The 72,089-nt window shown below is 36.0% G+C and overlaps 2 gene segments (V, D, J or C); both read right to left on the reverse strand.

Annotated features, from left to right (window-relative positions):
* Positions 1 to 26,787: 26,787 nt before the first annotated feature.
* LOC128647547 (immunoglobulin kappa variable 6-21-like) lies at positions 26,788 to 32,987 on the reverse strand. The segment is given in 3 exon segments: positions 26,788 to 26,966; positions 32,613 to 32,822; positions 32,928 to 32,987. Coding segments are annotated over 3 exon segments (438 nt in total).
* Positions 32,988 to 33,564: 577 nt separating this feature from the next.
* Positions 33,565 to 40,401, reverse strand: LOC128647548 (immunoglobulin kappa variable 3-11-like). The segment is given in 3 exon segments: positions 33,565 to 33,578; positions 39,932 to 40,243; positions 40,342 to 40,401. Coding segments are annotated over 3 exon segments (375 nt in total).
* Between the last annotated feature and the right edge of the window lie 31,688 nt (positions 40,402 to 72,089).

Here is a 72,089-nt window from a genome sequence, read left to right on the forward strand (position 1 = left end):
AATAAAGTCCAAACAGACCTACACAGGAAAGAGACAGCTACCAACTCAATTCTCAGATTTGAAAGTGCACACCATGATTCCACTAAGAAAGTGATACCCTATGGAGAATTCTTGTGTTTACGACGCAATTGTTCAGAAATATCCAAATTCAAAGAACAGGCCAAGGACCTGAAAACAAGGCTAAAAGAACGTGGCTACCCAAACTCAATACTTAAAAGGGCTTATCACAGAGCATTACACATTGCAAGAACTGATCTTTTGGTGCCAAGAATGGAGGATAAGAGGGATCAAAAGGTGAGATTTTTGAGCACATTTAATGAGGCTCACAGAGAAATTTCCCAAATCCTTAATCAGCACATACACATACTACATACGGATGAGGATCTAACCAAGACAATTGAGGACAGAGTACACGTCTCCTGGAGAAAAGCCCCAACTATTAGGGACAAAAGTGTCAAAAGCCATTTTGTCTAAAGTCTGAGTAAACGGAAAGACATCCTTAAAGGCACTTATCCATGTCCATACATACATACAGTGAGACAAATGGAAATCTTCCCAAAAGGGATTATATATATATGAATGATTTCTACAATTATAGAACTAAAAACATCATTTACTGTATTGAGTGTATGTGTGGAAAAATGTATGTTGGGATGTCCACTCGAGAATTGAGAACGAGACTCGGTGAGCACCTGGGTAACATTCGCAATGCTAAAAATGATTTGGAAAGAGGAAACAAAATCACGTCAGTGGCAAGACATTTTTTGGAGAAACATGAAGGGAAACCTGTCCTCAAATGCTGGATCCTACAGAGAATAAGACCTGGCATTAGGGGAGGAAATACAGAAACAACCTTGCTTAAAGAAGAAACCAAATGGATCTTTAGGCTCCAAACTATGGCCCCAAAAGGATTAAACGAACAACTGACTTTCAGCCCATTTTTATAATGACCTGACTTTCAACAAACAAGTGTCCTCTTAATTTCCTACTGAAAAGTTATCTTTAAATCAATTACAAGTATACAATTTTCAATATGTGTTCAACATCTGAGAACCTAAATAAAGTACCAAACCATAAAAAGAAGATTCACCCTAAAAGTTCTAATAATCTTTTTTACTATATCCCCATATACGTATACATATGGAAGAGCCCCCTGTTATAATGGATATTATCTTGAGCATATCTAAAATCTGGTGTCCCCAAAAGCATGGATGATTTATCTAGAAGCATCCTCATAATTATTGAACACAATGAGACGATAGATATCTTAACTGAAAGTCAAAAGTATTTATGAATATCTCTACGATAAAATCACTTGTCCTCCCTTTCAGAGAGTGATTATATATACTACCATTTGTGACCATATAACTAGGCTAATTTATTTAGTATAGTGACAAAGCAGTTGGCGAAACGCACATCAGGCGTTCGAACTGCTTCTTTTGTGACATTTTTGATAATAGTTAAATTATGGTTAAAAGTAAATAATTTGTTGGCCTTTTAAGGCCTTTATTTTTGCTTAGTTGTTAATACTTATAGGAAAACCAGGGGTACTTAAGCCTCAATAGCTAATTGTTCTGGGGTTTGGCAGAAAATAGCAGCGCTATATGCTCCTACACTGCTGCACCTGATTTAAAAATAGAATTTAATGTGCTTTATGCACCGCTAAACTCAGCAGTTGATAGAAAGTAACTGTAGTGGTTTTATATATAGTACAAAGTGCTCCCGGCACTACTGTATATTATCAACAACCCAAGACTCGATTGTTATGTGCTCTCTGCACCGCTATATTTAGCAGCAGACTAATAGTAATCTTAGTGGTTGGGTAATAGTAGCAGACTAATGTGCTCTAGGAACCACTGTATACTTTTAACCATCCAAGTTATGGCTAATAACCTCAATATCTGAACTAATATACACCTTGTCCCTGGTACCTATAGTACTCAACTAACTAGCAGATAAACCTGGTGATACTTTTATATGAACAAAACTACTGTCTTGATAATAGAGTGGCCAGCTCTCTGGCTTAAGCACTGTCAAAACACCATTAGTGCTTAAACATCACACTGACAACATAAATCTGCTGCACACTAGGGTTACTATATTAATATAATTGTAAACAATATTATTTCAAATTGTGGGAAACACCATTCCCATTGTCTTTTTGCACAAAAGAAGTAAGTCAAAATTATCTCTACTACAGGGTAGTTTCTTTTGGAACTAACCCTAATTTTTTTAACTGAATAAACCACACTATATACATTGCATCACTTTGTATTGAATGTAGCTTTTAACTGTCCAGACTTAATGGTGTCACCCCAACGGGTGCCTAAGTGTAATTAACCTAATTAAAAATTTGTTATAAACGTCCTAAGACATAGGGTGTTCCCTAAGTCTAATAGTATGGTATGATTGTATAGGGAAAATACACTTTATTTCAAATGGTCATTCTTATATTTCTCTAGCTACATTTATGCTCTTATTTTTTTTTTTTTTCATTTTTCAAAAGAGCTTTATTTAAAAATTGTAAACATACATATTATGCAATAAATGTAAACAATGTACATCAAAATTGTCGTATTTCTAAGTGTCCAACTATGTAACTATTATTTATATAAGACATCTATAAATTGAACAAGATTTGCAATATTCTATCAATATTCTATAGAGTAAAAATAACCAAACAAAATGTACGGTACAATCCACATATCACATCAACATTGCGACCATAATATGTACCTTCTAGTGCTCATAATGTTCTCCCCTTTATAGATTGGTACATTTCTCTCTTGGATGGGTATTAAGTGACTTGGGGTTATTTCAAGTATATGTAGAGCAATAAAGCTGCATGATATGCATTATTAGTAAGGATGATTGGATTATGATAATATATAGACATGACTGGGACTATATCTGATAGGACCTAGTGGGGAAATTATCACAGTGGGCTATGGGGGGGGGAATACAACCTATATTGAAGAGCAAGATTATGTTCTGAGATCAGGGTGCAAAATGATTGTAACCTGCAATGTCACAACCGTGTGGCTAATGATGTGGAGAGGGCAAGATTTTAAATGTAGCTGGGGGTTTGATGCAAAGATAGACAGCTTTCCCATAGTGACTTATAAGCAGTGGCAGCTCATGTATACATTTTATGTATATAACTCCCCGCCCGCGGCTACGGCCGCCAGCCGCGCGCGAGGCTCTGACATGTATATTCAGCCTGAGCGCCATCAACGTCAGTAAAGCAATGTTCAGCATTTATATAATGAAGCTGACCGTAATATCAACAATGTGTTAGGCATGCGTTTCCTTGTAGTACAACTATAACAGCAACTTATTATGCCTGATTTTTACATAAGTGCATATGTAGAACAATTAGTTAACATGGTAACTTTGTAAAATAAAAGTGTTAGAACAACCAGCAGTAAATAAACAAAGGCACCTGTGAACATATCATATATACAGTGCAACAAATTTACATACTTTAGAAGGTTGACACCTTTCATACATCAGTCCCCTCATCCTACATCAAAACTTATGCGAGCCTGAATCGGCACTGCTAAGGAGCGGGGAGAGTTCCGTAAAACTTTACAGTTAATAGAGTGTCTCACAAACAGGTATTCAGTTGATCCGGTGGCTGCCGGTCTCTCACCAGGGGGATCTCTGCCTCCGCTTTGTCGCCTGGGACGCATAGTTCGGCAGCAGCAACGGGTCTGTGTCCCTAGCGGACCGCAGCTATGTTATGCAAGTGTCAACCTCCGTTTCAGTCAGCAGGGCCATATGGTGCAGTGGTGGATCTGTCGTAGTTATCAGGTTAGTAAGCAAGGAGGCTGGGCAGTCAGGAAGTCGGCATTGTAAGTCAGCCTGGTAATTATGCAAAGTACCCTTAGTGTTGAAGAGCGACTCCTGATCTTTGAGATTGGCTAAAGGAGTGTATATGTGGGGGAGATCTTTGTTTGGTGTGGGTTGCACATTTTGATAGATCTTACCAAACATGTCACAGGTACTTTCCTTGTTATATGTAAAGTGTGGGGTTTCGACGTCTGCTGCAGCGCCTATGCTGAAGTGCTGTTTTGTTTCTTGCTCCGCTGGTGTAGCTGTAGGCTTCTCCATCTGATGCCCTTTATCCTCCTCTGTCAGTTGCAGTCGGTTTATCAAGTAGTCGGAAGGTGCAGACTCTATGAGCCTGTTTATAAGGGAAGCAAGTTTTGCCGGGATGTCCTCCATGAGCGTTAGGCAGTTCTCTCCCGCCATGATTTATTTCTACTCCCTTCCAGGAGGTCCTCCAGAGCAGGTTGATTTCAAATAACTTATTAGCCCTCAGTCCAGTTAGTGATATGGATTGTAGAGACTCAGTAAGTCAGGTTGCTCTGACAGCACTGATCACCCGGCTCTACCGGGGGGGAGGTGATTGCCTAGAAGTAGTAGGCCGCTGCCCTAGGCCTTTAAGCTCCGATCTGGGTCTCCAGGTTCATGAAAACAGCGAGAAAAGAAAAATATAGGGCCACAGTAGCCAATACTGCAGTATTATTATATAGTATGTTCTTATTCCTGCTGTATGATGATAATAATCAGCGGATTATTAAAGATTCTGCTGGAGCCCACAGAAAATGCGTCCTATCCAGGATACAGCTCGGACACGCCCCCCCTATGCTCTTATTTTAAGGATAATTTCCTTGTCCATATTTTTTAGTCCTGTTAATAATAAAAGTTATATTTTAATCACTTATTACTCTTCGTGCTAACCTATGATATAGCAACTTAGGCTCTTGAAATAAGTGTGCCACACGATACCTCTTCTTCCTAATCTAATATTACCTTGTATATACCGGTATCAGGCAATGCCCTACTGAGATACATAGGTTTATCCTGTAGGGAACCTCTCTTTAAGAGCCCAAGATCTGTTCCCACCACTAATTCCCCCTAACAAAGGGAATTCTCTTTTCACATATTCTTCACAATGGAGACAATGTTGTTTTTATTTTTATATATATATATATATATATATATATATATATATTCTATCTTTATATAGTCATAGAGATATATATTAAAATGTGTTTCTATTTGGAAGTGCGCTCCATTAAAGTCTATTGAGAAAAGTTAACACAGTTGTAATATACAAAGTCCTGGTTTTTGCACGTCGGGTTTCGCTTATGCGCAGACCATTTACTATGAACTTGGAATACTAACCCACCCACATTAAAAGTTTACTTCCAGCTATGTTAAAGCTTGAGTGAAAGTGCTAAATACTGCTTCACTTGTAATCTCGCTCAATGTGATTACTCGACAACGGTACAAAGGTCTATGCCTGTCATTTTCTTTCTTCTTACTCTGTCAGCGTGCGTGTCTTTGCCAGAGAATATTTTTTGAAATAGATAGGAGAAAAAGATGCATAGAAATACGGAAGAGAGAATGTGTGTGTGTGTGTGTGGGGGGGGGGGGATATGAGCAGAGTAATAACAAATATATTATTTTTTTTCTTTTGTGATTCACCAGCAGTAGCATAGCAGATTATATTGTGACCACATTGCAGTGCCAACCTAATGTATTCTTTTTTATTCTAATACCTTAAAGGGATGTGAAACCCAAACATTTTATTTTGTGATTTAGACAGAGCATACCATTTAAAAAAAAAAATTTCAATTTACTTCTAGGGGACCGGCCCCAATGCATCTGTTTCCGCGCGAGCCTTTAGACTTAAGACCGCTGCCTCTTAACTCATATGCCTCCTCTGAGGCGTCGGACATCAATCCATCAATCCGCATGATTGTGTACACCGCCTGCTAGCGGCTTTGCACTAGCAGTTCACCAGAGCCTATAGTGCTCAAAAAATGGGCTGTCTCCTAAGAAATGAAGACAAATTGATAATAGAAGTAAATTAGAAAGCTGTTTAAAATCACAGGCTCTATCTGAGTCATGCAAGAAAAAGTTTTGGTTTCATATCCCTTTAATTGAAACACATACTCAGTTTGCTAACTGCTGGGTGGAACTGACTTATCTATGTGTTTTAATAGTGTCTAGTAGTGATTGACACTGTCCAAGTGCCAACACTGCTGCAGCAATACCAAACAGGCCCAACAAACTGCCAATTTCTATACTACATTATTATCGTTATTTATTATGGTGTTCTATATTATTTTAATATTTTGTCAATAATTTTAATTTGCACACCCACTTAGTTGGTCATTTGGATGACTGATCTATCTGACTGTGTGTTCTAGAGTAGTGTGACCGTCCACGTACCAACATGTTGAACAAGGATGGAACAGCACTTCAATAGTTTCTGAAGGTGAATCTGTATTAACCCATTAGTACAATGTTTCAGGCACCTACCCCTTTGTCAAGCACCCTATCATATGGAAGATATCTATATTTGCTTATCCTCTGTGAGTGTTGGTCTCTTGCCTACTAAAATAGATACCAACATGCTGACAGCAATATAGCAACAGATGCTATTGTTAAAAAAAAACTACCAATTTCTATATTCAAAACATTGTAGCAAATATATAATAATTTCTTATTGAGTTGTATTAGTGTCCTAGAGTAGTGTGACTGTGACATCCCAAGTGTTTAGACTGCTGCCAGCAATATAACAACAGGCTCTAACAGGGGTGGACTGATAACTCACAGTGCACCTGCGAAAATTAATGATTAAGGGCCCTCTTCTTCTTGTCCCCAGTCATACTCTACACAACTATGGATAATACACAGACAATGGGTAAAAACGTACTTGAAAATATAGTGCTATTGTTTAAAAAAGTTTAATTCAGTAGTTCTCATTTTTTGTATTATTGCTCTCCTGTCTAATTTTTTTGAACCCCAAATACTATCTTTTGATATTCAGCATACAATTTTCCAATTTACTTCTATTATTAAATTAGATTCATTACCATGGTATTCTTTGTAAAAGAGATACCTAGGTAGTTGTCTGTAGCACTACATGGCAGGAAATAGTGCTGTTATCTAGCGCTCTTGCAAATGGAAAACATTCTTGTAAAACTGCTGCCATATAGTGCTCTATAAATGGAGAGGTTCCTGAGCATAAGTACCTGTTTTTCAACAGACGATACAAAGAGAAAGAAAGAAATTGTAATATAAGTATATGGGAAAGTTGTTTAAAATCTCATGCTCTGGTTGAATCATAAATGAAGAAATATAGCTTTCACATCCCTTTAATATTGTAAAAACGTTTTAGGTCTTATATAAAGATAAAAATAAAGTATACTGACGTTTTTCATCAAGACTACAAATGCAACAAGCAAATAAAAAGTGAAGATGCATTTAACATATTATGCCATATTTTAATGCCTAAACGTGATCTCCCAAATCCCCTTTCACACAAACTGTGACAGCTCAAGCCAGGTATGTAACTCAGTACTGTATCCATACATCAAATTATATTGCAATACCTGGAGCTAAAGGTTGGGATGTGAAAGCCCCTTCCAAAAATTCAAAATTGTGTGTGTGGGGACGACGACAACCGTGTTTCCTTTTTTTTCTAAAGCTTTTTTTTTTTTTACTGAAAATTTTAAAAAAATTGAGTGGAACATTTATTTTTACAAGGATAAAAACCATGTTTATGACAAGGTGCTCTCATATTTAAACTTTCTTTATTATCTTTTTATTACGTATTTCACATAAAGGCATCTGTAAGGCTATATAAAGTATCAAATCATTGCAAATCCTGTGCACTGAGTATAAGCAAATGCCAAAACAAAATTAAAATACTGAGAAAATACCAATCAATAAAATTATCAATTGGAAGACAAAATACATTGCTGTCTCTAGGGGGCACTGCGGGGGGGGGGGGGGAGGCTTTGTTTCTTTGCTTGTATATTGTTGGCATTTAGTTGGTGGAAATATTTCTGTTTGCTCAACTAGTACTTAATTTAAAGGTAAGTGTTTAAATTTCTCTGAATTCAGAAAACTGAGCTGTATTTAACAGCGTTAGTTTATCTTCATGACCTTTATCTAAATCATAAATAAAGATTAGGTGTTCTTAACATTTCAGAACATTTAGTTTAATTTGTAACAAAAATATAAAGTTTTAAAAATTAAATTTGTTAGCGGTATCAGACTCTCCATAGCACTGCCATTACAAGTTACTGAAAAACCTTCTTTTGTTGTGCGGTATGGTGCGATAAGCTCCATACTGCGCAAAACCCAAGGCCTGACTTTACATGTTCGTGCACGCTTTCCCCTATAGACACCAATGGAGAGAAAGTGTTAGCAAAAACTAACACCTGCAATCGCAGAATGGAGATCACCATAACGCAATCCCCTTTGATGTCTATGAGGAAAAGAAAGTTATGTAAAAACTTAACACCCTAACATAATCCCCTAGTCTAAATACCCCTGACATCGCCGACACTAAATAAAATTATTAACCCCTAATCCGCCTCACACCCGCATCGCTGACACTTTAATAAACCTATTAACCCTTAAACCGCTGCCCCGACATCACCGAAACTAAATTAACCTATTAACCCCTAAATGGCCGGCCTCCCACATCGCTACTACTATAATAAAGTTATTAACCCCTAAACCGCCTGGGCCCCCACCACGCAAATACTAAACTAAACCTATTAACCCCTAAACCACCGGCCCCCACATTGCAAATCACTAAATTAAACTATTAACCCCTAAACCTAACACCCCCTAACTTTAAATTAAATTTACAATATAACTATCCTAAAATAAATAAAACTTTACCTGTAAAATAAAAAAAAACTAAGATTAAACTATAAATAACACTAACATAACTATTTTAAAAAAAGAAAATAAACTACAAATAAAAAAAAACTAAATTACAAGATTAAAAAACCTAACATTACGAAAAAATAAAAAATAAATAAAGTGCAAATAAAAAAAAAAAAATTACAAAAAATTAAAATACACTAAGATTACAAAAAAATAATAAATTAAATGTACACCTAATCTAATAGCCCTATAAAAACAAAAAAGCCTGCCCAAATAAAAACACCCCCTAATCTAACAATAAACTACCAATAGCCCTTAAAAGGGCCCTTTGTAGGGCATTGCCCTAAGTTAAACAGCTCTTTTACATTAAAGGAAAGGAAAAGATTGTACAGCAAATGCTAATGATAATCATTGATTATGGGGATGTAGTATATGCACCTGCACTGCAAACTCACCTTAATAAACGTAATACATTGTATAACTTGTTCTGCCACTTTGTGCTACAATGTAACTACAGGACCCACCATTGTGACATGCTACAGGAACTAAACTGGCTGTCACTGGGTGGTTAAAATATATCATTAAAAGCAGTAGTATATATAATAAAACGTAATTATATTAAGTGCAAAGCCAGCAGCCGCTTAGCTATGGAACAAAGGGTTAATAAATAAATAAATAAATATATATATATAAATATATATTGTTTAAGAAAATAATGAGTTTTTATTTTCTTTATTGTTTCCTTTTGTTTTGTTTTGTTTTTTTGTTTTTGGTAACATAAGAGAATAACAAAATATTATTTTCATTATTTTCTTTGATTATTCCAAAAATGAATGCACATGTCTGCTGTCTACCAATAATAATGTGAGAAATATATTTTAAATCAACATAAATACAGGTGTATCAATGTACACAAACATACCTTCCTGTGTGTTTATCTTTATAAACAGTTTTAAAGTAAACCTATAGCTTTTTAAAAAAAAAAATCAGCTCTGGCTTCATTTGACGTTATAGAATATAAGTGATTTAATAAAAATAAAGATCTTTGCAGAGCATTATGACTTTCAATTAATTTACATAACAGTATGAAAAAAAAAAATGTTAGGTCCTTTGCAAGTGTTATTCTTTTTCCAATGAGGTGTGTACATGTTTAGGTAGTTTTAAGTGTCATCAAGACATGCAATTTATTTTTATTTATTTATTTTTTACTAGTCCTAAGCCCGTTCACATGGGCCATTTTTTGCAATACATTTTTTGCATCTCTCTCTCCCCCCTCTCTTTTGCTCTCTCTCTCCCCCCTCTCTTTTGAGCTCTCTCTCTCCCCCCTCTCTTTTGCGCTCTCTCCCCTCTCTCTTTTGCGCTCTCTCTCTCTCTCTCTCTCCCCCCTCTCTTTTGCTCTCTCTCCCCCCTCTCTTTTGAGCTCTCTCTCTCCCCCCTCTCTTTTGCGCTCTCTCTCCCCCCTCTCTTTGGCACTCTCTCTCTCCCCCCTCTCTTTTGTGCTCTCTCTCCCCTTCTCTTTTGCAATGTCTCTCTCTCCCCCTCTCTTTTGCGCCCTCTCTCTCCCCCATCTCTTTTGTGCTCTCTCTCTCCCCCAACTCCTTTGCACTCTCTCCCCCCTCTCTCTCTACCCTCTCCTCTGCGCTCTCTCTCCCCTCTCTTCTGCGCTCTCTCTCCCCTCTCTTTTGCGCTCTCTCCCCCCCTCTCTTTTGCGCTCTCTCTCCCCCCTCTCTTTTGCACGCTCTCTCCCTCCTCTCTTTTGCGCGCTCTCTCCCCCCTCTCTTTTGCGCTCTCTCTCCCCCACTCTCTTTTGCTCTCTCTCCCCCTCTCTCTCCCCCTCTCTCTCTCCCCCATCTCTCTTCCCCCTCCTCTCTTCCCCCTCTACCCTCTCCTCTCTCCCCCCTCTCTCTCCCCCCTCTCTCTCCTCCCCTCTCTCTCTCCCCTCCTCTCTATCTCCCCCTCTCTCTCTCTCCCCTCTCTATCTCTCCCCCTCTTTATCTCTCCCCCCTCTATCTCTCCCCCCTCCCTCTCCCCTCTCTACCTCTCTCCCCTCTATCACGCAACTGCGCTCAGCCACGCCCCCTTAAAGCTTGGTCACGCCCCTTCACGGCAATTCACATGTGGCCAGGTCCCCTTTACATTGGCCATGCCCCCAGCTCATGCCCGGCAATGCCCACTTTGGCCGCAGATCAGCTAGGGAGTAGGGACTCAAAGGCCAGGTGTGTTTGTCCTCGTGCTGTCTCTACTGCGCATGACAGCTTCGGACAAACACACTTGGCCTTTTATATTATAGGATTTCCCCATACATAGGATCAGACTTTCAATTTTTGGCCACACTCATGTTTCCAATACTGGTAACTGCTCTCATGATGCATAATATTCTTTTTGCCCTGTCAAAATATTCCCTATTTCTATTTCTGTTTTTTTTTTGTATGTTCAGCCCATAAACTTGTGATGTAATGGATAAACTTCCAAATATCACCAATTAAGTTATCTATAGTTGTGTACGTTTTTTTATTTTGCGAGATTAACACAGCAAATACAATTTTGTGTTGCTTTTGGGAAGTAAGAATTTTGTGTTTGAGGGGAATTATCGGAAGAAGTATTTTGTAATTGTAATCTCTGGAAAAACACATTAACAATACTGGACGACATTCAGAAATCGTTATCTGCTGAAAAAAGTGCAAGATTATGATAAATCTCAGTTTTTTGCTGTCATACGTAATAATAATAAAAACCTCTGTTTAACTAGATTATTTGTTATTTCACTATTAATCTCTTTAATTTGTACAAATATATGGTACTTTATTTCATTTTTTCATGCAATACATTTGTGTTTTTCTTTTGAGAAAATACAGTTTACTGTTAAAAAATGAATGTAAGGTTGAGTAAATTCTTGGTTATATAGAAAGTGATGAATTATTTTATTTTGATTTAATTTATTTTGCTCACCATATATTTGTAAATTTGCAGTTAATGGTATTCTAGGACTGTCAACCGTGTTCTCCTTTATTAGTTAATTAATTTGATGTATCTGACTGTTTAATGTCTCAAGTCCCATTGTGCCTTAAAGGGATTTAAAAGTTTTATTTTGTGATTTAGACAAAACATAAAACATTTTTAAAAAAAGTTTCCAATTTACTTTTATTTTATAATTGATAATGAACAAAGAACATTGAAATTGATAATATAAGTAAATTAGAAAGCTTTAAAAAAATTGGATGTTCTAACTAAATCATGAAAAAAATATATATATATATTTTTTAAAAAATAAAGAAATATAATTAATTTGTTGAATGTATTAAGCAAGCTAGACTGTGTGAATTTTGTTGTACCAAACTGTATAAAATTGTAAAATAAAGTGTGTTTTTTTTCAGTAACTTCTGTATAATTTGTCAATTTCTTTTGTGAAATTGAACAATTCCTTGATCTGAATTATTTTCTTCAAAAAAAGATGACAACTTTATAGTATAGTAAACATAACTACAAACCTCAGCTACTTGATATAAAATCCATATTGTGCATTGTCATACAGTCACACATTATGTAGGTTTTGTATAACTGGCGACCATTATAAAGGAAACATTTCTGTGTTTAATACATAATGATGTACTTAAGAGAAACAAGATTATATTAAGAATATTTTATAAACACCACAAAGCTCTTATCACCTAAACATTTTACAAATTTTATTACAAGACCAGAGACTCCTATTTTGCATAATCTTTCTTTACTACTCAATGCAGCCTTTCAAAGAACATAAGAATAATATAACAAATATGAAAAACTAACATAAGAAGCTAAATGGAGCTTATTATAAAGGCAAGAAAAAAAATAGCCAATCAGAGAAGGGAATAGACTATAAACTGGCTAATCTGTTGTCAATCATCCTCTTTCTTTTGCTGCTCAATCTCAGATAAGTAGTGTAATATTTGTCCTAATATCACACTCTTTTCTTCATCATATTTTGTTTATATTTTCAATTAATAAAGTGAATTTGTTTTTGTTTTTCTTATTATGTAATTTTTCTTATGCTGTTTTTTCCTTTACAGCCTTTATTTTCTTGTTTCACAAATTTTTTCACTTTCAACTTGTAATTATGTAACCTTTCGTTTTTTCCGTTTTTTTTACCTTGCCTTTTAGTTTCTTAACTTCTTTTACTTGTTTTCACTAGTATTTCCTATTCATATCTTTTGTCTAACTACTTACTGCGTTTTAAGTGTCTCCTCTCCCTCCCTGGCTGAGCGCATCTGCCTGTCGCCATTTTGTGGGCCGGCCTTCCCCTTCCCGCCCACTCGCGCTGACGTAATTGTGTTTACTTCACCTCAGACAGCCATCTCCTACCGAGCTTCGTAACTTTGTTGCTTCCAGTTACACTCGGTTCATATATGGTTACTCACACTATATTATTATCCTACATGGCCATCTTCTGGCCAATGTTTATAATTTAGTTATTTTAGAGTTGATTTTGATAAATGTATTAATTCATTTTGCTCTAAGTATTTACATTTATTGCATTACATATTTAAGGGAGTTTAATTAATATATATATATATATATATATATATATATATATATATATATATATATATATATATATATATATATATATATATATTATATTATTATATAATAAGTTTTTTCCAACTATAATTTATGATGTCTGAAAATACTGTATGCACATCTCCCTTAACTGTTCAAGCAGTGCAAACCATGATAGACTCTTCTATGAATAATTTATATAATAAAATGTCCTCACTGATGGGTATGAAAGAGAAAAATAAATCTTTAAAGAGAAAAAACCCTTCAATTGCCTTAAAAGCAAGTAAAACACATATCAAAATCTCGTCAGCTCCTGTCTGACTCTAATTTTCCTCACAGCAAAGGAACTAAAACCGCTGTAAAAAGGACCCTGCACCCCAAGGTTACTCAAATGGGGGATACTAATATTTGTCTTAAAGCAAAATCTAAAACTAAATATTGTGACAAGATCCAATCCTCAGAATCTGATACCTCAGATGTGGATGAGTATACAGATATTAACTCTGATTTATTTAATGAATCTGACGATTCTGAAGAAAAAGAAATCTAAAAAATGTAATGATTTTATTGAGGACGAAGAAGATTTTATTGATTGTCTGGGTAATCCCAGGTTCAAACCAGATGATTTACACCATCCTCGCTCTGCCGAATGGTGCCCTCCTATTGAGTTGGCAAAATGTATAGATTACCAACTACGTAAACACCTTAAAATACAATCCCGCAATAAAATGAGAGCAGAGTGCCCTCGTCCCCTCCTTCCAAAAAATGCTGCCATTACTCCAGAAGTTGACCCCAAAATTTTAAAATTTATTGGTACACCTGGTTACAAACTAAAGAAAGGAATTGACAGATCATGGAAGATCTGTCAAGACAAACTTTTAGATTCAGTCGGCCCCTTAACTAAATTGTTTGAGTTATCCAAACAAGGTGTAGCTGAAAATTCTCCCTTAGACCCTTATACTGTTCGTGAATGGGTTCAGAGACTTCTCTGTTTTGTGGGAAATGCCAATTGCGCTATGTCCTGTGAAAAAAGGCATAACATTCTTCGAAAAATTGACCCTAAGATATCCGACTTTTCATCTAACAACATTGCCTCTGATGATAATGGTCTCTTATTTGGAGATATATTAAGTGCAAAGCCAGCAGCCGCTTTGCTATGGAACAAAGGGTTAATAAATAAATAAATATATATATATATATATAAATATATATTGTTTAAGAAAATAATGAGTTTTTATTTTCTTTATTGTTTCCTTTTGTTTTGTTTTGTTTTTTTGTTTTTGTAACATAAGAGAATAACAAAATGTTATTTTCATTATTTTCTTTAATTATTCCAAAAAATGAATGCACATGTCTACTGTCTACCAATAATAATGTGAGAAATATCTTTTAAATCAACATAAATACAGCTGTATCAATGTACATAAACATACCTTCCTGTGTGTTTATCTTAAACAGTTTTAAAATAAACCTATAGCTTTTTTAAAAAAAAAATCAGCTCTGGCTTCATTTGACGTTATAGAATATAAGTGATTTAATAAAAATAAAGATCTTTGCAGAGCATTATGACTTTCAATTAATTTACATAACAGTATGAAAAAAAAAATGTTAGGTCCTTTGCAAGTGTTATTCTTTTTCCAATGAGGTGTGTACATGTTTAGGTAGTTTTAAGTGTCATCAAGACATGCAATTTATTTTTATTTATTTATTTTTTACTAGTCCTAAAGCCCGTTCACACGGGCCATTTTTTGCAATACATTTTTTTGCATCTCTCTCTCCCCCCTCTCTTTTGCTCTCTCTCTCCCCCCTCTCTTTTGAGCTCTCTCTCTCCCCCCTCTCTTTTGCGATCTCCCCCCCTCTCTTTTGCACTCTCTCCCCTCTCTCTTTTGCGCTCTCTCTTTCTCCCCCTCTCTTTTGCTCTCTCTCCCCCCTCTCTTTTGAGCTCTCTCTCTACCCTCTCTCTTTTGCGCTCTCTCTCTCCCCTCTCTTTTGCACTCTCTCTCTCCCCCCTCTCTTTTGTGCTCTCTCTCCCCCTCTCTTTTGCGCTCTCTCTCTCCCCCTCTCTTTTGCGCCCTCTTTCTCCCCCATCTCTTTTTCTTTTGTGCTCTCTCTCTCCCCCAACTCTTTTGCACTCTCTCCCCCCTCTCTCTCCCCTCTCCTCTGCACTCTCTCTCCCCTCTCTTCTGCACTCTCTCTCCCCTCTCTTTTGTGCTCTCTCTCCCCCTTTCTTTTGCGCTCTCTCTCCCCCCTCTCTTTTGCGTGCTCTCTCCCCCCTCTCTTTTGCACGCTCTCTCCCCCCTCTCTTTTGCGCTCTCTCTCCCCCCCTCTTTTGCTCTCTCTCCCCCCTCTCTCTCCCCCTCTCTCTCTCCCCCTCTCTCTCTCCCCTCCTCTCTCTCTCCCCCTCTCTCTCTCCCCTCTCTATCTCTCCCCCTCTTTATCTCTCACCCCTCTATCTCTCCCCCCTCTATCTCTCCCCCCTCTCTCTCTCCCCTCTCTACCTCTCTCCCCTCTATCGCGCAACTGCGCTCAGCCATGCCCCCTTAAAGCTTGACCACGCCCCTTCACAGCAATTCACATGTGGCCACGTCCCCTTTACACTGGCCACGCCCCCAGCTCACACCTGGCCACGCCCACTTTGGCCGAAGATCAGCTAAGGAGTAGGGACTCAAAGGCCAGGTGTGTTTGTCCTCATGCTGTCTCTACTAAATAAATAAATATATGTATATAAATATGTATTGTTTAAGAAAATAATGAGTTTTTATTTTCTTTATTGTTTCCTTTTGTTTTTTTTGTTTTTTTTTGTTTTTGGTAACATAAGAGAATAACAAAATGTTATTTTCATTATTTTCTTTGATTATTCCAAAAATGAATGCACATGTCTACTGTCTACCAATAATAATGTGAGAAATATATTTTAAATCAACATAAATACAGCTGTATCAATGTACACAAACATACCTTCCTGTGTGTTTATCTTTATAAACAGTTTTAAAGTAAACCTATGGCTTTTTTTAAAAAAAATCAGCTCTGGCTTCATTTGACGTTATAGAATATAAGTGATTTAATAAAAATAAAGATCTTTGCAGAGCATTATGACTTTCAATTAATTTACATAACAGTATGAAAAAAAAAATGTTAGGTCCTTTGCAAGTGTTATTCTTTTTCCAATGAGGTGTGTACATGTTTATGCAGTTTTAAGTGTCATCAAGACATGCAATTTATTTTTATTTATTTATTTTTTACTAGTCCTAAAGCCCGTTCACATGGGCCATTTTTTGCAATACATTTTTTGCATCTCTCTCTCCCCCCTCTCTTTTGCTCTCTCTCTCCCCCTCTCTTTTGAGCTCTCTCTCTCCCCCCTCTCTTTTGTGCTCTCTCCCCCTCTCTTTTGCACTCTCTCCCCTCTCTCTTTTGCGCTCTCTTCATGGGCCATTTTTTGCAATACATTTTTTGCATCTCTCTCTCCCCCCTCTCTTTTGAGCTCTCTCTCTCCCCCTCTCTTTTGCGCTCTCTCTCCCCCCTCTCTTTTGCACTCTCTCTCTCCCCCCTCTCTTTTGTGCTTTCTCTCCCCCTCTCTTTTGCGCTCTCTCTCTCCCCCTCTCTTTTGCGCCCTCTCTCTCCCCCATCTCTTTTTCTTTTGTGCTCTTTCTCTCCCCCAACTCTATTGCACTCTCTCCCCCCTCTCTCTCTCCCCTCTCCTCTGCGCTCTCTCTCCCCTCTCTTCTGCGCTCTCTCTCCCCTCTCTTTTGCGCTCTCTCTCTCCCCTCTCTTTTGCGCTCTCTCTCCCCCTCTCTTTTGCGCTCTCTCTCCCCCCTCTCTTTTGCACGCTCTCTCCCCCCTCTTTTTTGCGCGCTCTCTCCTCCTCTCTTTTGCGCTCTCTCTCCCCCCTCTCTTTTGCTCTCTCTCCCCCCTCTCTCTCCCCCTCTCTCTCTCCCCCCTCTCTCTTCCCCCCCTCCTCTCTTGCCCCTCAACCCTCTCCTCTCTCCCCCCTCTCTCTTCCCCCCCACTCTCTCCCCCCTCTCTCTTCCCCCCCACTCTCTCCTCCCCTCTCTCTCTCTCTCCCCTCCTCTCTCTCCCCCTCTCTCTCTCCCCCCTCTCTCTTCCCCCCCTCCTCTCTTCCCCCTCAACCCTCTCCTCTCTCCCGCATCTCTCTTCCCCCCTCTCTCTCCCCCCTCTCTCTCTCTCCCCTCCTCTCTCTCTCCCCCTCTCTGTCTCCCCCCTCTATCTCTCCCCTCCTCTCTCTCTCCCCTCTCTACCTCTCTCCCCTCTATCGCGCAACTGTGCTCGGCCACGCCCCCTTAAAGCTTGGCCACGCCCCTTCACAGCAATTAACATGTGGCCACATCCCCTTTACATTGGCCACGCCCCCAGCTCGCACCCGGCCACGCCCACTTTGGCCGCAGATCAGCTAGGGAGTAGGGACTCAAAGGCCAGGTGTGTTTGTCCTCGTGCTGTCTCTACTGCGCATGACAGCTTCGGACAAACACACTTGGCCTTTTATATTATAAGATTTCCCCATACATAGGATCAGACTTTCAATTTTTGGCCACACTCATGTTTCCAATACTGGTAACTGCTCTCATGATGCATAATATTCTTTTTGCCCTGTCAAAATATTCACTATTTCTATTTCTGTTTTTTTTTTGTTTGTTCAGCCCATAAACTTGTGATGTAATGGATAAACTTCCAAATATCACCAATTAAGTTATCTATAGTTGTGTCCGTTTTTTATATTGCAACCTATGGCTTTTTTAAAAAACAAATTAGCTCTGGCTTCATTTGACGTTATAGAATATAAGTGATTTAATAAAAATAAAGATCTTTGCAGAGCATTATGACTTTCAATTAATTTACATAACAGTATGAAAAAAAAAAATGTTAGGTCCTTTGCAAGTGTTATTCTTTTTCCAATGAGGTGTGTACATGTTTATGTAGTTTTAAGTGTCATCAAGACATGCAATTTATTTTTATTTATTTATTTTTTACTAGTCCTAAAGCCTGTTCACATGGGCCATTTTTTGCAATACATTTTTTGCATCTCTCTCTCCCCCCTCTCTTTTGCTCTCTCTCTCCCCCCTCTCTTTTGAGCTCTCTCTCTCCCCCCTCTCTTTTGTGCTCTCTCCCCCTCTCTTTTGCACTCTCTCCCCTCTCTCTTTTGCGCTCTCTCTCTCTCCCCCCTCTCTTTTGCTCTCTCTCCCCCCCTCTCTTTTGAGCTCTCTCTCTCCCCCTCTCTTTTGCGCTCTCTCTCTCCCCCCTCTCTTTTGCACTCTCTCTCTCCCCCCTCTCTTTTGTGCTTTCTCTCCCCCTCTCTTTTGCGCTCTCTCTCTCCCCCTCTCTTTTGCGCCCTCTCTCTCCCCCATCTCTTTTTCTTTTGTGCTCTTTCTCTCCCCCAACTCTATTGCACTCTCTCCCCCCTCTCTCTCTCCCCTCTCCTCTGCGCTCTCTCTCCCCTCTCTTCTGCGCTCTCTCTCCCCTCTCTTTTGCGCTCTCTCTCTCCCCTCTCTTTTGCGCTCTCTCTCCCCCTCTCTTTTGCGCTCTCTCTCCCCCCTCTCTTTTGCACGCTCTCTCCCCCCTCTTTTGCGCGCTCTCTCCCCCTCTCTTTTGCGCCCTCTCTCCCCCCTCTCTTTTGCTCTCTCTCCCCCCTCTCTCTCCCCCTCTCTCTCTCCCCCCTCTCTCTTACCCCCCTCCTCTCTTCCCCCTCAACCCTCTCCTCTCTCCCCCCTCTCTCTTCCCCCCACTCTCTCCTCCCCTCTCTCTCTCTCCCCTCCTCTCTCTCCCCCTCTCTCTCTCCCCCCTCTCTCTTCCCCCCCTCCTCTCTTCCCCCTCAACCCTCTCCTCTCTCCCGCCTCTCTCTTCCCCCCTCTCTCTCCCCCCTCTCTCTCTCCCCTCCTCTCTCTCTCCCCCTCTCTCTCTCCCCCCTCTATCTCTCCCCCCTCTCTCTCTCCCCTCTCTACCTCTCTCCCCTATATCGCGCAACTGTGCTCGGCCACGCCCCCTTAAAGCTTGGCCACGCCCCTTCACAGCAATTAACATGTGGCCACATCCCCTTTACATTGGCCACGCCCCCAGCTCGCACCCGGCCACGCCCACTTTGGCCGCAGATCAGATAGGGAGTAGGGACTCAAAGGCCAGGTGTGTTTGTCCTCGTGCTGTCTCTACTGCGCATGACAGCTTCGGACAAACACACTTGGCCTTTTATATTATAAGATTTCCCCATACATAGGATCAGACTTTACAATTTTTGGCCACACTCATGTTTCCAATACTGTTAACTGCTCTCATGATGCATAATATTCTTTTTGCCCTGTCAAAATATTCACTATTTCTAGTTCTGTTTTTTTTTGTTTGTTCAGCCCATAAACTTGTGATGTAATGGATAAACTTCCAAATATCACCAATTAAGTTATCTATAGTTGTGTCCGTTTTTTATATTGCAAGATTAACACAGCAAATACAATTTTGTGTTGCTTTTGGGAAGTAAGAATTGTGTGTTTGAGGGGAATTATCGGAAGAAGTATTTTGTAATTGTAATCTCTGGAAAACCACATTAACAATACTGGACGACATTCAGAAATCGTTATCTGCTGAAAAAAGTGCAAGATTATGATAAATCTCAGTTTTTTGCTGTCATACGTAATAATAATAAAAATCTCTGTTTAACTAGATTATTTGTTATTTCACTATTAATCTCTTTAATTTGTACAAATATATGGTACTTTATTTCATTTTTTCATGCAATACATTTGTGTTTTTCTTTTGAGAAAATACAGTTTACTGTTAAAAAATGAATGTAAGGTTGAGTAAATTCTTGGTTATATAGAAAGTGATGAATTATTTTATTTTGATTTAATTTATTTTGCTCACCATATATTTGTAAATTTGCAGTTAATGGTATTCAAGGACTGTCAACCGTGTTCTCTTTTATTTTCCCAAACTTTTTAACAGTCTCCGAGGCTCCCTTATTTAAATGCTCTTAGAACATTCTTCTCCCTTATTTTTCACAACATTTAAAATCTTAATTTAAAATTGTACTCTTAATATTATTAGTTAATTAATTTGATGTATCTGACTGTTTAATGTCTCAAGTCCCATTGTGCCTTAAAGAGATTTAAAAGTTTTATTTTGTGATTTAGACAAAACATAAAAAAAAATTAAAAAAGTTTCCAATTTACTTTTATTTTATAATTGATAATGAACAAAGAACATTGAAATTGATAATATAAGTAAATTAGAAAGCTTTAAAAAAATTCGATGTTCTAACTAAATCATGAAAAAAAATATATATATTTTTAATAATAAAGAAATATAATTAATTTGTCGAATGTATTAAGCAAGCTAGACTGTGTGAATTTTGTTGTACCAAACTGTATAAAATTGTAAAATAAAGTGTGTTTTTTTTCAGTAACTTGAACAATTCCTTGATCTGAATTATTTTCTTCAAAAAAAGATGACAACCTTATAGTATAGTAAACATAACTACAAACCTCAGCTACTTGATATAAAATCCATATTGTGCATTGTCATACAGTCACACATTATGTAGGTTTTGTATAACTGGCGACCATTATAAAGGAAACATTTCTGTGTTTAATACATAATGATGTACTTAAGAGAAACAAGATTATATTAAGAATATTTTATAAACACCACAAAGCTCTTATCACCTAAACATTTTACAAATTTTATTACAAGACCAGAGACTCCTATTTTGCATAATCTTTCTTTACTACTCAATGCAGCCTTTCAAAGAACATAATAATAATTTAAAAAATATGAAAAACTAACATAAGAAGCTAAATGGAGCTCATTATAAAGGCAAGAAAAAAAAATAGCCAATCAGAGAAGGGAATAGACTATAAACTGGCTAATCTGTTGTCAATCATCCTCTTTCTTTTGCTGCTCAATCTCAGATAAGTAGCGTAATATTTGTCCTAATATCACACTCTTTTCTTCATCATATTTTGTTTATATTTTCAATTAATAAAGTGAATTTGTTTTTGTTTTTCTTATTATGTAATTTTTCTTATGCCGTTTTTTCCTTTACAGCCTTTATTTTCTTGTTTCACAAATTTTTTCACTTTCAACTAATTATGTAACCTTTCGTTTTTTCCGTTTTTTACCTTGCCTTTTAGTTTCTTAACTTCTTTTACTTGTTTTCGCTAGTATTTCCTATTCATATCTTTTGTTTAACTACTTACTGCGTTTTAAGAGTCTCCTCTCCCTCCCTGGCTGAGCACATCTGCCTGTCGCCATCTTGTGGGCCGGCCTTCCCCTTCCCGCCCACTCGCGTTGACATAATTGTGTTTACTTCACCTCAGGCAGCCATCTCCTACCGAGCTTCGTAACTTTGTTGCTTCCAGTTACACTCGGTTCATATATTGTTACTCACACTATATTATTATCCTATATTGCCATCTTCTGGCCAATGTTTATAATTTAGTTATTTTAGAGTTGATTTTGATAAATTTAGTCATTATTAATTTTTCTTCATACGGTTTTTTATGTGACAAATTAATTCATTTTGCTCTAAGTATTTACATTTATTGCATTACATATTTAAGGGAGTTTAATTAATATATATATATATATATATATATATATATATATATATATATATATATATATATATATATATATATATATATATTATATTATTATATTATATAATACGTTTTTTCCAACTATAATTTATGATGTCAGAAAATACTGTATGCACATCTCCCTTAACTGTTCAAGCAGTGCAAACCATGATAGACTCTTCTATGAATAATTTATATAATAAAATGTCCTCACTGATGGGTATGAAAGAGAAAAATAAATCTTTAAAGAGAAAAAACCCTTCAATTGCCTTAAAAGCAAGTAAAACACATATCAAAATCTCGTCAGCTCCTGTCTGACTCTAATTTTCCTCACAGCAAAGGAACTAAAACCGCTGTAAAAAGGACCCTGCACCCCAAGGTTACTCAAATGGGGAATACCAATATTTGTCTTAAAGCAAAATCTAAAACTAAATATTGTGAAAAGATTCCATCCTCAGAATCTGATACCTCAGATGAGGATGAGTATACAGATATTAACTCTGATTTATTTAATGAATCTGACGATTCTGAAGAAAAAGAAATCTAAAAAATGTAATGATTTTATTGAGGACGAAGAAGATTTTATTGATTGTCTGGGTAATCCCAGGTTCAAACCAGATGATTTACACCATCCTCGCTCTGCCGAATGGTGCCCTCCTATTGAGTTGGCAAAATTTATAGATTACCAACTACGTAAACCCCTTAAAAAACAATCCAAAATTTTAAAATTTATTGGTACACCTGGTTACAAACTAAAGAAAGGAATTGACAGATCATGGAAGATCTGTCAAGACAAACTTTTAGATTCAGTCGGCCCCTTAACTAAATTGTTTGAGTTATCCAAACAAGGTGTAGCTGAAAATTCTCCCTTAGACCCTTATACTGTTCGTGAATGGGTTCAAAGACTTCTCTGTTTTGTGGGAAATGCCAATTGTGCTATGTCCTGTGAAAAAAGGCATAACATTCTTCGAAAAATTGACCCTAAGATATCCGACTTTTCATCTAACAACATTGCCTCTGATGATAATGGTCTCTTATTTGGAGATTCTTATTTGAAAGATTTGAATAATTATGTTAATACCTTCTCTAACTTAAACAAGGTCAAAACTTCAGTCAAGAAATTTTTTTATCCCAACCAGGGTTTTTCTGACAGGGCCGGGAGAGGCAGAGGCTGCTTACCTATCCAGGTGTCACTATTTCCCACACCAATCCCAATATCCTTCCCAGTTTCAATCACAATATCACAGAAATTATCAAGAACCCTCTACCTCTTCCTTCTTCCCTTCGAGAGGACGCCCGGAACCAAAGAGGATTCAGGAGTAGAACTAGAGCTAGACAAGCTCCAGGTAAATGTATTATTTCCTCCCATTTTCCCAGAAAAAAATTGGTGGCAGACTCACCCTATTTGCCCAAAATTGGGATGTAATTACCTCAGACCCTTGGGTTCTTCAAGCTGTGTCAGGTATTCATATAGAATTCACGTCTCTTCCTATCCAAGTCAGTTTTCCTCAACCCATTCATTTTTCTCAAGAAGAAACTTTTCTGGTCAAAAGGGAAATTTCAACCTTTTTTTCCAAAAAAGCAATTCTTCCAGTTGCTCATCCTCACAACATTTATTTAAGCTTATTACTTATTACTTATTACTTATTTTTAGTAAAAAAGAAAAACAATCAATTCAGACCAGTTATAAATCTAAAATCCCTAAATGCTTATGTGGTATACCATCATTTCAAAATGGAAGGCATACATTTACTAAGAGAATGTTTAAAAAAAAACGATTGGTTAGTTCGTCTGGATCTCACAGACGCTTATCTAACTGTACCAATTGCTCAGGAACACGGGAAATTTTTGACTTTCCATTGGGAAGACCAATATTGGAATTCCACCTGTCTTTCTTTCGGTTTGTCTTCAGCCCCCTGGATTTTCACGAAATTACTCAAACCGGTAGTGGCTTGTTTGAGACTTCGGGGTGTTCGTCTGATAATTTATCTAGACAACATTTTAATAATGGACCAAGATTTTCTGTCTCTTCAAGGTCATCTCTCTTCCACAATTTCCTTATTAGAATCTCTAGGCTTTATCGTGAACAAACAGAAGTCGGTCCTTTTCCCTACCAAATCTTTAATTTTCTTGGGATTTCAAATAGATACTGTTCTTTCCACTTTGAGCCTTCCTGCAGACAAAGTGAAGAACATTAAGAAAGAAATTACAAAAACGTTATCCAAAGATTCGGTCCCTATCAGAACTATAGCCAGAATAGTAGGTTTACTATCTTCCTCTATTCAGGCTATATTTCCTGCACCATTACATTATCGCAAACTTCAGAGATTGAAAATCCGTCATTTGAGAAAAGGTCTTTCTTATTCTCATTTGATCCCTTTATCTTCAGAAGCCAAAGAAGAACTATCCTGGTGGTTTTCTCATTTGGAAGCTTGGAATGGGAGAGCTATTTTTGGCAAGACTCCCGATTTCATTATAGAATCCAACGCCAGTCTTTCAGGCTGGGGAGCGCGTTGTGGTCCATCCATTACAGGTGGCAAATGGACATTTTCATATCAATTGTTTAGAGTTATTGGCTGGCTCGTTTGCAGTAAAATGTTTTGCCAAATGTTCTTCTCCAGTTTCTATTCTCCTGCGTATGGACAACATTTCTGCGGTGCAGTATCTCAACTGTTTGGGAGGCTTCAAGTCCAGGGATTTGTCCAATATAACCAAATAGTTTTTTCATCTTTGTTTGGACAGGAATATTTCTGTCAAAGCAGAATATATTCCAGGACAATCAAACTCAGGGGCGGATTGGGGATCTAGTCATTTGACGGATTACAGCGACTGGAGATTGGACAGGAACATTTTTCTTTCCCTTCAATCTCTCAGAGGTCCCTTTTGTTTGGATCTTTTTGCATCCAGGACCAATTTCCAGATTTGTCCGTACTTCAGCTGGTGTCTGGATCTGGAGGCAGCGGCCATAGATGCTTTTCTTCATCCATGGCCTCTTCAGAAAGCTTATGCTTTCCCTCCTTTTTCAATGATTCCGAGGACAATTTCAACGGTCCACAGGGATCTTCTATGTTTAACGATTGTGACCCCCTTTTTGCCGACACAGTCATGGTACCCATCTCTATTGGAGATGTCCATCAAACTCCCGATCCTGTTTCCTCTCCTACCCCATCTTCTCACGTATCCAGAGGGCAATTGTCACAGTTTAGTTTTCCAAGGCTCTCTTCTTCTAGTAGCATGGACAATCTCAGGGGACCCTGGGCTCTCTGAGGTCTTTCGGAGGGAGCTAAATCCCTCATTCAAGATTCATGGGCCCCAGGTACTCGTAGATGCTACTTCGCCACATGGTCTAAATGGTCTGGCTGGTGCTTGCGGAGAGATTTGGATTGTTTCTGTAGATTTAACCGAAATTATCAACTACCTGTCTCATCTTTTTGATTCAGGTCTTGCATATAGAACCATTAACGTCCATCATTCAGCTATTTCAGCCAGACATAATTTAATCAATAACCTTCCCATCGGCAAACATCCTTTAGTTTGTAGGGTTCTCAAGGCCATCAGATTAAAACGCCCTCCGATCCCTAAACATGAATTTGTCTGGGATGTGGATCTAATTTTCTCTCTTTTTAAATCTTGGCCTGATAATATTTCCTTATCCCTAAAACAACTTTCCGCTAAACTTGCTACTCTTCTATGCTTAATCTCTTTTAGACGAGTGTCTAATGTGAAAGCTTTAGATTGGAATTCTAAACGTTTCTCTCCTGAAGGAGTTACCTTTTTTCTTTCCCGTAGAACTAAGACTCTTTCTACCTCCATTTTCTACCCTTATCTTCCTTCCGAACCGTCTCTATGTGTGGTTGAATGTTTAAAATCTTATGAGTCTAGAATTTCAACTTTTAGAAAACCATCTGATAATCAACTTCTGATTTCTTTTGTTTCTCCTTATGCTCCTATCACTTCTACTTCCATTGCTAGGTGGGTTAAATGGGTCATGAAAGAAGCCGGTATTAATATTTCTTTTTCAGCTCATTCTGTTAGAGGTTCTGCTGCCTCAAAGGCCTTTTTAAAATCCGCCCCACTCCAACAAATTTTGAGTGCGGCAGATTGGTCTTCAGACTCCATTTTCAAACAATTTTATTTCAGACCCATTCAACATGCCTCTCTTAATTTATTTTCTTAATATGCTTTAAACTTGCAAAATAGGAGTCTCTGGTCTTGTAATAAAATTCTGATTATCCTAATTCTTTGAAGGTATAATCTAGATTTTATTAAAGACACATAGACAAGTATTTTCCCACCTCAAATATGTTTCTATTTCCCACCCTTTTTATTGGTGTATATTATTAATATTTTTTGTCTTTAACAGTTTCCATATAAATACAATCCTTTCCTGACGTCTGGATTCATACCTTCAAACCATGAATTTCATCATTCATCAATTGGATCCTGGATTTCTTGTCTAACTTCAATCAAACTCATCAATTCCTGGAGTTTCTTCTATCAATTCTTCAAGAAGTTGGCTTTTATTATCCTTTGTTGTTTTGGACTTTTTGGACTTTTTATGGTGCTTAATATCTTGTTCTTTGTGAGCATCAGTTAAGAAAGAGGATGATTGACAACAGATTAGCCAGTTTATAGTCTATTCCCTTCTCTGATTGGCTATTTTTTTTTTCTTGCCTTTATAATAAGCTTCATTTAGCTTCTTATGTTAGTTTTTCATATTTGTTATATTATTCTTATGTTCTTTGAAAGGCTGCATTGAGTAGTAAAGAAAGATTATGCAAAATACTTGTCTCTGTGTCTTTAATAAAATCTAGATTATACCTTCAAAGAATTAGGATAATCGGAATTACACATGAAAATACATTTTTACTTTAAAATATAATCAAGTCACATCTATAAAACTACATATTTTACACAGATGTGTAATATTTCTTAACACAAAAGACACACACAATACAAATTTGTACTAGTGTTTTGAAAACTCAGAGATTATAAAAAAAAAGAGGAAGGTTTTTGTACAGCTCTGTATCACTGTGAGAGGGAAGCTGCTATACTGCTGACAGTAATAATCTGCTGCATCTTCTGCTTGCACTCCGCTGATTGTGAGAGTGAAATCAGTGCAAAAAACAAAGAAAAAAGTTTTCCCTGCGCTAAGGAAAAGGCACCAATAAACCAAGGGAAAAAATGGAGACCCCTATCTCCACAACAAGAAACAGAAAATTTGTATTTTGAAAATCGTGTCCCAAAAGGAACCAGATATTTCAAAAGACCTTGGCGCTGCAAAAAATTGCGGCTAAAACTAGTGATTGGATAAACCGTGGCAATAGTCAAAATATTAAAATATGAAACCTTTGGCCTCAGTAATGAGATAACGTGGTTTAAAAGATACAATGTGAATTTATTTGTACAATATTAAACATAAAAATAAAAAAGCTGATCAGCAAAAGAGCAATAAAAAAAAATTGTAACAATTAGATAATAAAAATGTAGCAATCAAACTAACTTGACACAATATAGCAAGACACAATTTAGCGGTATAGCAGATATCAGTGTAGCATCAGAAATAACAAAAAACAAAACAACCCTGGAGCTGATATGCGATCCAAATGTTGAAAGTCCGGAATAGAAGTAAGCGGTCGAGATCCACAGCTGATTCCTTGAGAAGCAAAGTGAGGCTGGAACGACAAACGGATCCAAATCATACACAAGCAGAAAACCAAACAAAAGGTGTTCACTTTTACTTACACCGTGTCTTGGTTACTGCTGCGACGATGGGTCCCTTTTAGCAAGCTGTAGCAGAGCCGGATAAGCCTTTGGAACAAATACCGGATTTTTCAAGGATACTCCGCTGAAGTTACAGTTAACACAGAAGCCGGTCTGTGTAGGTAATGTTACGTCAGGTGACGTGGAGTGGGAGGAGCAACGCGTTTCAGCCCGGTCAGGGCCTTTGTCAAGCTCCAGAGAGGTGTAATACAGGGCTTTTTAAACCTGTATTAGCTGTGCTCATTGGTTGGATATCGCAAATGGGAGTGCCTTATGCATAAGAGACATAATGGTAACAGTTGCGCCATATACAGATTAATAGTTAATCACTGTGCAATATTGATGCAATATACAATATGATGATACAAAGAATAGAACTATAGACATCTTAAACTTTATGCCATTCAATAATTAACATTTGATTATATTAAAATTATTCTCTCTATTTACTGAGACCAAATGACCCATAAAGTGAAAAAAATATAGAATAAGTTTAGAATAAGTTTTCTTTCTCCGTGCAGAATAGTGACATACAGCACTGAACATCCAATCTGTTAGATTGATGGTTAATAGAAAAATAATAATAGCAATATATTAGTGCCATCAAAGAGAATATATATTTTTTGGGGAATGTTAACATAAAAAGTCCCTAAAAAAGTTTTTTTAAAAAAAATTCATAAAAAGTTCATAAAAAATTCATAAAAAATAAAAAAATAATAAATAATAATTTCATAATTTTATGAAGAATAAAAAAAAAAAAAAAAAAAGTTATAAGAACAGAAAATATCAATCCCTAAGATAACACCCTATATCGAAGTCAATGTTTAAACCATTGGGTTGTAAAGTTTTTAAATTAAAAATCCAATTTGTTTCTTTTTTAATAAGCTGGGACTGTATGTTTCCACCCCTCCAATTATTTTTAACTTTTTCTATTCCTATGAACGAGAAGTGTGCAAGGTTGCCATTATTACATGCCGCGAAATGTTTTGGCACTGGAAGGTCTTTATTCCTATCGGAATCATGATTTTCAATTGACCATATGTGCTCACGTATACGGTCACGTAGCGGTCTTTCAGACTCGCCTATATACTGCTTGCCACAACGACACTGTATTAAATAAATAACAAATCTGTCAGAGCACCTAATGGTATCCTTTATTTTATAGGATTTTCCCGTGATGTTAGAGGTGAAATCTTTCTGTTTTTTAGAATGTTTACATGATTTACATTTTAGACAAGGGAAAAAGCCATTTAATTTTTTACCTGTTAAATCGATCTGTAATTGGATTTTGTTATTATATTTTTTATTTTCAGTGGGGGCCAAAATAGTTTTCAAATTACGGGCCTTTTTATAAACAATTTGTGGTTTTGATGGTAGAATTGGACCTAGTTGTTCATCATTTTTAAGAATACCCCAGTGTTTATTTAATATTTTCTCAACTAAATATTTGTTACTGCAGTAGTCAGTAATAAATGGGATAAAAGTATGGTCATTTTTTCTTTGCTGCTTTCTATTAATAGATCTTGTACTATTTTGTACTAGTTCTTGTCTGTTGACGTCTCTCACTTCCCCCCGTATTTTTTCTATCTTGTTTTTATCATAACCTCTCTCTAAAAATTTTTTTGTGAGTATATCTGACTGAGTATCAAAATCTGACAGGTTAGAACAGTTTTTTTTAACACGTAGGAATTGGCCTTTTGGAATATTTTCTATCCATCTTGGGTGATGGCAACTAGTGTAGTGAATGTAGCTGTTGGCATCTACACTTTTAAAGTGTATTTTGGATAGAATTTTATGGTTTTCATGGAATAGTTCTAAGTCTAAAAAACTTATCTTATGTCTACTTTTTTCACATGTAAATTTAAGATTTAGTTCATTATTGTTCATTGAGGAAACAAATTCCTCTAATAGCTGTTCGTTGCCTCTCCAAATAATGAGGATATCGTCTATGTAACGATTATATGACACCAGGTTTGCTCCAAATCTAGTGTTCACTAGGAACGACTCTTCCCAATGTCCCATAAACAAATTTGCATAACTTGGAGCAAACCTGGTGCCCATAGCCGTTCCTCTCTCTTGGTTGTAGAATTGGAAATTATAATTGAAAAAATTATGTGTCAAAATGAATTCAATTGATTTTAACAAAAATTCCCTTTGTTCACTCTTTATCGTATTATCATTATCTAAAAAATGTTTAGTAGCTCGTAAGCCATCTGTATGATTAATACAGGTGTATAGAGATGTAACATCACACGTGACAAGAAGAAAATCCTCTTGCCACGGGATGTTTTCTATTACTTTTAATACGTCTGTGGAGTCTTTTAGGTAAGACGGGAGAGATCTAACATATTTTTGAAGAAAGATATCTAAATATTCGGAAAGATTGGCTGTAAGCGACCCTATTCCCGATATAATGCTCCAAGTTATGCAAATTTGTTTATGGGACATTGGGAAGAGTCGTTCCTAGTGAACACTAGACTTGGAGCAAACCTGGTGTCATATAATCGTTACATAGACGATATCCTCATTATTTGGAGAGGCAACGAACAGCTATTAGAGGAATTTGTTTCCTCAATGAACAATAATGAACTAAATCTTAAATTTACATGTGAAAAAAGTAGACATAAGATAAGTTTTTTAGACTTAGAACTAATCCATGAAAACCATAAAATTCTATCCAAAATACACTTTAAAAGTGTAGATGCCAACAGCTACATTCACTACACTAGTTGCCATCACCCAAGATGGATAGAAAATATTCCAAAAGGCCAATTCCTACGTGTTAAAAAAAACTGTTCTAACCTGTCAGATTTTGATACTCAGTCAGATATACTCACAAAAAAATTTTTAGAGAGAGGTTATGATAAAAACAAGATAGAAAAAATACGGGGGGAAGTGAGAGACGTCAACAGACAAGAACTAGTACAAAATAGTACAAGATCTATTAATAGAAAGCAGCAAAGAAAAAATGACCATACTTTTATCCCATTTATTACTGACTACTGCAGTAACAAATATTTAGTTGAGAAAATATTAAATAAACACTGGGGTATTCTTAAAAATGATGAACAACTAGGTCCAATTTTACCATCAAAACCACAAATTGTTTATAAAAAGGCCCGTAATTTGAAAACTATTTTGGCCCCCACTGAAAATAAAAAATATAATAACAAAATCCAATTACAGATCGATTTAACAGGTAAAAAATTAAATGGCTTTTTCCCTTGTCTAAAATGTAAATCATGTAAACATTCTAAAAAACAGAAAGATTTCACCTCTAACATCACGGGAAAATCCTATAAAATAAAGGATACCATTAGGTGCTCTGACAGATTTGTTATTTATTTAATACAGTGTCGTTGTGGCAAGCAGTATATAGGCGAGTCTGAAAGACCGCTACGTGACCGTATACGTGAGCACATATGGTCAATTGAAAATCATGATTCCGATAGGAATAAAGACCTTCCAGTGCCAAAACATTTCGCGGCATGTAATAATGGCAACCTTGCACACTTCTCGTTCATAGGAATAGAAAAAGTTAAAAATAATTGGAGGGGTGGAAACATACAGTCCCAGCTTATTAAAAAAGAAACAAATTGGATTTTTAATTTAAAAACTTTACAACCCAATGGTTTAAACATTGACTTCGATATAGGGTGTTATCTTAGGGATTGATATTTTCTGTTCTTATAACTTTTTTTTTTTTTTTTTTTTATTCTTCATAAAATTATGAAATTATTATTTATTATTTTTTTATTTTTTATGAATTTTTTATGAACTTTTTATGAATTTTTTTAAAAAAAACTTTTTTAGGGACTTTTTATGTTAACATTCCCCAAAAAATATATATTCTCTTTGATGGCACTAATATATTGCTATTATTATTTTTCTATTAACCATCAATCTAACAGATTGGATGTTCAGTGCTGTATGTCACTATTCTGCACGGAGAAAGAAAACTTATTCTAAACTTATTCTATATTTTTTTCACTTTATGGGTCATTTGGTCTCAGTAAATAGAGAGAATAATTTTAATATAATCAAATGTTAATTATTGAATGGCATAAAGTTTAAGATGTCTATAGTTCTATTCTTTGTATCATCATATTGTATATTGCATCAATATTGCACAGTGATTAACTATTAATCTGTATATGGCGCAACTGTTACCATTATGTCTCTTATGCATAAGGCACTCCCATTTGCGATATCCAACCAATGAGCACAGCTAATACAGGTTTAAAAAGCCCTGTATTACACCTCTCTGGAGCTTGACAAAGGCCCTGACCGGGCTGAAACGCGTTGCTCCTCCCACTCCACGTCACCTGACGTAACATTACCTACACAGACCGGCTTCTGTGTTAACTGTAACTTCAGCGGAGTATCCTTGAAAAATCCGGTATTTGTTCCAAAGGCTTATCCGGCTCTGCTACAGCTTGCTAAAAGGGACCCATCGTCGCAGCAGTAACCAAGACACGGTGTAAGTAAAAGTGAACACCTTTTGTTTGGTTTTCTGCTTGTGTATGATTTGGATCCGTTTGTCGTTCCAGCCTCACTTTGCTTCTCAAGGAATCAGCTGTGGATCTCGACCGCTTACTTCTATTCCGGACTTTCAACATTTGGATCGCATATCAGCTCCAGGGTTGTTTTGTTTTTTGTTATTTCTGATGCTACACTGATATCTGCTATACCGCTAAATTGTGTCTTGCTATATTGTGTCAAGTTAGTTTGATTGCTACATTTTTATTATCTAATTGTTACAATTTTTTTTTATTGCTCTTTTGCTGATCAGCTTTTTTATTTTTATGTTTAATATTGTACAAATAAATTCACATTGTATCTTTTAAACCACGTTATCTCATTACTGAGGCCAAAGGTTTCATATTTTAATATTTTGACTATTGCCACGGTTTATCCAATCACTAGTTTTAGCCGCAATTTTTTGCAGCGCCAAGGTCTTTTGAAATATCTGGTTCCTTTTGGGACACGATTTTCAAAATACAAATTTTCTGAGAGTGAAATCAGTACCAGACCCACTGCCGCTGAACCTGTCTGGGGTCCCTGTGTGTTTGCTGCTTGCGTAATAGATAAGAAGCTTGGGTGGTTGCCCTGATTTCTGTAGGTACCAGTTTAGGTAGTTGCTAACACTACTACTAGTTTTACATGTGATGGTGACACTTTCACCAGGTGACACTGTGACATCTGGAGACTGAGTCAGCACAATTTGTCCACAGGAACCTGAAGAATAGAAAATAATGGATAATTTATTTCAATATTCAATTTTTCTCCAACTATGTATAACGGTTTTACAACATCTGAGACAAAATAAGAACAATCACTTACACTGAATATAGCACAACAATAAACACAGCAGATAAGTTGGATAAAGCATCTTTGTGTTACTGAGAGAGCTCAGATACAGACTGATGTCACCTGCACAATGTAATATGTACATCAGCTGAGACTGGAGAGGAAACGTCTGGTTATGCAAAACTGCACAATGCAAATAATATCTCACTTCACTTGTCTGTTATAGATTTATAAATATGATTTACTGCATATTGTATTTAATGTTTGGTTGCATGGATTTACAGGGACTTCAATACTTGGTTAAAAGTTGCACAATAAGAAAGAGATGATTTCTATCTACAAACTTAATTATTATTATTTTATAAGATGTAAATAAAATGAGTGTTAAGGAGAATAAAGAGGAAGACAAAACTAAATATAGGATTAAACAGGCCTCATTTAGGGATATTACATCCATATTCACCATAGAGTATTTCATAGGAAGGGAAGTCGAGCAGTCAAATACTGGCTCAGTAGTATGGGATGCATTACAGAAAATATAAACCCTTTTACCCCATTTAACTGTCTACTAAAAATAATATAATGTAAGTATTAGACATGTGCATGTGGTTTTGCACAAATGAGGAAAACAACTAATTTATTATTATTTTTGTCATTAGTCCTAAAACAATTAACAAGTGGCCCCTGTAACAAAACAAGGAGCAAATGAATGTGCAAAATCAAACATTTATTGGCATTTGGCTATTTTTTAAAACATTTATCTGCTTTCAGGCAAGGGTCTGATAACAGTGCTCTTGTCAATTAATTTTTCTTATGTCAGATAATAATCATATTCTTGGCCAATCTTGACCCCATTATGGGCTAGATTACAAGTTGCACACTATTGTTAGCGCAGGTCGCAATATTTTAAATTGTTGCAGTTGTTAACTCCCGTATTATGTTATATATGTGTGTCTAGATATGTGTATGTGGGTATATATATATATATATATATACACACACACATATATATATATATATATATATATATATATATATATATATATATATATATATATATATATATATATACATACACACATGTGTATGCTTATTTGCGCCCTTTCCACTCATCCACTCAGATACCTTAAACCATGAAAAATCATTTTAATCATGTTTAATATTTATTAATGTTTTTTTCCCCTGTGAATCTACTGTAAATATATTACATTCCAATGTTCTTCACAATGAAGAAAACATGATTTCTATTTTATTTTTTAAATATATATTCATATACTGTGTATATATATTCATATAGAGATATAGGTATAGATATATATTTAAAAATAAAAAGAACATCTTCGATTTGAAGAACATTGGAGTGTAAATTATTAATAACTCAAATCAGATGAGCACACTTGGTCTAACGCGGTGTTGGGTTTGTGTGCAATCGCTACGGTTTTTTTCAGAAGTGCGCTCCATTAAAGTTTATGGGGAGAAGAAGTTAACACAGTCGCAATATACAAAGTCCTGTTTTTTTGCGTGTGTCAGTCTTCGCTTGCGCGCAGACCATTTACTTTGAACTTGTAATACTAAGCCACCCAAGTTAAAAGTTTATTTCCAGCAGTGTTTAAGCTTGAGCAAAAGTATTAAATACCGCTCCACTTGTCATCTCGCCCTATGAGACCGAATTATCAAGCCGTCAACTATGCTGCATTCGCCAGAACCAATAGGCTCGCCTAACATCGCCTAACATCGCGGCAGCGGACCTGAATACGATTTCCATATTTATCAAAAAAGCCTGCAAAAAGCCGCGCACCAAGTACGTTGTTGTTAAATAGCAGTCATCGATCTTGCTGCTATTCGGCTTTTTACCAACTTTATTTATACCCTGTCACTAAACACTGCCACTATACTAAAATATTTAACCCCTATCCCGCCACTCCCGGAGCCCACCACAACTTTAATAAAGCTATTAACCCCTATCCCGCCGCTCCCGGAGAACACCGCACCTTTAATAAAGCTGTTAACCCCTATCCCGCCACTCCCGAACCCCTCCACAATTAAATAAATGTATTAACCCATATCCCGCCACTCCCGAACCCCACCGCCACTAAATAAATGTATTAACTACTAAACCCCTGGACTCCCACATCACTACCACTTACTAAACCTAATAACCCCTAAACCGCCAGCCCCCCACATTGCCAGAAACTAAATTAAGCTATTAACCCCTAAACCTAACAACCCGCTAACTTTACATTATAATTACCTCATCCCTATCTTATAGTAAATTTAAACTTACCTTTAGAATTAAAATAAACTATATTAAACTATTAATTAACCTATCCTAACTATTATACTAAAATTACATTAAACTATATTAAAATATTAATTAACCTACCCTAACTAATATACTACAATTACATTACAAATTAAATTAACTATATTACATATTTAAAAACCTAACCCTACTCAAATTATTTAAATCTACAATTAAAAATTACTAAATTACAAAAAAAATAAAAAACACTAAGTTACAAAAAATAAAAAACACATACGGCTAGATTACGAGTTTTGCGTTATGAGTGAAAAAGCAGTGTTAAAGGGACATGAAACCCAAATTTTTTATTTCAAGATTTAGAAAGAACATACAATTATAAACAACTTTCTAATTTACTTCTATTATCTATTTTGCTTCATTCTCTTGATATTCTTTGCTGATAAGCATATCTAGATATGCTTAGAAGCTGCTGATTGGTAGCTGCACATAGATGCCTCCTGTGATTGGTTCACCTTGTGCATTGCTATTTCTTCATTAAAGTATATCTAAAGAATGAAGCAAATTAGGTAATAGAAGTAAATTGGAATATTGTTTAAAGTTGTATTCTCTACCTTAATCATGAAAGAAAATGTTTGGGTATAGTGTCCCTTTAAGGCTCTTTTTCACTACCGCTGGTATTATGGGTCTTGCAGGTTTAGCTGCACCGCACACTTTTTTGGCCGTAACGCAACGTAACTACCGCAGCTTTCCAAAAGTCCTTTTTCAATGGGACTTCCATAGCGCTGGAATTACGAGTCTGCCTGGGAGGCCAAAAAGTGAGCGGTACAGCCTATACCATCAAGATACATACCGTAAACTGAAAGTCAGTAGTTATGGGTTTTATGTTACAACGCAGTAACATAAAACTCATAACTAAAGTGCTAAAAAGTACACTAACACCTATAAACTAACTATTAACCCCGAGGCCCTCCCGCATAGCAAACACTAAAATAAAATGATTAACCCCTAATCTGCTGCTCCGGACATCGCCGCCACTATAATAAACATATTAACCCCTAAACCGCCGCACTCCCGCATTGTAAACACTAGTTAAATATTGTTAACCCCTAATCTGCTGTCCCTAACATCGCCGCAACCTACATTACTATTATTAACCCCTAATCTGCTGCCCCCAAAATCGTTGCCACTATACTAAAGTTATTAACCCCTAAACCTAACCCTAAGTCTAACCCTAACCCTTACACCCACTAACTTTAATGTAATTAAAATAAATCTAAATAAAACCTACTATTAATAACTACATAATTCCTATTTAAAACGAAATACTTACCTATATTGGGATGTAATTACCTCAGACCCTTGGGTTCTTCAAGCTGTATCAGGTATTCATATAGAATTCACGTCTCTTCCTATCCAAGTCAGTTTTCCTCAACCCATTCATTTTTCTCAAGAAGAAACTTTTCTGGTCAAAAGGGAAATTTCAACCCTTTTTTCCAAAAAAGCAATTCTTCCAGTTGCTCATCCTCACAACATTTATTTAAGCTTATTACTTATTACTTATTTTTAGTAAAAAAGAAAAACAATCAATTCAGACCAGTTATAAATCTAAAATCCCTAAATGCTTATGTGGTATACCATCATTTCAAAATGGAAGGCATACATTTACTAAGAGAATGTTTAAAAAAAAAACGCTCAGGAACACGGGAAATTTTTGACTTTCCATTGGGAAGACCAATATTGGAATTCCACCTGTCTTCCTTTCGGTTTGTCTTCCGCCCCCTGGATTTTCACCAAATTACTCAAACCGGTAGTGGCTTGGTTGAGACTTCGGGGTGTTCGTCTGGTAATTTATCTAGACAACATTTTAATAATGGACCAAGATTGTCTGTCTCTTCAAGGTCATCTCTCTTCCACAATTTCCTTATTAGAATCTCTAGGCTTTATCGTGAACAAACATAAGTCGGTCCTTTTCCCTACCAAATCTTTAATTTTCTTGGGATTTCAAATAGATACTGTTCTTTCCACTTTGAGCCTTCCTGCAGACAAAGTGAAGAACATTAAGAAATAAATTACAAAAACTTTATCCAAAGATTCGGTCCCTATCAGAACTATAGCCAGAATAGTAGGTTTACTATCTTCCTCTATTCAGGCTATATTTCCTGCACCATTACATTATCGCAAACTTCAGAGATTGAAAATCCTTAATTTGAGAAAAGGTCTTTCTTATTCTCATTTGATCCCTTTATCTTCAGAAGCCAAAGAAGAACTATCCTGGTGGTTTTCTCATTTGGAAGCTTGGAATGGGAGAGCTATTTTTGGCAAGACTCCCGATTTCATTATAGAATCCGACGCCAGTCTTTCAGGCTGGGGAGCGCGTTGTGGTCCATCCAGTACAGGTGGCAAATGGACATTGGTGGAGAAACGTTTTCATATCAATTGTTTAGAGTTATTGGCTGGCTCGTTTGCAGTCAAAAGTTTTGCCAAATGTTCTTCTCCAGTTTCTATTCTCCTGCGTATGGACAACATTTCTGCGGTGCAGTATCTCAACCGTTTGGGAGGCTCCAAGTCCAGGGATTTGTCCAATATAATCAAAGAGTTTATTCATCTTTGTTTGGACAGGAATATTTCTGTCAAAGCAGAATATATTCCAGGACAATCAAACTCAGGGGCGGATTGGGGATCTAGTAATTTGATGGATTACAGCGACTGGAGATTGGACAGGAACATTTTTCTTCCCCTTCAATCTCTCAGAGGTCCCTTTTGTTTGGATCTTTGTGCATCCAATGATTCCGTGGACAATTTCAACGGTCCACAGGGATCTTCTATGTTTAACGATTGTGACCCCCTTTTTGCCGACACAGTCGTGGTACCCATCTCTATTGGAGATGTCCATCAAACTCCCGATCCTGTTTCCTCTCCTACCCCATCTTCTCACGAATCCAGAGGGCAATTGTCACAGTTTAGTTCTCCAAGGCTCTCTTCTTCTAGTAGCATGGACGATCTCAGGGGACCATGGGCTCTCTGAGGTCTTTCGGAGGGAGCTAAATCCCTCATTCAAGATTCATGGGCCCCAGGTACTCGTAGATGCTACTTCGCCGCATGGTGTAAATGGTCTGGCTGGTGCTTGCGGAGAGATTTGGATCCCGTTTCTGCAGATTTAACCGAAATTATCAACTACCTGTCTCATCTTTTTGATTCAGGTCTTGCATATAGAACCATTAACGTCCATCATTCAGCTATTTCAGCAAGACATAATTTAATCAATAACCTTCCCATCGGCAAACATCCTTTAGTTTGTAGGGTTCTCAAGGCCATCAGATTAAAATGCCCTCCGATCCCTAAACATGAATTTGTCTGGGATGTGGATCTAATTTTCTCTCTTTTTAAATCTTGGCCTGACAACATTTGCTTATCCCTTAAACAACTTTCCGCTAAACTTGCTACTCTTCTATGCTTAATCTCTTTTAGACGAGTGTCTGATGTGAAAGCTTTAGATTGGAATTCTAAACGTTTCTCTCCTGAAGGAGTTACCTTTTTTCTTTCCCGTAGAACTAAGACTCTTTCTACCTCCATTTTCTACCCTTATCTTCCTTCCGAACCGTCTCTATGTGTGGTTGAATGTTTAAAATCTTATGAGTCTAGAACTTCAACTTTTAGAAAACCATCTGATAATCAACTTCTGATTTCTTTTGTTTCTCCTTATGCTCCTATCACTTCTACTTCCATTGCTAGGTGGGTTAAATGGGTCATGAAAGAAGCCGGTATTAATATTTCTTTTTCAGCTCATTCTGTTAGAGGTTCTGCGGCCTCAAAGGCCTTTTTAAAATCCGCCCACTCCAACAAATTTTGAGTGCGGCAGATTGGTCTTCAGACTGCATTTTCAAACAATTTTATTTCAGACCCATTCAACATGCCTCTCTTAATTTATTTTCTTAATATGCTTTAAACTTGCAAAATAGGAGTCTCTGGTCTTGTAATAAAATTCTGATTATCCTAATTCTTTGAAGGTATAATCTAGATTTTATTAAAGACACATAGACGAGTATTTTCCCACCTCAAATATGTTTCTATTTCCCACCCTTTTTATTGGTGTATATTATTAATATTTTTTGTCTTTAACAGTTTCCATATAAATACAATCCTTTCCTGACGTCTGGATTCATACCTTCAAACCATGAATTTCATCATTCATCAATTGGATCCTGGATTTCTTGTCTAACTTCAATCAAACTCAACAATTCCTGGAGTTTCTTCTATCAATTCTTCAAGAAGTTGGCTTTTATTATCCTTTGTTGTTTTGGATTTTTTGGACTTTTTATGGTGCTTAATATCTTGTTCTTTGTGAGCATCAGTTAAGAAACAGGATGATTGACAACAGATTAGCCAGTTTAGTCTATTCCCTTCTCTGATTGGCTATTTTTTTTCTTGCCTTTATAATAAGCTCCATTTAGCTTCTTATGTTAGTTTTTCATATTTGTTATATTATTCTTATGTTCTTTGAAAGGCTGCATTGAGTAGTAAAGACAGATTATGCAAAATACTTGTCTCTGTGTCTTTAATAAAATCTAGATTATACCTTCAAAGAATTAGGATAATCGGAATTACATATGAAAATAAATTTTTACTTTAAAATATAATCAAGTCACATCTATAAAACTACATATTTTACACAGATGTGTAATATTTCTTAACACAAAAGACACACACAATACAAATTTGTACTAGTGTTTTGAAAACTCAGAGATTAAAAAAAAAAAGAGGAAGGTTTTTGTACAGCTCTGTATCACTGTGAGAGGCCAGTTAGCACTCTGCTGACAGTAATAATCTGCTGCATCTTCTGCTTGCACTCTGCTGATTGTGAGAGTGTAATCAGTACCAGACCCACTGCCACTGAACCTGTCTGGGGTCCCTGTGTGTTTGCTGCTTGCGTAATAGATAAGAGGCTTGGGTGGTTGCCCTGATTTCTGTAGGTACCAGTTTAGGTAGTTGCTAACACTACTACTAGTTTTACATGTGATGGTGACACTTTCACCAGGTGACACTGTGACATCTGGAGACTGAGTCAGCACAATTTGCCCACAGGAACCTGAAGAATAGAAAATAATGGATAATTTATTTCAATTTTTCTCCAACTATGTATAACGGTTTTACAACATCTGAGACAAAATAAGAACAATCACTTACAGTGAATATAGCACAACAATAAACACAGCAGATAAGTTGGATAAAGCATCTTTGTGTTACTGAGAGAGCTCAGATACAGACTGATGTCACCTGCACAATGTAATATGTACATCAGCTGAGACTGGGGAGGAAATGTCTGGTTATGCAAAACTGCACAATGCAAATAATATCACGCTTCACTTGCCTGTTATAGATCTATAAAAAGTATTTTTTTCTGAATCGTATTTAATATCTGGTTACTTTGCTTTGCAGTCCTTCTAAAATACGTTAATGGTTTTGCTGTTTAAAAAGAGTTTAACTGACTCTTGTATAACTGTTAATGGGTTGGAGCAAGTATTGCACATAATAGCCTCCATTTACCAAAGTACAGGTAGACAAGATTCTCAGTTGGAGAACCTGTCTGCCTGTGATCGTGGTGACTAGGTAGCATCACGCTGCCCACATTTATCATTGCTGTCAATCACCCCATTTGAATAGAGGTTAAGGAAGAGTGGTGTGATGACTGCTCATTTAAGCCTGCACCTGAGGTTCCAAAGTTGCATCCATGCTTGATAAATGGAGTCCAATAATTCTATGCTGCCCTAACTGTGTGCAAATAGTGACAACCAATTGTGAGAAATGCATTAAGCACTTCACATGAGCACCTGAATATCTTATCTTTTGGAGAGAAAAAAATTCCCCAGAGGGTCTTAAACAATTATAATCTGCAGCTGACAAATGATAGTTAACATTGGGCCAGATTACCAGTTGAGCGCATACGTGATTAGGGGTTTATTGCATGAGTTTGCTCTCATTGGGCTTACCAGTTACCACTTGTATTACATCTTGAAAGTGAACGTGATCGCTTGAGCACAAAAACAATTTACACTAGAAATATAACACATAAAAAAAAAAGTCAAAGTATATTTACACTTATAATAACACTATCTAATAAAAAGTTTTTTTAAAAAAAATATTGCATACAAAAGATATAAGTGCTTAAAAATATGTGATCGCAGGTGTTAAAAAAAGGCAGGCAAAGGGCTTTAACATTAAGATACATACATATACATCTCTAAAGATGGATATGTATGTGTGTGTGTCTTATATGTGTACATATGTATTTATATATGTGTAGATGTATTTACAGACATATATACATATAACCACATAAATACATATGTATACATATAAACACATAAATACATATGTATACATATAGACATATAAAGTAGATGAAAACATGGCAAAACATATTAGTGCAATATTAATTCTTAATAAAGGTTTTTAACAATATATTTACTGTAAATATTTCACATTCCAATGTTCTGTACATAGCAGAATATGTTCTATGTATTTTTAAATGATAGATGATAGATAGATAGATAGATAGATAGATAAATAGAGAGATAGATAGATATATATTGTACCAAATAACATCATATATATGTAGAAATATATATTTATGAATAAATAGAATATATTTTTCTATGTGCATAACATTGGAATGTGAAATATTCATATTTTCATGTTGGGTTAGCGCACATGAGAATATGCAATTGGGTTTGAGAGAGTGGGGTCTTAGGTTTTTTCCACTTTGTTTTTTACTTTGCACCTGGCTACTTTATTCCAGCACAAAGGCAACATTCGGTTCTTAACCAGTATGAGGGCAGTAAGCCTCTTTGTATAGCTGTATTAAAATATGAAGATCTCTGAAACAAAGATACAACTGTGCAGAGACTGGTAAGAACAAGATCACCTCCTTCCACTTATTTAAAAACAGTTTCACCTGGTGATCTGATGGAGAAGGAAGGTCATCTTGTTCCATTAACATCTGTGACTGCATTTTTTTTTTAAATTTAATGATACTGGGGCAGGATGATGACTTCCAACTTTTGAATAATAAATTACATCCAGCCAAAATTGCTATATTTATTAAACGTTTATTCCCGTTGTTAATTCATTACTTAAATATAAACAAAATATGAATAATTTTTAAATGTATCTGACAGACTAGAAACTTATTAAGCCAGAAATTAACTTTATTATAAAAGCATGCAGCTTTAGGACAGGCTCACAAGAACTAGACAATGTCTGCTGAAGGAAAAGAACACCGGTAACATTCTCCAGGAAAAAAAGTTTTCCATGTAGACGTTAATAAAGGAGTATATGAAAAACTTATAATTTTATATATGTTACTGTCTACAGCTTACAGCGGTGGTAGTTTTCTCAACCAAACTTAAAGGGACACTAAACCCAAATGTTTTCTTTCATGATTCAGATAGAGCATGTCATTTTAAGCAACTTTCTAATTTACTCCTATTATCATTTTTTCTTCGTTCTCTAGCAATCTTTATTTAAAAAGCAGGAATGTGATGCATAGGTGCCAGCCCATTTTCGGTTGAGAACCTGAGTTATGCTTGCTTATTGGTGGGTAAATGTAAGCCTCCAATAAGCAAGCAATATCGATGGTGCTGAACCTAAAAATGGCTGGCTGCTAAGATTCACATTCCTGCTTTTAAAATAAAGATAGCAAGAGAATGAAGAAAAATTGATAATAGGAGTAAATTAGAAAGTTGCTTAAAATTTCCTGCTCTTAACCTCTAAATCATCTATTTCCTGCATTCATTTTTGCAAGTACCACGGTAAATAAAAATGTTACGCTAGCAAAAACACTGCTAGCGTTATCAGGGCCGGTGCAAGGATTTTTGTCTACACAGGCGAAGGTGCATTTGGACGCCCCCCCCCCCCCCACCAAAAAACCCAGACAATATCACCAACCTCCCTGCCCTCCTCAAGACCACTCCCCCCATACCAAGTACATTTTATTTGCGCTCCATTAAGCCAACTTATTTTTCTTTTACATAAAAACACATATTTGTGGTTTTGTAAAGTGCATTTTATTAACAGTTGTTCAACAAAATATAAAACATAACATTTTCAACAATGAGTGAAAGTGCAGGAAATAGTGTAAACGGTGTGACTTAGACTTTAATTTCTTAGGGTAAGAACAAGTCACACAATATTCCAGTTCACAGACAAATTAGAACTTATGATAAATATTCACATTAAACAGAGGAAAACATTACACACAAACATTGCTACAATAAAACAGTTAGGGTCAAGGCAAAACTTTAACAGCTATCACTCAAAAAGAGTGAAGTAGTAGTGCAACTAGGAACAATGAGGTTTCAAATCAACATATTAATCCCTTGATTGCTTTTACATTACAACCATATTCAAAAACTATAACATAATAACTTAACTTTCTCAGCAAGTTGTCTGTCAGTGCTAATTTACATAAAGTGCTTTAAAAGATATTGCAAACATTCAAACAAAGTGAGAAAACCTTAAAAAAACTTAACCTTTCTTGCTTTTGCACTCACAAAATCCTGAAGCAGAGTATGAAAATCAATGTTTCGTGCAATATGGTTTTCAATAGAAATCATTGCAAGTCCCACCAATCTCTCTTGTGACATTGAAGAGCGAAGATAATTCTTTATTAATTTCAGCTTTGAAAAGCTTCGCTCACCAGAGGCAACAGATATCGGCAATGTCAATAGTATACGAAGTGCAATGGAGACATTTGGAGCAAAGACATTTTTAACTGCATATGCCAGAATTTGACTAGGCGTCATTGCAGGTTTCAAGATAGGAGCCAATATTTTAAGCTCTTCACATAGTTGTGCTCCATCTAGATCAGAATCTTCTGAGTTTTTATCGGTCAAAACATTCTGCAAATCTAGACAATGCTTCATCAGTGTTTCCTGTGGTACATCTTTAATTTTATGAATGTCATAAAGAAATTGAAAGTGCCTGCTGTGATGCTTAATCTGCTCAAATCTCTCATCAAGAGAATTAATGCATACATCCAAAATACTGAAAAAGCACTCAACTTTAAATTTTTGGGCAGGATCAACAATTGGATCATCTGGACCTTCATAAAAAACAACCTCTTTTTCTTTGTTTGTCGCACTAAAGGGGCAAACACAGGATCTATTTCCATTTCTAAAGCTAGTTCTTTTGCCTCTTCCATCAAATCTTCAAATCCTTTATCTGAACGATAATCTTTCAAAAAAGTAGTCGTGGATTGCAAAGCATCAATCACATCTGGGAGATAAATCTTTGTCTTTGAAGAAGTTTGCTGACAAAGTTAATTCTATTCAGTATTTTATACCACAATACAATGAAACACAAAAAATTAAAGTTATTTAATTCTTTTGCGAGTGATTCAGCTTCGCATTGTGCTACCATTGCTGTGTGTGAGTGATCTCTTGAAATTTCGGTCAAAGCATCATAAATTTCTCCAACCTGGAACCTAAACTGACGAACAGCATCAATTTTTGATGACCATCTGGTGTCAGACTAAGGTTTTACTGTTAGTTTGCCAATGTGTTTTTTCAAGACATTCCAACGAAGTGTGGACCCTGACAAAAAAACATATATTTTCTGCACAACAGAAAAGAAAGTTGTTGCATCCCTGCATGACATGGCTGCGTCATTCACCACTAGATTTAAAATGTAAGCGCTGCAGGGAACATAAAAGGCACGTGAGTTTAAATCAAGGATCCTTTTCTGGACACCTTGGTGTTTTCCTTTCATATTGGAACCATTATCATATCCTTGTCCTCTCATATCACCAAGGGGAATCTTAAGATTTTCAAGTTCAGTCAAAACTGCCTCAGTCAGACCTTCTCCAGTTGAGCTGTGGATTTGAATAAAACCTAAAAATCTTTCTTGTATACAGACTTCTGGTTCAGCAGTAGGAGACTCCCCTTCCTTGATGGACACAAATCTAACAATTATAGTCATTTGTTCACAGAGACTAATGTCTGGGGTACAATCAAGTATAATTGAATAATACTTAGATTTTTTCAATAACTGCATAATTTGTCTCTTTATTTCTTTAGCTATAAGGCTGATTAGTTCATTCTGAATGTCCTTCCCCAAATAATGTTGGTAAATTTCCTTATTTTTAATTTGCTTCAGATGTTCCTGCATAACCATATCAAATGTGCCCAGCATTTCCACAAGTTGCAGATAATTGCCATTATTTTCACTATATAATGTATCACTGCTACCTCTGAAAGCTAAGCACTGGCGACCAAGGTACTTTACTATTCCTACAAGCCGTTTAACAACATTTTGCCAATGCTGTGTTTCTGCTGACAAAAATCTCTGGTAAGTAGCATCTATCGTTTTTCCAGATCCAAGTCTTCTAGAGAGTCCATTCCAGTCTCTTACAGCAACAAGATGAGAATTAGACATTTCATGAATGCAAAGAATTTGAGACATATTCTTCCAATCATTATATCCTCCGCATGTCAAATTTGTAGTTGTTTTAGTTGCTAATAGCTTACAACAAAAACAAAACACTTTGTCCAGCTTAACAGAATAAACCAGCCAGTTTCTAAAGGTTTCTTCTCCGTTTGGCAGCCGTCGCTTGTAATTTGCTTTTGTAAAGCGTCTATTGGATGCATCTTTGGGAAAAACCACATTTGTTTTTTGATTTGCAGGACCTTTCCTGACAATAGCATCCCTTAGTGAGGTGGTGAGAACAGCTGGCCAATCAGCTGGATCAGACAAATCAAGAGTCTCCAAAGTAGAAGATTGTTCCTTCTGCACCAGTTCTTCTCTTTCTTCATCACTTGATCCTTCTGTATCAATAGTCTTTTCAAGAGAGTAGATATGTGATGCAGATGATGTTGAAGGTTGCTCATCATCTCCTTGTTCTTGTATTTCCTCTGCGTTTGCATCACCCAGATTAGCAGTGTCTTGGGCTTTGATGGGCTGTCTGTAGGATGCAGCTGATGCTGAAGAATCCTCATCCATATCTATGTCTACTGGATCATCTCCCAGATTGGAAACTGGTTCTGAAGCAGGAGCATCTTGCTTTCTGATTTTGTGAGAGGTCAAGTACTTTTTTAAATCTCCAGACATCTGCTTCCCAGCTTTTTCTTTCTCTGCTCGTCTCTTTCTGAAAGCTGCTCCAGAGGATTTCTTCTCTTTATATAGTTTTGGCATTTTGAAGTAGTTTTCCAGCTGAGCTATGTAAACAATAAGAAAGATGTTATATTTTTGTGTGTGGGTGTATGTGTGTTGTTAATGTGTATGTGTGTGAGTGTGTGCGTATATGTGTGTGTCAATGTATGTGTGTGAGAGATTTATGTTCTTATGTGAAAGGTGGTATCACAGCTTTATTTCTGCTTTAGAGTGGTGACAGTATAGTGTTAAAGGGATAGATTACCCAAAATTCTCTCCCCTTTAAATTGTTTCCAATGATCCATTTTAACTGCTGGAGTGTCTAAAATTGTTTAAAACTATCTCCTTTACCCCTATTTCAGCATTTAAAATTGCTGATTTTGGCCGTGGTATCCACACCTATACTGAAATTTTTTTATACTCGAGTCAAGGTTAAAAAAACACAGCCAGCAGAACAAATTACACTCTCTGTGGGGTGTAGGCTTTATAAGTAATACAATATTATTTATCCATTATTCTCTCTAAGAATTTAGCTTTTGTTTACAGACAAACATTACATAATATAATTAAGCAAGTGTGTGTACACAAAGTGATAACATGGTTTAAAAGTACAAAACCAGCTAATTGATATACACCAATAAACCTTAAAATGCAATTTCTCAAACAATCTATACAACTGGTATAACAACAAGTCATTGAAAATACATTAATGGAAAAACAATTGTACAGTGTACTACTGTCCCTTTAATGTGGTTGATTTGGGTGTTAGTACATTTAGGTTTAGTGTAGTCCACCTAGTATAATGTAAATTGTATTTTGTAAAAAAAATGTATATGGTTAATTGTGATGAGGGTCTGTTGCTGTTAGGGCTATGTTTTTATCCATAAGAAAGCTGCAAACACATATATTAATAATATTTTGTAATAGTTGCAAAAATAAAGCTGTCTCATTGAAAAGAAAAACAAAAAAACATTGTGAGTCTGTGTACAGACCTGTATCACAGATTCCAATATTTTCTTTTTCAAGGAGATTTATTTATTTGTGCAACTAAATATTATTTACTATATTTACTCTAAGATATTTACTTTTGTAATGTAGAAGCATTACTTATTTTTTGCCATTTATCATTGTGAATCATATTTTTAAAACACACAGTAATGTCAGCATGTATAAAAGAAATCCCACAACAAATTAGCAAAAATAATTGCATATACCTATAACTGTCTATCTTCAGACTCAGAGAGGTTAAAATTACATCATTCACAAATCACCAGTGCACCACCACCCCACCAGTCACTCACATTGTTGTGAATCATACATAACATAAAAAAAAAAAAAGTAAGGTCAACATGATTGACAGCATGTTTAAAATAAATAAAATCCCACAACAAATTATTACATATAAGTTTATAACTGCAGTTTGTCTAACTTTGTTCCAGTCTCACAGAGTGCCGCACTCAGACTCACAGTTGTCACCTCCACCGTGGTTCTCACAACACAAGTTCAACTGTCTGTTGTCAATTTCACCACCCACCCACGAGCACCGTGGGCATGTGCCTTGCATCATTCTGCGGCCGCCTGGATGAAATAACTTTGCCTTGGCTTGAAATCACAGTTTTCTATGTCTTAACCCAGCACATACCATACGTTATTATCCCAATAACTGATCCAAAATCTGATGTGTGATGTTTATTTTTTACTTTTTGTCTAAAAAGGTATACAATAATTTGGTATATGAGAAATTTCAAAGCTGACATCAGAATTTCAGGAAATTATTTATGGGCCAATATACTAGAAATATACAGCAGAAATTAGTAACATTATAATTGCTTTTTAAATGAAAGTAATACTGTTTAGTGGATTAAACTATATGTCTGGCAATACTGGGACTGGTTTATCTTTGTATTCACATAGTATAATATAAAATTTGGATAAACAACTGTAAATACACATTCACATTCTGCATTATTATTCCCTACTGTACTGAGCTAATAATGTGGTGTGGACGGTGACACTATAATGATACTAAAGTATGGATTTATCAATTAAAGTCACAGGCAGGTGGTGGGTCAGTGGACAGTTAACCTCTTAAGGACATATGACGGAATTGTGGGGTGGTCGGGACAAAAAAAAAATACTTTAAATAAAAAATGTTGTTTGAGCAGCAATCCGCAAATGCACTGCTGCTCTGCTCTTGAGCGCCCCCCTGCTGATGCGCACTAAGGCGGCAGCCTAAGCTGCCTATTACAAAACGCCGGCCCTGAGCGTTATGCCTTTTGCACTTCTCGGGTTCTGCTCGTATTACAAGTTGAAAAAAATCTTGATTTTCTGAGAAATCAGTGGAGAAAAAAAAGTGGAAAAAACCTTACATGCAACTCGCGAACCCCTATCATAAGTACCTAGCCTAATAACCCCTAAACCACCATCCCCCCACATTGCAAATACAAAATAAAACTGTTAACCCTTAAACCGCCATTCCCCACATTGCAAACTAACTAAACTATTAACCCCTAAACTGCCATCCCCACAACGCAAAATAATAAACTAACATTTAAACACCCTACTGTAACCCAAATTAAAATACCCATAAATTAACTTAAAAAAGTTTAAAAAAACATTGTGCTCACGCCCGTGGAATTACCTAGGAGTCAGCACTGACTGGCTAAAATTCAAGTCTGTCAAAAGAACTGTAATAACGGGGCTGTCTGCAGAGCCTTTTTAAACAATAAACATTCTGTTGTAAACTGTCCCTTTAAGTTAGGGGGGTGTTAGGTTAGGGGGTTTAGTTGTCAGCTTATTACTTTGCGTTGTGGGGGGATGGTGGTTTAGGGATTAATAGTGAAGTTTAGTGTTTGCAATGTGGGGGGGTGGCGGTTTAGTGGTTAATAGTATTATTTATGGTTGGTGATGTGGGGGGATGGTGGTTTAGGGGTTAATAGTGTATTTTTTAGGTTAAAGTTTACTTTGTAGTGCATTTTTGTTGTGTTTTGTGCAATTTTTTAGTTTAGTAAAACAGTTTACCAGACCTCTTAGATCGTGGAAATAATTGAAGTGGAAAAGGTGATTGCGCTAGAGCACTGGTTTTTAAACCTGTCCTCAGGCCTCCCCAACAGGCTAGGTTTTCAGGATTACCTTGGATGAGAACAAGTAAAATAACCAGGTTTACTAATCAGCTGAATGTTTCACCTGTGCTCCAGTTCAGATGTCCACAAATTGTGGCCTGTTAGGGAGGTCTGGGGACAGGTTTGAAAACCAGTGCACTAGAGCAATCACGATTTCTCACAACTTTTAATATCAGCGGGAGAAAAATAAATTCTGATTGCGCTAGCGCAAACTCCTTTGTGAGCACTTGTAATCTAGCCCATAGTCTTTAATAACTTATGCCACAATGAAACTGAATACAAACTGGATCCTATATAACTATATAGCTTTCCCTAAATCTCCCCAGTTAACACCATGCTTCACCAGTTGAGCAAAATAATGTCTAACCTGAAGATTTGCATAGAAGTGATGTGATGGAAGAGAGTAAGTAGAGTGAATTAAACATCTTAACAGTATATAAGTCTTCCTGTTTAATTTGTAATATACATTTTAAACCCAAGTGATACCAATCTTTAAAAGTCTTAGTAGATAGAAAAGGAAATCCACATTTCCAGAGATTGCTAGATATGTAGAGAAACAAACGTTATATCCGAGTTCTGTACAATATTTCTGCCAGACAAGGATAATGTTTTTTAAAGGTACATAGATGACTTATATTACTAGGTTTGCTTTTTACTAGGACAATGTAAAAGGGCTTGTAAAGAGAAGTTTGAAATTATTGTCTGTTCTAGAAACAGTAAGATAATCTAGACCTGTCAACCAGTCTGCCGCAACCTTAACCATTGTAATCTAATTTAGCTATGTCTGATCCCCTATGCAGGAGTTAAACAAATAGTTAAAAAATATAATTTGGGTACACATTAAAGGGCAGACCATTTTACAATATACATTACCTTTAAACACTTCACAATCATTATTTTTAACCCTTTCAAAGTCAGAGGTAGGAAAACATTTCTTCCACTTGAGGGAAGACAGATTTTCATGATTTTAATTTCAGCTTTCATATGTTTTTTTTTTTTTTTTACTATATTGTTGTTGTTGGCTTCAGACAAGATGCAATAAATAAAAAAAAAAATATTAGTTTTTAAAAAATTCAAGTCTCAAACATGAAAATAAACATTGTATAAGCCCCAATGCCTCCATATATGTATTAATAATTTTAGAACCAATATTGATAACCAAAATAAAAAGGACAAAATGATTTTCTTTACTTACTAAATTGAAATTCACTATTACCTGGTTGACAGGGCCAAACTACTACTACTAATAGATTTAATCTATTTAAAAGTATATTTTGTCTAAAAGTACACACATTAAAGGACACAAACACTTGTTTTTTTTCTTTCATGATCCAGACGGAACATGTAATTTAAACCATTTTCTATTTTATTTCTATTATCAAATTTTCATTATTCTGGTGCTATCCTTTGCTGAAAAGCAGGGAGGTGAGCTCAGGAGTGTGCACGTGTCTGCAGCACTATTTTGCAGCAGTTTTGCAAGAATGTTATACATTTGCAAGAGCACTAGATGGCAGCACATCTTCCTGCCATGTAGTGCTCCAAATATGTGCACACTACCTACCAAGGTATTTATTCAACAAAGAATACATTGTGAATGAAGTAAAATTGAATATTTAAGTAAATTAAAAACATTTTTAAAAATGTATGCACTATACGAATCCTGAAAAAATATTTTGGATTTCATGTCCCTTTAAGTAACGTAAAAATCCATAATAGATCTTTATCCAAAAAATACCAATCCAGGAATTGGCTTTAAAAAATATTTTTTTATTGTTTTCACAGAAAATGTTTTTCACGTGTATCCTTTAAATATTATCCTTGACAACATAGCAGTAAAGAGAAAAAGGGAGTCATTAAGAATGTCCCATGTCTCCTGAGCATACTGATACTAAACATATATATTTTCTTAATGCCATAATTAGCACATACTATATAATGCAACATGTTTTAGATGTGTGCATGCATGCTTTTTTCTTGACAGAACTAAAAAATGCTTTTCTTATATGCTTTTTATTAAGGATAATTAGGTCAATAAGGATACAAATACAAATAAAATACAATAAACAAAATAATCACATTTTTATATATATTTAGATATCAAAATAACAAGAGTATTGCATTGAGCAATGATACTTTTTTATTGGATTAACTATACATTTATGAAATGACAAGCTTTCGGAAGAATGTCATCTTATAAATGTATAGTTAATCCAATAAAAAAGTATCTTTGCTCTATACAATACTCTTGTTATTTTTATATCTAAATCTCTGAACTAACACGGCTACTCCAATCAATGTGACTATAGATATTTACAAATATAACATAGAACATGCTAACAACAGGATAACAAACAGAATAAGATTCCATCGGATAGTCAAAAGAGTAAAAAGAATATCTTTATAGATTAGTCTATAGTCAGTTTTATAAATTAGTCTGTAATCAATGTTCCATCCTGCTCGCATCTTAGCAAATGATTCTCCCCCAGGATGCAAAATCATTTTTGGAGGGTCCCTAAAGGAAACCTGTTGTGTTGTTTGTGTGGAAGACACCTGTGTGTAAACAGCCCCCTTCACAGTTGGAAGTGCAATGCAATGTTCCAGCTTTGTGTGATCAGCTTTTTTCTGAAACACTATTTAAACATACTTGAACCTGGAAGTCCAATTCCATAAACATGTTAAATTGATGTGCTTGGCACTTTAGGGGTTATTGCATAGCACAGGGTTTAATGCAAAAACTGACATAGTGATTTCCCTTTACATTTTTAGGGAAATAACTGAGGAGTGGGACACAATTAATATGTCCCACCCAGGCTCTAATAAAGGGCTAGATTACAAGTTTTGCGTTATGGTGCTGTACGGCTATACCGCTGAAAAATTGGCCATTGCGCGTGGAATTTCAGATAACGCATATTACAAGTTGCTGCGGTAAGACTATAACACAAGCATTTTAGCCTTAACACAACTTCCATTCCGCACTCAAAAATTGACGTTTCAGTGCGTGATTTTCCGCCTGTATTACAGGTTGCGTCTGTATTACAGGTTGTGCGGTCCGGCTATAATGTTAGAGTTATAGTCTATACCGCAACGATCCATACCGCAATCTGAGACTAGTAATTATGGATTTTGCAAAACAAAAATAAACTAAAATGTTACAAAAGTACACTAGCACCCATAAACTACCTATTAACCCCTAAACCTCCACCCTCTGGCATCGCAAATACTATATTAAACCTTTTAACCCCTAATCTGCCACCCACCTACATCGTTGACACTAAAATAAACCTATGAACCCCTAAACCGCCGCTCCCCGACATCACCAACACTAAATAAAGTTATTAACACCTAATCCGCCACCCTACATTGCAACTAATAAATAAACCTATTAACCCCTAAACTGCCGGCCCCCACATTGCAAAACACTGAATTAAACTATTAACCCCTAAACCTAACACCCCCTAACTTTAAATTAAAAGTTACAATATAACTATCTTAAAATAAATAAAACCTGTGAAATAAAAAAAAACTAAGATTAAACTATAAATTAACCTAACATAGCTATTCTAATAAAATTTAAAAAAAAACTACCAATTAAAAAACCTAAATTACATGATTAAAAAAACCTAAGGCTACGAAAAAATAAAACACCTAAATTACAAATGTAAAAAACCTAATACTACGAAAAAAAATAAAAAAATCTAACATTACAAAAAATAATAAACACTAAAATTACCAAAAATACAAAAACTCAGATTACAAAAAATAATACTAAATTGATAACTAAATTATCAAAAATAAAAACAATTACACCTAATATAATAGCCCTATAAAAATAAAAAAGCCCTCCCAAAATAAAAACACCCCCTAACCTACAATAAACTCACGGTTCCTGAAGTCCGGATATCCATCTTCATCCAGGTGACGAGAAGTCTTCATTCAGGTGGCGACATCTTCATCCATCGGGGGGCCATCTTCTTTCTTCATCCTGGTGTCGCGGAGCTGTGCAGGCGCAGAGCTTCTATGCCGGCGGCACGGACATCCAGCGTGGAGGATCCTCTTCATATGGTCACCGCTGTACACTGAAGCTTGAATGCAATGTAACCGTTTAAATATGGGGTACCTTGCATTCCTATTGGCTGACATTTTCAAATCAACCAATAGGATGAGAGCTACTGAAATCCTATTGGCTGTTCAAATCAGCCAATAGGATTTCATTAGCTCTCATTACATGTAATGGTGACACTTTCACCTAGTGACACAGTCATATCTAGTGACTGAGTAAGCACCGTCTGCCCACAGGAGCCTAGAAATTGCAAAATAGACGTTTGTTATAATTATTAATGGACATTCCTTCTATTCAAAAATGTATTAGCATTTATATTTATATATTTGCAAGTTAAACATAAGAATAATCACTTACACTGAATATAAAGCAACAATAAACACAGCAGATAACTTGGATAAAACATATTTGTGTTACTGAGAGAGCACAGATACAGACAAGTGTCACCTGCACAATCTAATATGTACATCAGCTGAGACTGGGAGGAAATGTCTGGTTATGCAAAACAGCACAATGCAAATAATTAGGGATGGGCGAATGTTTTGCAACATTCAAAAACTGTAATAAATTTTAACACATTCTTTTGTTTAGAATTTTGAATGTTTGTACAACATTCTAACATTCATTTAATGTAATAGTTTTTTTAATGCTATCTTTCATTGCAATATAATATTTGAATTTTTCTAATTTCAACATTGCAATTTTTTTTATGTATTAATTTACTAAATTCCTTACCAAATAAAATATTGAACTTCTGAATAGTATTTGTTTAATAGATTATTACATTCAAAGTTTCGAATGTGGAGATTTGAAATAATTATGAAAATTTTAAAACTAAAATAACATTAAAAAAACGGAAAAAACATTTGATTACCAAATTATAATGAATTTTCATTCTTATCAACATTCGATTGTCCAAAACGAATGTCCACAGTACTATTGGTTCTACCAAGCAGATAGCACAGTTCCCATTCCAACAAATAATATCACACTTCATTTGTCTGGTAGATATGTCTAAATATTATTAGTGCCAGATTACAGCAAGACAAGAGGTTTCATATTTCTTTCATGTAATTGACAAGAGTCCATGAGCTAATGACGTATGGGATAAACATTCCTAACAGGAGGGGCAAAGTTTCCCAAACCTCAAAATGCCTATAAATACACCTCCCACCACACCCACAACTCAGTTTTACAAACTGTGCCTCCTATGGAGGTGGTGAAGTAAGTTTGTGCTTGATTTTTCTTCTATGATAAGCGCTTCTCAGCATATATTTGTCAGAGGGATGTGAAGAGAGTATAGCCTATTGATTTTATGGTTTCACTCGCGGGAAATATTTTCAAGGGTTCTCTGTTATCGGTCGTAGGGATTCATCTCCTACCTCCCTTTTCAGATCGACGATATACTCTTATATACCATTACCTCTGCTGATAGTTTTCAGTACTGGTTTGGCTATCTGCTATATGTGGATGGGTGTCTTTCAGTAAGTATGCATCATTATTTAAGACACTTTCAGCTATGGTTTGGTGCTTTATGTATTAATATAAAGTTTTAAATATATGTATGTTACTTATATTTGCCATAAATCAGGTCTATGTATATTTCCCTTTGCAGACTATCAGCTTCAGTACGGGAATCATGTTTTAGGAAGTTTATTTTCTTACCTGGGGTATAGTCTCTTTTTCAAATTGACTTGTTTTTTTTAATTTCACGGGTAAAATTAGGCATGCGAAGTCGCAAAATGCTGTAATTTATGGCGTCATTCTTCGTCTATGATGACGCAGGTTTGTCATTTCCTGCGTTTTAGTTGACGCCAGGTTGTTTGAACGAAGTTGCGTCGGTCATGACGCGAGTTGCATCATTTCCGGATGTTTGTTGGTGCCAAAAAAAATTTCGACTTCATTTTGCGTTGTGCATCATACTTTGCACCAAAAAATGTGGTTTTATTTTACCCCACTTCCTATATGCCTCTTACCTTCTTTATGCTCAGAGGGCATTTTTTCCCATTCCTGAAACTGCTATATGAGGATATTGAATATTTTGTCTAGATGTTATTTTTTCTTTTACATTTTGCAAGATGTCTCAATCTGATCCTGTCTCAGAAGCTACTGTAAGAACCATGCTGCATGAACACAGTTCTACCAAAGCTAAATGTATCTGTTGTAAGTTACCTGAGATTATATCTCCGGCTGTAGTATGTAACAGTTGTCATGATAAGCTTTTGCATGCCGAAAATGTTTCTATCAGTACTAGTACAGTATCTGTTGTTCTCTCAACATCTAATGTACATTATATCCCTGTTGATATGACAAATTATATTGCTGATGCAATACAGAAGGCTATGTCTACTATTCCACCTTCTAATAAACGTAAAAGGTCTTTTAAAACTTCTCATAAAACTGATGAATTTTGTAATGACCGACAACATACTGAAATATCCTCCTCTGATGAGGATCTCTCTGGTTCAGAAGATCCTACCTCAGACATTGACATTGATAAATCTACTTATCTTTTTAAGATTGAGTGTATTCGTTCTATGTTGAAAGAAGTATTGGTTACTTTGGATATTGAGGAGTCTGGTCCTCTTTATAACAAAACCAGTAAATGTTTAAATTCTGTTTATAATCCTCCTGTGATTAGTCCTGAGGTTTTCCCTGTTCCTGATTCTATTTCTGATGTGATTGCTAAGGAGTTGAATAAGACCGGTGCTTCTTTTATTCCTTCTTTTAGGTTTAAAAGGTTGTATCTTTTGCCAGTGGCTAAATTAGAGTTTTGGGAAAAAAGTCCCAAAGGTTGATGGGGCTATGTCTACTCTTAACAAACATACTACTATTACTATGAAAGATAGTACTTCTTTTAAGGATCCTTTAGATAGGAAAATTGAATCTTATCTAAGGAAAGCTTATTTATATTCTGGCTATATTCTCAGGCCTGTCATTTCTATGGCTGATGTTGCGGCTGCATCAACTTTTTGGTTAGATAGTTTAGCACAACAGGAAACAGATCCTGATTTGTCTAGCATTGTTCATTTACTTCAGCATGCTAATCATTTCATATGTGATGCTATTTTTTGATATCAACAAAATTAATGTTAAAACTATGTCTTTAGCTATTTTATCTAGAAGAGCTTAATGGCTCGAATCATGGAATGCTGACATGGTATCTAAATCTAGATTACTATCTGTATCTTTCCAGGGTAATACTTTATCTGGTTCCCAGTTAGATTCTATTATTTCCACTATCACTGGGGGGAAGGGAGTTTTTTTTCCTCATGATAGAAAATCTAAGGGTAAATCTAAAGCTTCTAATCGATTTTGTTCCTTTCGTCAGAATAGAGAACAGAAAAACACTCCTTCCCCTAAAGACTCTGGTTCCAATTGGAAGCCATCTTCAAGTTGGAATAAATCCAAGCCTTTTAAGAAACCAAAACTAGCCCCCAAGTCTGCATGAAGGTGCAGCCCTCAATCCAGTCATTAGGACGGCAGTGTATTTCCCCTCTTGACAGTTTTTTTATTTATTCTGGCCTAATATCAGTTGTCTGTGTGTGGGTCTCAGGTCCTGCTTATGCGTGACTTATTTTCAGGCCTTACTTGCTCTCCTTTCCCTCTTGTATCCTGTAGTCAGGTCTTATATGTCAAAAAGTTTTTCTTTTATGTATTAATTTTTTTTCCTATCTAAATGTAAGCCTTTACAGCTTAGAGGCTTTTACTTAGCCATTTCACTTGGTAGACCCAGGTTCAGATTCCCTCAGGGTCTGACATATTAATATATTAAATTATTACCTTATATATTATAAGCAAGTTTGAATTTTATTTTGAATGTAATTTTATTTTATTAAAACATTTTTATTATTATTTATTATTATTATTATTATTATTATTATTATTATAATTATTAATTATTATTTTTATTTATTTTCTCTTTCAGACTTGTGAGTATTTTACAGTAAATTGCATATTATGGAAACTGCCATTCCTGTCAATAACCCTTCCCAATCTATTCCCCAATCTAGAGAGGATATATTTGCATATATTAACTCTGCCATAGCCCAGGCGCTCAAACAAAATCAACGCTCCACCTCTTCTGAGATGGTGATAAAGCCCATTCAGTCTCGCCCTGTTTCTCATATTTCCAAATCCTCTCCCTCAGATTCTGAGCCCTATTTTTCCTGTACATGCCATTGGAAGGCGCAATTCCGTCCTGCCCCTCACAAAGGCAAAGCTTCGGCTCATAAATCTCAAGTCCCTCCCTCGGGTGTTTTACATAGGGGTGTCAGAACCTCTTCCCCGGAGGCTAAAAGGGGTAAAAGAACCCTCCTTCCCAAGGGTGTGCAAGTGGGGCTTCAGAGCTCGGACTCTGAAAATTTAGATTTTAATGACTTCTATCTGGATTCTTATCCAGACTTGGATTGAAAAGCAGAGGACCAATCAGAAGAACTTGGCTCCCCAAAACAAGGCTTCTCGCTTGCAGTCATCCCCTTTTGAGCAGGAGGATGAGTTGGTGGACCCTGCTGGGAACCCGATTTTTAGTCCCAAGCATATTAAACATCCTAGGTCCTCTGACTGGTCCTTAGCTCTTAACCTATCCCGTTTTCTCCAAAAGACCCTCTGCAAACCCCTTGATCGAGAGAATAGCAATACACTATGTGCAGAGTGTCGCAGAGCTTCCTTTCCTGGTAGGGAATCTGTAACTCATGTGACTAACCTATAGCCTGGTGGGTTAATAGATATATATATATATATATATATATATATATATATATATATATATAAAAGTATATATACATATTTCTTTAAAATCTGATCACAAATTTCCTTTCAGAACTATTTTCCCAAGGAAAAGCTTATCACTCAATTAACATGGTTGTCTGCTAAACTGGCCATGCTTCTCTGCCTAGTCTCCTTCCCTAGGACTTCTGGCATTCACGCTTTGGATGTCGAAGGTCTCTCCTTTTCTCCGGAGGGCGTCACCTTCTCCATTTCCCGTCAAAACAAAATCTATGTCCAAATCAATTTTTTATCCCTACTTACCTGAGGATCCTCAGCTTTGTGTGGCCCTCTGTCTCAAATCCTACCTTTCTAGGACTGCTTCCTTCTGTAGTTCACAGCAAGGCGAACTGCTCATTTTGTATGTCTCTCCTTTTCATCTTGTTTCTTCTCCTACCCTTGCCAGGTGGGTTCGTTGGCTCATGTCCTCTGCAGGGATTGATCTCACCTCTGGAGCTCACTCTGTCCATGGGGCGGCTGCCTCTAGGGCCTTTATGGCTGGCAGCAATCTTCAGGACATGAGAGCTGCAGATTAGTATTCTTCAAACACATATTCTGATTTTTATTTTAAACCGATTCAACATGCTTCTGAGTTTCTTCTTTCTGTGCATTAACAATGCAAAATATGAAGCCTCCCTTCTTGCTGTAAATTCAGATTATTATAACCTTGGTGACTAAATAATCTTGATTTTATTAAAGATAGGAGGCAAATATGCCCCCCCTTCTGTCCTTTCCCTATATTAAAAAAAAAAAAAAGGATTTATTTATAATACATATGTTGCATTTTGTCTGTTTATAATGTCTTTCCTTGTTGTGGTTTATTTTCTCTATTTGAGATCAGTTGCTATTTTAATTTTTTTTTTCAATCTCTGGATTGTGTTACTTAATTTTTCCTTCAGATAGGTCCCTGTTGGTTCTCTACCCTTGATGAGTTCAGTCTCTACTGGATCCCTGGATGTTCATTGGAGTTCGTCTTCTTCTTGATGGATTTTGCTACTTAATTTTCAAAGAAAATAGGAAGTGTTCATAGTCAGCTAGATTACAAGTTTTGAGCGCTATAGGGATTTTAACGAACGACACAAAAGCGGCGTTATTTTAACCCCTATAGCGCTGCTATTACAAGTTTCAAAAAAGCAGGCTTGTACGGGCGACATGGTGGCGTTGAGCTCCATACCGCACCCAAATACAAGCGCTGCTTTGACATGCTCGTGCACAATTTCCCCATAGACATCAATGGGGAAAGCTGGCAAATAAAAAAAAGCCTAACAACTGCGATTGCGGTAACAAAAGCTCCGTAACACAGCCTCATTGATGTTTATGGGGAAAGAAAAAAAGTTATGTTTAAACCTAACACCCTAACATAAAAACCTCATCTAAACATCCCTAATCTGCCACCCCCGACATCGCTGCAACCTACATAATGTTATAAACCCCTAATCTGCCGCCCTTAACATTGCCGCTACCTAAATAAAACTATTAACCCCTAATCTGCCGCTCCCGATATCTTCGCTATCTACATGCAGTTATTAACCCCTAATCTTCTGCCTCTAACATCGCCGCCACCTAAATACACTTATTAACCCCTAATCTGCTGCCCCTAACCTCACCGCCACCTACATTATACTTATTAACCCCTAATCTGCCGCCCCCAATGTCGCCGCCACTATACTAAAGTTATTAACCCCTAAACCTCTGGCCTCAAACATCACTAACACTAAATAAATATTTAAATTTTGATTGGATCAGCCAATAGGATGAAAGCTCAATCCTATTGGCTGATTGCAACAGCCAATAGGATTTTTGCCCCTTAAGAATGTAAGGGACGCCATCTTGGATGACATCACTTAAAGGGAACCTTCATTTTCCAGTGACAACCGTATGAAGAGGATGCTCCGCACCGGATGTCTTGAAGATGGACCCGCTCCGTGCCGGTTGGATGAAGATAGAAGATGCCGTCTGGATGAGGAATTCGCCGGCTGGATGAAGATCGGAGAGGCCTGCATGGATGAAGACTTCTTGCGGCTTGGATGAGGATGGATGTCCAGACTTTGATAACTGTAAGTGGATCGTCGGGGGTTAGTGTTAGGTTTTTTTAAGGGTTTTTTGGGTGTTTTTTTTTAGGTTAGGGTTTTGGGCAATGTAAAAGAGCTAAATGCCCTTTTAAAGGCAATGCCCATCCAAATGCCCTTTTCAGGGCAATGGTTAGCTTAGGCTTTTTTATTTTGATAGGGCTATTAGATTAGGAGTAATTTATTTTTATTTTTGATAATGTTGTTTTTTATTTTTTTGTAATTTAGTGTTTGTTTTTGTAAGTTAGAAAATTGTATTTTAATAATTAAATTTATTTTATTGTAATGTTAGTTTTTAGTGTAAGGTAGCTTAGGTTTTATTTTACAGGTTAGTTTGTATTTATTTTAACTAGGTAGCTAGTAAATAGTTAAAGGGACACTGAACCCAATTTTTTTCTTTTGTGATTCGTATAGAGCATGCAATTTTAAGCAACTTTCTCATTTACTCCTTTTATCAAATTTTCTTAATTATCTTGATATCTTCATTTGAAAAGTAAGAATGTAAGTTTAGATGCCGGCCCATTTTTGGTGAACAACCTGGGTTGTTCTTGCTGATTGGTGGATAAATTCACCCACCAATAAACAAGTGCTGTCCAGGGTCTGAACCAAAAAATTACTGGCTCCTTAGCTTAGATGCCTTCTTTTTTAAATAAAGATAGTAAGAGAACAAAGAAGAATTGATAATAGGAGTAAATTAGAAAGTTGCTTCAAATTGCATGCTCTATCTGAATCAAGAAAGAAAAAAATTGGGTTCAGTATCCCTTTAATAACTATTTACTAACTAGTCTACCTAGTTAAAATTAATACAAACTTACCTGTGAAATAAAAATGAAACCTAAGCTAGCTACAATATAACTATTAGTTATATTGTAGCTAGCTTAGGTTTTATTTTACAGGTAAGTATTTAGTTTTAAATAGGAATTATATAGTTAATAGTTGTAAAGTTTATTTAGATTTATTTTAATTATATTTATGTTAAGTGGTGTTAGGGTTACGTTAGTGTTAGGGTTAGGATTAGGGGTTAATATATTTATGTAGAGTTAGTGATGTAGGAGGTCAGAGGTTTAGGGGTTAATAATTTAATTTAGTATATTTTGTTGTGAGGGCTTGCGGTTTAGTGGTTAATAGATTTATTATAGCGGCGGTGTGGGCGGACGGCAGATTAGGGGTTAATAATTTTATTTTAGTGTTTGCGATGCAGGAGGGCGGCGGTTTAGGGGTTAATAGGTTTATTATAGTGGCGACAATGTCGGGGAGCGTCGGAATAGGGGTTAATAATTTTTTTTAGTGGCGGGATATCCGGAGCGGAAGATTAGGGGTTAATAATTTTATTTTAGTGTTTGCGATGCGGGAGGACCTCGTTTTAGGGGTTAATAGGTAGTTTATGGGTGTTAGTGTACTTTGTAACACTTTAGTTATGAGTTTTTTGCTACAGCTTTGTAGCATAAAACTCATAACTACTGACTTTAGATGGCGGTACGGATCTTGTGGTTTTAGGCTGTAACAATCACTTTTTGGCCTCCCAGGCAAACTCATAATAGCGGCGCTATGGATGTCCCATTGAAAAGGACTTTTGTAAAAGTGCGGTACTAACGTTTCGTCACAGCCAAAAAGGTGCGCGGTACACCTATACCTGAAAGATTTGTAATAGCGGTGTTAGGGAAAAAGCATTGTTATAAGCCATATCGATGCTTTTTCACTCATAACGCCAAACACATAATCTTGCTGATTGTGCATTCAAGTTTATTTGGTTGCTGTATCCTGATTGGTGCAGTCTTGTTACTATCGTCTAGATTACGAGTTTTGCGGTAACCTGAAAAAGCAGCGTTAGCTGGGTCTAATGCTGCTTTTTCACTACCCCTGGTATTACGAGTCTTGCAGGTACAGGTGTACCGCTCACTTATTTGGCCAGACTTAGCAATACCGCAAATCCACTTACGTATATTGCATATCCTCTTTTTTCAATGGGACTTGCATAACGCCGGCATTACGAGTTTGCCAAAAAGTGAGCGGTACACCCTCTCCTGTCAAGACTGGTACCACATTTTAAAGTCAGTAGTTAAGAGTTTTACACTACAAAGCCGTAGCATAAAACTCTTAACTAAAGTGCTAAAAAGTACACTAACACCCATAAACTACCTATTAACCCCTAAACCGAGGCCCTCCCGCATCGCAAACACTATAATAAAAATTTCAACCCCTAATCTGCCGAACCGTACATCACCGCCACTATTATAAACATATTAAACCCCTAAACCGCCGCACTCCTGTCTCGCAAACACTAGTTACATATTATTAACCCCTAATCTGCCATCCCTAACATCGCCGACACCTATCTACATTTATTAACGCCTAATCTGCTGCCCCCAACGTTGCCGCCACTATATTAAAGTTATTAACCCCTAAATATAAGTCTAACCCTAACCCTAACACCCCCTAACTTAAATATAATTAAAAGAAATCTAACTAAAAATTCCAAACATTAACTAAATTATTCCTATTTAAAACTAAATACTTACCTGTGAAATAAACCCTAAGCTAGCTACAATATAACTAGAAGTTACATTGCAGCTAGCTTAGGGTTTATTTTTATTTTACAGACAGGCTTGTATTTATTTTAACTAGGTAGAATAGTTATTAAATAGTTATTAACTAATAACTACCTAGCTAAAATAAATAAAAAAGTACCTGTAAAATAAAACCTTACCTAAGTTACACTAACACCTAACACTAAACTATAATTAAATAAATTAACTAAACTAAATACAATTACCTAAATTAAATTAAATTAGCTAAAGTACAAAAAAACCCCCACTAAATTACAGAAAATAATAAACAAATTACAGATATTTAAACTAATTACACCTAATCTAATAGCCCTATCCAAATAAAAAAGCCCCCCCCCAAAATAAAAAAAAACCTAGCCTAAACTAAACTACCAATAGCCCTTAAAATGGCCTTTTGCGGGGCATTGCCATCAATAAATCAGCTCTTTTTCCTGTAAAAAAAATACAAACAACCCCCCCAACAGTAAAACCCACCACCCACACAACCAAACCCCCAAATAAAATACTATCTAAAGAACCTAAGCTCCCCGTTGCCCTGAAAAGGGCATTTGGATGGGCATTGCCCTAAATATTAGGGGTTAATAAGTGTATGGTTAGGGGTGTTTAGACTCGGGGTTCATGTTAGGGTGTTAGGTGTAGGCATAATTTTTCTTTCCCCATAGGAATCAATGGGGCTGCGTTAGGAACTGAACGCTGCTTTTTTGCAGGTGTTAGGTTTTTTTTCAGCCGGCTCTGCCCCATTGATTCCTAGGGGGGAATCGTGCACGAGCATGTTCAGCCAGCTCACTGCTACCGTAAGCAGCGCTAGTATTGAGGTGAGATGTGAAGCTAAATTTTGCTCTCCGCTCACTTTTCTGCGGCTAATGCCGGGTTTGAAAAAACCTGTAATACCAGTGTTGTTTGTAGGTGAGCGGTGAGGGAAAACTGCTCAGTAGCACCGCACCCTTGTTACCGCAAAACTCGTAATCTACCCGTAACAATCAACAAAAGATGTTATATGATTTTAAAATGGAGATTTATTCAATCTTGAATTAGTAAGTTCTAAAATGGATGCTCATTGCAATAATTTAGTGCATATGTTAAAACTTGTATAACAACTTTTTAAGGCTATGTACAAAATGTTTATGTTTTAAAAACATACGATATCTGCATCTGATAACAGAAACATTATAAAAACACCTCTTTTGTAAACAAGGGTCAAGTTGTTCTAGAGCATCTAAGAGATTAGTTGACTGGTTGCAAGGAAGTCATTTTGAGTGGTATGTAAATAATTATTATTGAAAGCAAGTTTAATTGATAGTCTTTTAACTATGTGTGTATTTTGGATTGAAATTAATTTAATTTTTATTGCTTCTGTAAGCTAATTTTCTGCAATAAAAATTTATTAAAACAGTATTATTCTCTCAATACCATTTCTTTATTGTACTCAGAAACTCTCTTTGTAAGAAATGAGACCTGTTTCACTAATATGATATTTAAAGGTCAGTGCTTGGAAATCATATTTCAATATAACTGTGCTTTGAGACTTTATGAGTGAATTAGGTGTGAACCACTACAATTGGAGTCCCTGGGTGGGCTTGAACCACCAACCTTTCGGTTGGGTGTTGTTTGATACATTTTATTATAATTTTACCTAGGTCCACTTATACGTAAGAGAAGGTGGTCCACTTATACGTAAGAGAAGGTACTAAAATACCATGGCTAATCAGGATTTGCAGAATCTTTTAAAACTCAATGATGTGTTTAAAATGCAGAATGGTAGAGACATTAGAAATGATGAGGATATTGCTTTGGAGATACAGAATGGTCCTTGGGGTCTGGGGGCCAGATATGGTTTAATTTGTTTAAACTTTACTAATGCTGCTGGAGTAGCTTTGCAACAACCTACATATAGCACTATAGATGCAGATTTTGATAGAATTACAAATGTTTCTTATGATTGTATAGTAGAGATATTAGGCAGACCTCCTGTTATTGCTGCACAAATAAAAAGACATGGCCCTTTAGCCAGAATTGAGATGTGGGGTACTCCTAGATCTGGTTTATACAGTCCAGGGGAAATGAGTTACCACCGGTTGCAGCAGATAAGCAAGCTGAGAGGGAAAACCTTTTGTTTGAAATTAAAGTTTTAAGTCATATATTGGCTCAGGTTTTAAATAGTAGGATTTCTGGACTATCAGGACTGCAGCAGGCTTCTTTAGCTCATGCTGCAGGAATACCTATGTCTAATATAAAAGCAACAATTGGAGTAATGCCACATAATCCAATGGATATAGCATTGTGGTTAAATGACAGAGTTCATGTATTAGATAGAGAGACAGGGGGTCAGGATAGATATCAGGAGCGTGAAATTTGTTCTACTGAAAGGGGTGACATTTCGGTTACCCCAGCTACTACTAAAAAAGTAGGGAAAATAAAGAAATCACTACCAGACATCCCTGAAGAGTCTAAAGATGAATGAAGTAAAATTAACAGTAGAATATGGGGGAGAGACTAATGAGGGGTATTTGGATACACAAGCAGAAATATCTTTAGTACAATCAAATATCTTAAAAGAAGATGTATTAGGCAATATAACTATACAGACTTTAGAGGGGGAAGGTACTTATCCCTCATATAATGCACAAGTAAAAATAAATGGTAAAAGAGTGCACTTAGAATTAGTTCAATATCCTAAGCTTGATTCTGATTTTCTTATAGCTTATAAGGATGTAGCACATTTTATTTCATTACAGCAGGAAGATGAACTTCCTTTAACTACTAGAGTTGATGTAGAAGCATTCATGAAAGTACAATTAGATAATACTGCAGTATCTGATGTTAGAAACTTAGATTTTTGCTTAAAGAAAAATGTTACAATATTTCAGAAGTGGGAAAATCAGGTTGGACATCATAAAGGAATCAGTCATCATATTGCTACAGGCACTGTAGTTCTTAAGAAACAGGCACAGTATAAAATCAATGGTGTAACCATTCCCTATATACAGAAAGTCATTGATGATTTAATGAAACAAGGAGTACTAAAAGAACAGTACAGTCAAATGAACTCAGCAGTCTACCCTGTTCCCAAACCGAATGGTACTTGGCGAATGGTATTAGATTATAGGGAAGCTAACAGAGTTACACCGAGGGTAGCAACACAGAATACACATGCACCTTCTATTTTACATAATTTGCGAAGGAAAACTTTTAAGACAAAATTAGACTTGGCAAATGGATTTTGGAGTCATCCTAATACTCCAGATAGTTACTGGATAAAAGATTTGACTTGGAGGGGCAAAACATTGGTATTTACCCGTATACCTCATGGATTTTTGAATTCCAGTGGGTTATTTACTTCAGATGTAGTAAATGTATTGTCTAAATTTCCAGAAGTTGAGGTGTATGTGGATGACATATATTTTTCACATGATAGTGAGGAGGAGCACATAGCAACCTTGGATCAGATTTTGACTATATTACATGATGCAGGTTATGTGGTATCTCTTAAGAAATCTCAAATTGCAAGACATACTGTTACTTTCTTGGGATTTGAAATTTCTGAGAGGGAGAGAGGATTATCTGATAATTATAAAGAAAAAATAGCAGCTTTAACACATCCACATTCTCTAAAACAATTACGTAGTATAATTGGTTTACTTAATTATGCAATGTTTTTCATACCTGATTTCAATGTGTTAATTGCACCTTTGCATGCTGCAGTCTCAAGGGAGATAACATCTGAAACAAAAAGACCAAGGATACCTTTTAAGTGGGCAACTCAGGAAGAGGATGCACTAAATGCATTTTTAGAGGCACTAAATAGAACAGAGTACTTAGCTCAAAGAGATAGTACTAATGATCTATCAGTTTACATAAATGTATCACCAAATGCAAGCTATATAAGGTTATATAATGCAAATGAGACAATTCCAATAGCACTTCTATCTTATGTATATTCACAAACAGAGATAAAATTTACTATGATAGAGAAGCTTTTAGTAGCTGTTAATATAGCACTGTTAAAGTCAAGACAGATTGCACAGGGGATATATATATATATATATATATATATATATATATATATATATATATATATATATATATATATATATATATATATATATATATATATATATACATCAGTAGCTTTGCTTAATAACTTACAAAAGCAAACTATACCAGACAAGAAAGCACTAAATAGTAGATGGATAAAATAGTTTTCTATTTTGGAAGACCCACAGGTACATTTTATTCATGATAAGAATCTGACACCTCTAGATGGTTTGCCAGCTCCAAAGCAACCCTCAAGTTGGAATTTACAATCTTATCCAAATGATCACTACTCTGCTATATTTTACACTGATGGCTCTGCAGTAATCTCTATTAAAGAGAAAGTAAATAAATCTGCTGGAGCAGGAATTGCAAAATATTCTCCCACTCTGACTTTGTTGTGTTCATGGCAAATCCCTTTAGGAGATCATTCAGATCAATTTGCAGAAATGTCTGCATTAGCATTTGCTATGAAGTAAGCATTGTTAGATAAAGGACCAGTGTTAATTGTAACTGATTTTGCATACCTGGCAAGATCTGTATTCCAGGATTTACGAATCTGGAAATCTAATGGGTTTTTTTTACAGTATATTGTCAAATGGAAAGCAATTGCTGCTTATTTAGATATAAAGCCTGATATTGAAGTAGTACATGAACCAGCTCATAAAAAGCTAGGTTCTTCTTTGCATACAGAAGGCAATACATTTGCAGATACTCTTGCACAAAGTGTAAGTTAAAAATATGCAGTAAATGCAGTTAAAACTCGAATGTCAGCAACCAATAATCTTGACACAAAGTTAAATGCTTGCTTGAATAAAACCAGACCTAATCCACCTGGTTATCCTAAAAAAATATCTTTATGAATTAAAAGACAAACATTGTATGGTTAAGATTGGAGACAAAGAATTGATTATTCCCCCTGTCATAGACAGATGGAACATAAAAGAAATGGCCCATTCTAGTATTGGACATCCTCATTTAGGGGACGAGATAAAGTCTTATTAACCTTAAGGTCAAAATATTGGTGGCCTAGTATGAAGAAAATGGTCATGAGTTATAGGGAATTATAAAGCATGTCTCCTTGTTAATAATCCAAATCATCAGAAACAACCATACATTGTTAAAGAAATTCCTAATAAGCCATTTGATCTGATTTATTTAGACCACATAAGGCCTTTACCTCCTTCACATGGGTACAAATATGTTTTAGTGTGTGTTGATGCTTGTACAAGGTTCACATGGTTATACCCTGTTAAAAGTGCCACGGCTAGTACCACAGTTGATAGTCTCAATTCCTTAGTAAGTATTAGTAAACCTAAAGCCCTACACTCAGATGCTGGATCAGCTTTTACATCTACTCAAGAGTGGGCTAAATCTTTTGATATAAAATGGGAAATCAGTGCACCTTATTATCCCCAAAGTAGTGGGGTTGTAGAAAGGAAAAATGCTGAGGTAAAACGATTGTTAACCAAGTTACTAACTAACCGCCCAAAACAGTGGTATCCCCTGTTAACTTATGTACAAGTAGGTTTAAACAATATACCTTCTTTTATTTCTGGGAAAACACCTTATGAATTGTTATATGGTATACCTATGAATACAATGTTTAATACTCAGTATCTTTCTGCACCAGGGAGAATAGAACAATTATCTATTTTACAAGAAATACGTGATTGTTTTGCACAACCTGCTTTTACACCTAACCTTTTATCAGCTTGGAAACCACAGGTTGGTCAGTTTGTCCAGGAAAGAGTTCAAGCAGCGAAACCTTTATGGCCAAGGTGGAAACCTCCTACAAAGGTAAAAAGTGTCATTAACCCAAGGACTTTGGTTATAGAAGACAAACAAGGTAAAGACAGAATTGTCAGCATTGATAACTTAAAACCTGCTTCTAAATTTGAGTTAGAAGATGACAAATCCTCTGACTTACTCTCAGTACAGTGGGTGACTCTGAATCAGATAAATAATCAATTTCAAATGATGCCATTTTCTTCAAACCCAGAGACTATAACACCTTTTTATTATGATGTTGAAGAAGGTGATCAAATAAATGAAGTAGATTCATTTGATCCACCAACACCAGTTACAAGATGTAATCCTGTTTTACCTATCATAAATACTATGCTATCAGCACGAACACTGATACAACAACAAGGACTAAAAATGTTAAAGAACTTGTTCAATTATAAAAACCTTAAAATATTGGGATATACAGTACTGATTATAGTATAGTACTTTTTATACTTCTCCTTATCTTGATATCAACCTGCATGGTAGTTTTTCGTCTACAGTGGAATAATCTTGCAAAGAGACCTGGAGCTGTTCTAGCATGGAATCGAACTAGAGCTCGAGAGGATGCTGTACCAACGATATCAAGAATAAAAAGAGCTGTACATTACAATCAGCAACCTGTGGAAATAAAGATGAATGGGCTACCGCAAGGAATTTATTGGAAACCATTTCCAAAACCTATAATACAAAGACAAAGAGTATTAGGAATATCTCAAGTGGGATTGATAGATTCAACAGTAATATCAAAGAAAGCAAAGATCACAACTCATATGGGAAGAAAATTGGTAAAAGATCACAAAAATGGGCAAATGGAAATGATACAAGCAAAAACTTTTGAATATGATTTGCCTTTACAAGAATACTGGAAGCAAAAGACATACAGAGAAAAATGTGGTTTTCAACATTTGCACATTGCTATTATGTGGACTTTCAAGGGACAAAGAGATGGCCTGCAAAAGAAATAAAAGCAGACCAATGTCCATGTCCTGGGATTACAATTGACAAAGTCAAATATAAAGAATATCCTATTTTTTATCTAAACACAGGACAATTAACTCAAAAAGGCTTCTTTCCTGAAAATCACACAGATCCTCACATTGCATTCTGGGAAAATGCGGAAGAAGAGGAATACAGGATTCATGGAGGAGTAGAATCATATAATGGAGCAGTGTTTTGTACTAACACACTTTATTCAAATTGGTGGACACCAGAGTTACATACAGATGAAGGATACCTGCAACTATTTGAAAAGCTTCAGCTGAAAGTAATGGATCAACAGACAGGAAGACTGCAAGAGCAAGCATTATCTACAGAATGGAATGAGAAAGGAAAAGATGAAATGCTTTTGAATCTAAAAGAATGGGATACAAGTACAAGGCCAAGATATGCAGCTTTCTTAAATACAATGTATTACAGTCACTCATGCAAATAAAATAACAATCTTTGTAATATAACAGTTGAAGATCTAATTGAAAAGGGCAATTGTAACTTGGAAACAGACTATCGATGTACATCCTGTTGTTTCTACCTTAAGAAATCAGGGAAATATTTTCGTTTTCAACCTAAAGACATTGATAAGGGATTCCTACATTATGCAGGCATGCCTGGGTATTGGTGCGTGACAAAATATCACATTATTAACAAAAATTCTGTAATATATTCCCTGTTTCAGAAATGTCTCATAGATAGTATAAGATATCCAGTAAATTTAGTAATTGCAAGTATTAAACTACGATTGGATGTAAATATATCAGTTGATGATATACCATGTGAATATGCTAAATGTTATAAGCAAAATGTGGCAGATATGACTTATGATGGGGCTGTTTGGGGAACAAATAACACATTTGATAATGTAACATATATTACAATAGAAAATATAATTCCAGATGGTTGTAATACAGAAGGAAAAATAAATCAAAGGCAGTTAATGTCTAATGCTGAAGTTCAGATATCGACAGGGCATTTATTAAGTGATGCAGTATTAATTGTCAGTGAAATTTCAGATATCAATGATGAAGAGTTAAAGAAAGGGTTAATGATTTTAAAAGATCACATGGTAACTATACTGACTGCAGCAATGTTAGATTTTACAATGGTAGATGAAGAAATGAAAGCAGTAACAATACTTAATTATTTAACAGCTATGGGGTTAACTTTGCAAGAAGGACACATAGATATTACACTGTTAAATGTTACAGAAATTTCTACACAATTAATTCTAACGGTGAAACAAACAGAAATCATGCTGCATATTTCAAAATCAATGATTTATAATATAAGAGAATTGAAATGTATAATAACAAAAAACCCTGAAGATTGTCAATGGGTCATATGTTGTGATTACTAGTCAAAATGACTGTAATATCCCTATGTTGCAAGCAACAATGGTAACAGTAAATCAATCTGTGGAGTGTTATAATACAATTTTTACACCACCTGTGATAAAAAATATACATGCTAGGTCACATTTAACAATGCAGGTACCCCATATTACATTGCAAATACCATACATGGCAGCATTCTGGGCTACTTTACATAACATGCAAGTGAGACTAGGCTCCTCCCAAGAAGCAATTGAGGACTTGGTTATAAGGGTACATGCAGACCTCTTAAGAATTGACTTGCATGAAGGGGACTTTCCTACCTGGATTAGAACTTTAGGTAAATCATTGAGTCCAATAATGCCAGCATTGGGTAATGTTATTTCAGAGATTGGACAAGGTTTAGCAACAGTGGGGAATGGTATATTTGGAGACTTACTGGGAATATAAAACCAGTACTTATTGTATTAATAGCCATAGTATTGTTTATCATTTTATTTAAAATGTTGTCCTTTCTTCCTAGGAGGAAATATAAGTAAAGAAAATGAGCAGTAATGTGTCAACCTGTTTTTCTTTTGAATGTAATGTCAGAAAAGAAACGGCAAGCTTATTATCATGTTATGCTATAATTCATATATGCTATATGCATATATCTTGTTAAGTAATCATTTATATGCCAATAACATATGTAGATGTAAATATTTATTATTCTTATTATAGATGTATTTTTATTGTAAATGTAACCAGTATAAACTTATTGGTTAGAAACATTTATAATCCTTCTTTATTTGCAAGTTTTAACTTTAAAAGCTACTTGACTTGAAAGACCTTGGATTACAAATTGTTATTAGCGTCTCTGCATTACAGAAGAATCAAGAACGAGGAATGTGCAAACTTCAAGTTTTTTGTTTCTTTTCCTCATTGTTAAGGAAAGTAATAAATTTACTCCTATGACACACATTTTTATGAGGATATTTCTCCAAGCAAGATATACCATGCTAAGTAGACATCTATAACTCATCCAATCATGAATCATACACCGATTAACCAGTTTC

Source organism: Bombina bombina, chromosome 2, assembly GCF_027579735.1.
Source record: "Bombina bombina isolate aBomBom1 chromosome 2, aBomBom1.pri, whole genome shotgun sequence".
Classification (NCBI taxonomy): Eukaryota; Metazoa; Chordata; class Amphibia; order Anura; family Bombinatoridae; genus Bombina; species Bombina bombina.